This window comes from Saccostrea echinata, unplaced genomic scaffold (genome assembly GCF_033153115.1).
Source record: "Saccostrea echinata isolate AGI-Se365-2 ecotype Australia unplaced genomic scaffold, CSIRO_AGI_Sech_v1 ptg000033l, whole genome shotgun sequence".
NCBI lineage: Eukaryota > Metazoa > Mollusca > Bivalvia > Ostreida > Ostreidae > Saccostrea > Saccostrea echinata.
Genome location: NW_026889782.1, coordinates 36,902,231 through 36,962,283, shown reverse-complemented (window position 1 = coordinate 36,962,283; position 60,053 = coordinate 36,902,231). Strand labels below are relative to the sequence as shown.

At 34.2% G+C, this 60,053-nt stretch overlaps 3 protein-coding genes across 3 annotated transcripts; 2 read left to right on the top strand and 1 right to left on the bottom strand.

Moving 5' to 3' along the window:
- Positions 1-6,639: 6,639 nt before the first annotated feature.
- LOC133198512 (uncharacterized) lies at positions 6,640-7,628 on the bottom strand. The gene is made up of 2 exons (XM_061334595.1): positions 7,205-7,628; positions 6,640-6,665 (listed from the first exon to the last, which is right to left on the bottom strand). The coding sequence occupies exons 1-2, from the start codon at positions 7,626-7,628 to the stop codon at positions 6,640-6,642; spliced, it is 450 nt and encodes a 149-aa protein (XP_061190579.1).
- Positions 7,629-16,944: 9,316 nt separating this feature from the next.
- LOC133198511 (uncharacterized) lies at positions 16,945-35,138 on the top strand. The gene is made up of 15 exons (XM_061334594.1): positions 16,945-17,002; positions 18,279-18,374; positions 19,032-19,103; positions 22,166-23,149; positions 24,285-24,377; positions 24,647-24,760; positions 28,705-28,713; positions 29,162-29,266; positions 30,077-30,337; positions 32,236-32,355; positions 33,032-33,865; positions 34,245-34,361; positions 34,510-34,676; positions 34,741-34,924; positions 35,050-35,138. Exons 1-15 carry the CDS (start codon positions 16,945-16,947, stop codon positions 35,136-35,138), a joined length of 3,303 nt encoding a protein of 1,100 aa, XP_061190578.1.
- Positions 35,139-43,926: 8,788 nt separating this feature from the next.
- Positions 43,927-55,443, top strand: LOC133198510 (mucin-2-like). Its single transcript, XM_061334593.1, has 8 exons — positions 43,927-43,993; positions 46,601-46,696; positions 47,238-47,306; positions 47,996-50,362; positions 51,684-51,776; positions 53,365-53,610; positions 55,018-55,083; positions 55,238-55,443. The coding sequence occupies exons 1-8, from the start codon at positions 43,927-43,929 to the stop codon at positions 55,441-55,443; spliced, it is 3,210 nt and encodes a 1,069-aa protein (XP_061190577.1).
- The last annotated feature ends 4,610 nt before the right edge of the window (positions 55,444-60,053 follow it).

Below are 60,053 nucleotides of genomic sequence, written 5' to 3'. Positions count from 1 at the left end.
AAAATAACAGCTCAATTAACACTTAAAGAATGTCAAAATAAACGTGAAAGAATTGTATTTTTTAATTAAACATATAAATGAATTACGAAAATTTAAGACTAACAAGACTAAGTCAAAGAAAAGCCGAACGATTTATAAAAACATACTTTTCCATTACTTGTTGTGTTTACCACAAAGATTTAAAACGCCGATGTTTGTTTTGTTTACGGCCGCAGATCGCTGGTTAAGACGCATTGGATCTCTGGTGATCTCCTCGGTTAAACGTGATGAAGGGATGAGTTACATAATTTGTAATCTCAAAACATTCAGGGGCCTAGATAAATATAATGCGTGAATTTTTTTATGCGTTAAAGTTTTTCTTTTGATTGTTTTAATTAAAACTGTTTGATTTTAAGGGGCCTGGACACAGTTGCATTGTTTACATTTTAAATCTCTATGTTTATTCCAATAATAGAACCAGTTAAATGAATTGAACTTACTTAGAAATCAATGACAACGACATTCCTTTTTACTTCACATCAAACATCTGCTTTGTAAACAGGGCACGAGCTCTGTTATTGTTAGTGTTTACGCTTTATCGGGTGTGTTCAATTCGTTAACTATGTTAAACTCTGCACACGTCACTGAACACAGACTGACAAGACTGATGAGTTGGTTTTGCTTTCTCACATTTCTTCTCTGAGTTTTCTCGATTATAGTTTTAGTATATTTCATTAATGCACAACAAAGAACGAGTGCACTTATGGGCCCCGATAAAATGTGAAAAAATGAAGAATCAAATTAAGTATAATTTTTCATCTCAGATCATTAATTGATATCTAAACCATAAGATTCAACAAATTTTATCGCTGAAATTCATGAATATACAAAGAGCAAAGCCATACAATGTGGTAGGGGTCAGCCAACATTCGTGATTTTCTATAGTAAATCGAGGACGGTCATTCATTTCAAAACTTTTGTTTACTGTCAGCCTAACGTTGTACAAACTTGTGCGAATGACAAAAAATGCATTATACATTTATAAAACTTGTGTGAAAGTAGGGAATTTGCACAAAATTAGGCTTGTACTTAAAATATTAAAAATGTATGAAAAGTTCAATGTTTTCCTATAGCAAGCGAGAGCTCTTTACCTGTATGACCTATGTTGAACCCACCCGTGGAATAAATTATTTAAAATACCGGTAGTCACGTGAGTTCTACCATGGTAAACATTCCTCAAAGGTGCTCACTGTAAAAGATATCCACTTTTTGTATCATTATATCGAAGTCGTGCCGCATAGAGAAGTTTGTATGTATTTGATTTTAGGAACACGGGAGGGTTAGGAGGGTTTAGTGTCGTTCAAATGTCATCATACATAAAAGCGTCAAACATTTTTAACATTCATGCAAGACAATGGTACCGGTTTTGAAAGCCACCTAAATACACTTTTTTTCAATTTAAAATTTAAAGGAACTAATGTTAATACTTATTGTATTATTTCAAATGCAAGCGTGCAAATTTCTTAGTTTGATCACTATGGCTACAGGCATCTATACAACTTCATTCGATTCTTTTCTCAGGTAAAATAGCGCAAGAAATATCATTCGGCAAACGCGCCCGTCAATGATCCACTATCAGTGTCCGATTTAAATGTCTCCTCCCCTTGATTTAAATAAACGAAACTCAAAATAGGTTCGGACCGACTTTTCCGGATTTGGGGTATCTATATGCATTTAAAAATCTTCATTTGTTTCAAATCCATGCTGATTTAGGTGATGTTTTAACGTGATTTTCATTAGAAATATCCACTTGTGTTTAACTATTACCAAAAGAGAACGATTTGGCAATATATTCTAAAGTAATAGGGCACTGAAAAGGGCCCATTAAGCATTGCTCAAGTGCATTTGTCCTTTCTACTTTTCATAAGTATTAAGGTTAAAGTTTACTTCGTGAAAGTGGAAGGATATGTGTCAATCAAACGCGTCCCGAAATTCGTAGTTTTAGTAATTTTAATATAAAAGAAGTTTCTGAACACGTTTTATTATGTTTCCGTGTGAAATGCTGAAGCAACAAATAAGTCATGATACTATATAGAAAATTTGAGAAAATATTAACTTCAAAGGTTTGTTAATTTTACAACTAAATAAAAAGAGAAAATTTTCATCGAATAATCTGCAGGGGAACCATAGAGCATCTTAACAACCTTATTTTCAATATATATATATATATATATATATATATATATATATATATATATATATATATATATATATATATATATATATATATATATATATATGTATATATATATATATATATATATATATATATATATATATATATATATATATATATATATATATATATATATATATATATATATATATATATTTCATTTATTGTAGTAACTTAGGTATATCATTTATAGCAACTTTATTTCAGTTATACGCTTTAAGGGGTACCGACCCTCTGATAAGAAAGATAACTTTCCAAGTTGTATTTCTAATAATACTACTCATAATTTTCAATACCAGGCCTTGTGACCATAAACCAAAAAAATTCTCAGACAAAATTTATTCTCAGAATTCAAATATTTACTCAGCTGAGAATTTTACTTAAAACTGAGACCATAAACAGACTTAAGAATTTTCTCAGCTGAGAAAGAACGACGTTGTACTAAGACGCGCATTTACGCACGCGATACGGTTTCCAAGTATATTGTGAAGAACTCAAGGGGCCTCGCCGGAACTCTTCAGTAAATTATGGTAAATAAACCATAGCAATATGTAAACTATTCATCGTCTGCTTATTATTAATAAATAAAAATGGCAAAGAGATCAGCTAACTGGACTACGGATGAGGAAATGGTTTTAGTTGAAGAGGTTGGGAAGCGGGAAGGGGTACTTTTTGGGAAAATGAAGGGGGATGGGTGTGTAAAAATCGGGGAAATTCGGAATAGAGGGTGGCAAGAAATTGCAGATGTTTTAAATGCGTAAGTATTGTAATCGTTATGGAAAACAATAGTTTATCAATATAATGTTTATAAGCTAGATCGATGTTTTCATGTTGTGTTTACTTCTCAATGAGAGGGGAATTCCGTGTCTAATTTTAGAATTTACGGGAGTTGAGGTTAAAATTTTCTTAGCTTTGATTTATGCTTTATAAACCAAATGCCGTGAGCATCAACTGACTCAGTTAGATAAAAGAATGTTAAGACGATAAACCCATTAAAAGTACATTAAGAAAAAGTACATTAAGAATTTCTATAAATACCACGGGTACTTGTTATATTATGCAAAAGTTCAGTATAATAAAAGTTGTTTCCCCTAGCGGGTCAACCAAAAGGTCATGAGAAAAAAAAGGAATGTTTATTTCCTATATACTACCAAACGTTGGACATGCTGCGATGAATTCACCGTTTTTATTTTTTTTTCTTTCAATGTATAACCTATAGAACAAAGAGGACCCCCTCCCCCCGAACTCCACATTATAGTATCCCTGTTAAGTTCTTGTACCGAAAATTCCCCATCCCGCCTTTTGTTACTTTGTCGAATGCTATTTTGAATGCCTTCCTTTCTGCACTCTGCATTATAAAAGTACCACAACAAGGAAACGTCTGTATGGAAACTATATTTACATATACACCATAGTATCGTTCCATTTTTAATGATAATACTACTAATATCTTATAATGGTTACAGGCGATTCAGTTTTCGGAAGCGGGGCACACAGGAAATCAAAAAGAAGTTCTACAACATCAAACAACGAAGTAATATACATATTAATTATAATTTCATTCTATCTAAATATTAAATGACATACAAATACCCCAGGCTTTGGCTTGACTTTTTAAAGAGATATACTTGCATACTTTTTTTGTATTATAGCAAACTTGTTTTAGAAAGTCAATAGTATGTCGCTTCCGTTAAAATAATTCCTTTCAGTAAAAAAAAAAAAAATCCATATATATATTTTTTTTTTATAAACTCCTTTTTTAAATTAAAAGGCAAGGAAAAGTTAGATCAAATTAAAAGGCCAAAAACAGGTGGTGGACAATGTGTTACTATGTCTTCATCAGAAGAACTCCTTCTCGAGACAATGGAAGGAAGGCCTCAAATAGAAGGACTCACTTGCGGAATTGACACTGATGGTACAACTAGGAATTAAATTTAAAATCATTAATGACATAAATTATTAACTATCACACACATTATTTTATCGTTTATATCCAAAATATTCAAAATAACAATATCAAAATATTACAAACTAGATACTTCATGCACGTCTCCAACAGACGAGCCTCACGTGCATGGTATTGCCGATGACAAAGAGGAAACAAATAAATGTGAGTGTCAGTTCAAATAAAAAAATATGAATTACATGTGCTACATGTGTAGTATATGTCTTTTCTAATCAATCTTGATAAACATCCATGCACTTAATCAATTTGATAAAATATAATTCAGCATCTACAACAGACGTCACAGAAAAAAGGTGTTCAAGAAACGAGCAACCTGGTAGGATGTAAACATTTTTTTTTAAATTTCACATAATAAAAAATTAAATAATTTTGCTCTATTTTTCTCAAACGAGACCTGAGTTTTGTTTGTTTGATTAGGTTGATTTGCATTTTTTCCCTGTTGTTTGTTTGTTTTGGTTTTTTAAAAATTCATTGACGTTTATTTTAACCAGTAACTAGAGAGAGAGGGTGGGGTGGGGTAAATTTTTATACATGTAGCTATATATACAAGGGTTGTTCATAAAGACCATGAAGAAACGCTATATTTTTTAAAATAATGACCGCACTGGTAAACGTGTACGATAATATTTTAATAAAAAATTAAGATTCAGTAAATATATAAACAATGCACACTATTTTACAAACGTTAAATATTATATCTCTGACGTCGTTTTAACCATTTCAAAACATATTTTTATGAATGGACGATGATATTTTCATAACAAATAGTTTGATATCCAATAAGTTTATCTAGGATCATTAATTTTGATTAAAAAAACATTATATATATATATATATATATGTGTGTGTGTAAGTAAAAAAAATGACAAAGAATTTCTGTTATGGTCATTCTCCTTAAGGGAAATCATTTGTCTTTTAGTTACATTCGGGCAAAAAACAGCTGAGCAATTTCATTCCTCTTCCTGCAGCCATCGTTACTAGGCGGAATTCGATCTACATTGTTGATGCATTCTTGTATATCAAAATCTACGCAATTGCTACTGATGAAAATATCACGATTCTACATGTAACTATTTCCTACCTCTCTCGAACTGGTGGCATAGCGCAGATGACCTCCATACTCTACTGTCGTGCGTTGATCCGGGCCATCTCGCACATAGTGAACTTATACGGAAATTGGGGTCGCAGACCATCTGCATATTATAATATATATTACTTTTGATATACAGTTCTGTGCCAAAAGTGAAGATAAATTTATTTTTTCTCTATATATTTTATTGAAAACCACATACATGTATAGTTAAATCGCTGGCATATTTTCATTTTTTGTCCAATTTCATTATTTATTTCAGTACTTAAAACAGAAAATGTGTAGTTATCTTTTTCTAAAAGATCATCACATATCTAGTTTTTAGAAAAAAATATTTCATCATTTACATCAGTTCTAAAATTCAAGATTAATGTTGACTATATAATTCATTGTGCGTATATGACTTAAATTTTCATGTCGCACTTAAATTACAATATTTTTTTAAATATTGATGCTGATCAGTATTGTTTTTATAAAATAAAACAATTTCTTGGATTATCAAAGAAATTTGTGGTAAAATCTCTCAAGAAATGTTGTCATTCCAGTGATTATACAAAATGTTGTTTTCAATGAAATATATAGAGAAAAAATAAAATTATCTTCACTTTTGGCACACATCTGTACCTGGCTATTTAATATATACATGTACTTCAGTGATACTTTGAAGCAGAATGTGCGAGAGCGCTATTTTAAGCCATGAAAAAATTGTCATCATTTCTAAATGGAATATCATCAATTTTATTTCCTCAATATAAATACTGTAATACCTGCACATTCAATGAATGGTACCCCTTTCTATTAACATAGTCCATTTCATTTTCTGATGGCATCATTATGCGAATTAACGTTCCATCCACACATCCGAGTACTTGGGGAAAACCTAAACAAACAAAACTAACTAACTAAATAATAACGCATAAATAAATCTTAATTTAAAATAAAAAAAAACTAAGAAAAACTGCCAAATAAGACTTGGACAATTATTTATTTTTCCATATGGCCACTTCTTCTTTTTTTTTTTTATGTTTTCAAGTCCGACTGAACCAAATTTTCAAGAACTTGAAGAAGACTTGAAAAATATATACTATATACTAGTAATTCAAAATGGGTGCTCAAGATGTTGGATCCCAACTTTTACTACGGAAATTTAACTAATTGAAATGGAACTTTTATTTTTATTTTTTGATTTTAATGTTTTAGAAGGAGGCGTCCGGGATAAATTTGATATCTGACGTTTTTATTTTTATTTATTTTATTATTTTTTTTTTGTCCGTTATTTAACCAATTTACCGACCCAATTTTTTTTTAGGAAAAAAGTCTTGAAGAACAACTAATAAAATGTGTCCTAGATAAATAAATGCACAAACGCTACTGGCTACTTCTTGAACATGTTTCTACAAAATATGACAATACAACATTAGAATATATCAAAAAAAAAAAAAAATTGAGGGGTGAAGTTTTGGGTGGTCACAGTGTTAACTTTTAATTTCTATGTTATTTCACTCACTAGGGCTAAGTTAATATCCACAAGCGTTTTGGGTTAAAACTGGCACACTTAATATTATAATATTCGAGTACCAGTTTCCCTCTATGGTACCTCGGTACATTCACCAATGAAAACCTATGGTGACGAGACCCGTTATATCAACAATAAAAGGGCTAGTGTAAGTGTTTTTTTTTCCCTTTTGCATAATACTACATTTGTTACTCTAAATGCATGTTATAATTTGATATATTTGAAATTCACTGACAATTTGTTCAACATTTTTTGACTAGGCCTATATCACATATTTTAATCCAGGTGGCGCTTTTAGTTGTCATTCATGAACTAAGCGACATGGATTGATGAAAGTCGTTCCTTGCGGGTAAGTTCAAGTTGTGATGTTTGTTAAAGTAGCAAATAATGCAAGGATGAATAAGAAACAATGAATACCTGCAATTCGTCTGAAACCCTCCATAACTTTGTAGGCAATTTCACCAACCGGAAAGGCAATGAACCTTCGGAAAACACGGATGATTAAGGAGGTTACAGTCCGAATTTCCCTCCCGGCAGCATTTCTAGAAATATTTAGACTGTCTCCTATGAGAAGATGCGTTGCACCGGTGGCCAGAAATCTTAAACACAGTAAGATGGAAAGAATGGGCGAGAGGGCCATGTTCCTGTGCGTATCCCTTTCCAAATTTTCTCTAATCTCGTCGTGAAGGAACAGAATTGATGCCCTACGGAACCGGTACCTCTCAAATAACTCGTTTTCATCCAAGGCAAGGGGATCCTTTCTGTCACGGAACACCCGAGGAGCTGGCAGTGCCATTCGATAGCGTCTGTTACGCCTTATGCGTCTGTGTACGGCCGCCATGTTTGAGACTAAGAATTTACTTAAGTCTGCTACGAACCAAACTTAAGAATTTTTTTATTCTGAGAACAAATTTTGTCTGAGAATTTTTTATGGTCTGCAATTGTTCTCAATTTGAGAACAATTTAAAATTCTGAGAAAAAAACTGAGTTGAGAACTTTTTTTTTGTCTGAGAATCGTTTTATGGTCACAAAGCCAGAGTTTCATTATCGAGACCTTGGAGTAGTCAATTCGATCAAACCTGACTTATGATGGAAACATTACCTTCTATTTCCTTTTCATGAGAGCTGAGTTAACTGAGTAAGCTTATACATATTGGGAGATCTGAAATAATATGGTTTGATATATTTTCTTCCTAAAGAATCATAAACAGGACATTCAAGCAAAAAATGATATTCATCTTCGATACGGTGATCATTACAAAATTGACATACTAGTATTCTATTACTTCTTTCTATTTCCTGATATCTTCCTGTTTCTATACTTAAGCTATGGGAAGAAAGCCTTATTCTAGTAATATACTTCTTTAACTTAGAATGAATAGGTTTTGTCAAATATGCATGGATTTTGGAAAAATTGTCACACACAATGTGCTTATACAAGAAACGCTTTGTTGAATTTTCAAAAAAGGCATTACAATCTTGAAGGTAGATATCCAACAGTCTTTCCTTATATAAAGATATAAACTGTATTGGATTAATAAAATCTTGATTGATTCAAAAATCCCAAGTCCCATTCTAAACAACTCATCTTTAACATCCCTTGCCCAGTTAAGTTTGGAGTGTAATTTATTTTCAGCATTATACAATAAATATTCATAAGAAGATTTCAATATACAGTTATTTGTACTAAGTAATTTACATCAGCAAGGCATAAGACGTAAAAGTCTACGTCAAGCAAAAAGAAGGAGAAAAGGAGATTTGGTCAGATTACTTCAGCAAAATATGGGATTGTTTTAAGGAGTTATTTTCCTTTTGCGTAGTATTCCGTTGGCAATGAAAGCACGTCAAAATTATAATTTTTTCATTAGATTTTTGTAGATTCTTTATTTCGTATACTGTATTTGGCATTTGTACATATGATATTTCATTTATCAGAGGCCATGATAAGGAGTTATCTATGCTGCACCAATTTTGCAATCGATATCAAATTGAACTTCTTTTATCTGCCTAATAATGATAAAATATGCTACTTTTGTTTTTAAACAATATATGAGTTTTTATTAATAGAAATTAACATTTAGACCTAAAGTTTTCTTGATAAGATAACGCATAATAATTTGCAAGAGAAAATATCGTACTGATAAAAAAGCACCCGTGAAATGTCGCATACTAATAAAATAGCAATCTACACCATTCGAAAAATATTTCACCCTGGCATTTGTATATAAACAATCAGGCGCGGATCCAGGAATTTTTTCCAAGGGGGAGGTTACCCCTGTCAATAAAATGTCAAACCTAAAAATTTCTTGACAAGCAAAAAAAAAAAAACAAAAAAAAACAAAACAAAACAAAAAACAAAACAAAACTTAAAATCCATATCCAAAAGGTGAAAAGCACCTATTTCGTGGTGGTGCTGGTGGGGTCCACGTTTTCTAGGGGGAGAGGGGTCCAAAGTCATTTTTATTTGGTTCAGTATATACTTTAAATAACTCTGCAAATTCCAGTGGGGGGGGGGGGACCCCCTTTTAGATCCGCGCATGAACAAGTTCATAAGTTAGAGTTAGTATCCTTTGCGCTGATAGTATCGATTATAGTTCACAATAAATCGATCACTTAAAATTATAATTTATTACCTGTACACTCCTGTACATTACTTTATACAGTGGATATGGGTCACATGATATTCGTTTTGATATCAACGGTTGTTGAGTCATGATGGATTAATTTTTCGGAAAATGTATGATGTAAAAGTAGAGTGTTGGGCATCGCGTTTATTTTTATTTATTTATTTATTATTTTTTGAGTGGCAGGGAGACCTAAAGGTATCTGGATATTTAAAAACAAAAAGCAAATTTATTTACTATGATCAACTATAATAAAGGCCCTTATGTTATATCGTTTACGGTACAATCAAAATATGTCTGTAGGCTTTTTGTAGAGGATAAATGACTTGAAATTCTTTCACTTTATAAAATTTGGATAATTAATTGACAGCTTCCTTTGACTGTGCTTCAAATTTTAATTAAGTTATTTTTCTGTAATTCGCTCCCCTATCCCAAAAAATAAGATGCAAAGGTCCTTTCCCAACCTTCTCCAAATGAGAGAATTTGTCCATAAAAATGTATTTTTTGATCGGCTCCGTTAGAACACAGCAGATTCTTTGTGAGGCATGCAGATAATGTATCCATTTGCGCTCACATGACGCGACGGGTTACTTTGTTCTTTATGCACTGACAGATTCGTGTAATTTTATCATAACAAATTATTTACTAAGAAGCTTTATTAATGCATTAATTTGAAGATACGGACTTTACGTGAATTAACACCCTAATTAAAGTCTAGGAATGAAACACTATGGGTAAAAGAATAAAATAAAATATTTTCATTTCAAGAACTTACCTGCCTGACGAATAAACCTGATGTAAGAGTCTGACAAGTCATGCACTGTAAAGGAATACATGTACGCGGCATAATTAAGATTTAATCATTGATCACCCATGTAAATTAAAAATACCTCCAACCAATGAAAATTATTAAATGATTCATTCATTCATTCTTTATTTCCTCATGACATGAGATAATATATAGAACAAAATCAACTATACATTATACAAAATATACAAAGTAAGAAAAGAAAACAACCAAACAAAAAGGAAAAAGAAATCAGAAATGAAAAATAAATAAACAATGTTATATACAATTGTCAGTGTGTTACTTCAAATAATTGTACTCTGATTACCAATTGCCCCCCACTGGCATATGTTGATGCATTACCCTATAGTAATGTGCCGACGCATCCCGTATAAGTCGATAGTTCCTTATTTTGAAAGTTACAATATTGTGTGCTTCTATCCTGGTGTTTGGAGTGCGACCGAGGAGTATTACGTATAGATCTTCTTCGGTGAGCGCACACAGTTCAGCTGACAGTTCAATAGGAAAGGTGTTAATTATGTCACTCCACCAGTTTTTCCGGATGTCCAAAGTGATGAGGCACGAACAGCTGACATGAACAAACAGGTCATGGAATGTAGCCCCGCAGGAATGGCAGATATTCAGTGAATCACGCGGTGGATCGGAAAGGAGTTTGCATATAAACTTGTATAAGCGGATTTCATAACAATTTTTTGGCGTTTGCCAGAAGGAAGATGGATTACTATCACTGAAAACTGCTAGAAACCTCGAAAAATCTATGTTGATTGCCATGCGACGTTGTCTAAGATCCTTCTGTTTTCTGCTGGTTGTGGATCTCACAATGTTTCTCCAAGTAAGTTTGGAAGGGAACACGCCATCAGCTACCCACTCGTGCAAGAATTGAACAAGATCATATGCAAACAGTAATTTAACGACATCTGGAACAAATCCTTGTTGGCAGTTGCTTAGCTTTGCAAGGAAGGAAAATAAACGGACTAAAAATATTTTCTTTGGCAAAAAATTACAGTTCATACGACAGAGACGTCCAAAGAACAAGAGTTTCCTTACGTCTATCTCAGCACTTATTGGAAGGACGTTGAAGAGGCTTTCGCAGATATCGGATCTAGACTGACGTGGAAGGTTCTGTGAAGTCTTACATATAGAATGTTGAAAGACATGAAGACGTTGAGAATCTGTTGCTGATAGATTATTCCACAGTTCGCAGCCGTACAATACGGAAGGCAGGATGACCGATTTGTATAGGTGAACTAAGGTTAATGGATTAAGGTAAGGAGATCCAATGTCTGTGAGAGCGTAAAAGGAGTTTCTTCCTTTCCTGCAGGCAGCATTTATTCGATCTGTTAAGGAGCAATTTCTGTTTAGAATAATTCCTAAGTGACTACAGGAATCTAGACAGGGAATAGGAACATCACCTAAAGTCCAAATGAGTTGCTGATTAGTTTTATTACCTTTAGCTCGAAATCGAAGAATACAAGATTTGCATGCGTTGAATTTAAAGCGCCATTTCCTGGAATATTCATATGCAACATTTAACATGATTTGTAGAGAGTTGGGGCTTAATCCTATACAAGAGATGTCATCTGCCAGTGAGGGACAATTGCTTGCAACATTGAGTAATTTCGTACATGCTGAGGATTGTTCTAACGTGTTAATCAATTCGTTAATAAATACTAAGTACAAAAATGCAGACAAAACACCGCCCTGTCTTACACCTTGTTGAACAGAAAACCATCTCGACTGTGTTTGGTTAACAATTACAGCACTTGACGTTCTATAATGACAATCATTGATAACAGACCAGAGCCTGCCAGTTATACCTAAATTGTACAATTTGCAAAGAAGACCGTGTCTCCAAACGGTATCAAAGGCTTTGGAGCTGTCTAAAAAACTTACGTAAACATTACTTCCTTGCTCTAAGTAATAATATATGGTTTCTTGTAAATTAAATGATGCGGTTAAGCAGCCTAAATTGTCCTGAAATCCCTGCTGTTGTTTATTTGGAAACAAATGATCAAAAAGGATATGTTTCTTTATTCTACAATTCAATATGCTTTCAAAGATCTTAAGGAAACATGACAGTAAGGCAACCGGTCTGTAGCTATTCGAATTTGTTTTTGGTTTATCTCCTCCTTTGTACAAGGGAACTATAAGTCCTTGCTTCCAGGCCTCTGGTATTTTTCCATGTAGTACAACTGCATTAAATATTTTAGCAAGACATTGACATAACCGATCCCCACCAAAAATTATGTGTTCGTATGTTATCTGGTCAGGACCCGGTGCTTTCCTTCTTTTGAGTTTGCTAACGAGGAGTGATATCTCTTCTGAAGTAATAGGGCCACCGGGAATATCTCCAGACATCTTTGTACATTCTTCTTCAATGAGCTTATATCTGTTTTCAATATACAGACGGAATTCTTCATCAAATGCATCGTCTTCTGAAAGGGTGTAAATCTGTTCGTAGTGACGTGCAAAGGCTTCAGCTATACCCTCAGGGTCATTGTAGATAGTTCCGTCCTCTCCACGTATTTCGGGATAAGTCCGCGATGTTCTCTTCTTTTGCTTCTTCACCAGCTTCCAGAAAAGACGAATGTCACACTCAGCTGCGGAGTCAAGATCATGATAGACATCTTTCATGTGCCGTTCGTACTCCAGGTCCAGAGCAGTACGGAATTGTCTCTTGGCTCGCTTATAATCCCTGTACGAATTGTGGATCATCCCCCTCGGTCTTCCTTCAGCAATCCAAATACGGCGCATTCTGCGTTCGTTGGTATGCAGAGCCTTCACTTCTTTGGTCCAACCTGGACGCGTATATGGATTGAAGCCTGAATGCGGTATATTATCTTTTGCAGAGTCCAAAAGAATATAGACCAAATCATTTAGAAATGTATCTGTTTCGGTCACAGTTTGGAGATCATGCTGTATTAGGCCCTCGATAGCTTCGTTTACATGAGTTTTATACTTCGTAATAGCCTCAGAGGTTGCCTTATACCATGCTGGTAGTCTTGTTTTAGACAAAAGCAGGGAATGTTGAGAGCATTGAAGATCTAAATCTGCTAATACAGGTAAATGATCTGATGTAATTTGCAGTGAACCCTCATAATATATTTTGTACAACAAAAGCTTGTCAATTAAGCGTTTGCTAAATAAAACATAATCTAATATGGTACATTTTGGCATAAAAGAGAACTTTTCACCAGTAACATGAAAGTCTACAATGGGTATGCCGATAGCACACCGTTTTATAAAACCACAGAAAAAATTGTGTTTTGCAGCATTTGTATGGAGCGGACTAATACAACTACTGTTAAGATCACCTGCTATTAGCACATTACCATATTCACTGTAGTATTTATACAAGCTTTCTAAAACATTAAGCTCATACACATAAGAGCTGATGTTACCATCTGCAGGTAAGTATACCCCAAATACGTACAACTTTTCAGTGCTTGTTTTTAACTCGATTCCAATAATCCGCTTGGAGTCGATTTGAATTTCTTTGGATGAATATTCTAAAGATTTCTTAATTAATAAGGCAATTCCTCCTTTACCTATAAAATATACTTGAGATTCATTATACACTTCGTTGACATCTACTTTGACAATGCTATAATAGTTCTTATCAACAGAGTCTAAATAAGTAGAACCTGTATGCTGACTCTTAAACTTATGTTCTGAAAGAACAGCTACATCACAGTTTGTATTATCTAACAAAGATGCTAGACACGAGGTAGATGACATTGCACCTCTGACATTCCATGCTAAAATACGTACCATGGTTGCTAGAAATATACAAACAAAAATAAGTTTTACGCTCATTGTCGGTGAAATGAAAACATTTTTATTATTAACATAGTTAGAGTCAGTATCCGTTGTAGACTTCTTGTTCCCAGTCTTCTGGTGCTGACGAAGACGCGCATTTTTCTTCCCATTCACGCTCGCTCAACCACCTCCTACATCTTATCCCCTCAGGCCAGAAGTCGGGGTTTTCGATAAGGTTTGCATATTGCGTGTGTACGTTGAGTTTTGCCGTGAGAAAACTACCTCTGTATTTTGGTTTGAAAAGAACGAAATGGGTAATTTTTACACCACTGCGTTGAATATAATTTTGGATACCAAAACTAGTTGATGTTTTGTCAATTCCGGATAGGTAAAACCGTGCGGTTTTCTTATACGTCACTCCTATAAATATGTCTTTTTTGTCTTGGTTCTGATTAGACTTTTTTATTCTATCGTCAACCGTTACAACACACGAGTCTCCATTGTACTTTACTGATCGAAACGCTTCTTTTGTATTGCCCTTTGATCTGGCTCCAGAGGATTCCTTTGTCAATTCGATTCGCGTTTCTTCTTTATTAGACCGTGACGAATTTACGGTTTCACCTGGAGAGGCACACGACGGGGAATCCGAAGATGATCTTGTTGGTCCGGTCACATTCGGTTCTGAAATTTCGTTCCTTATTGCATGAATTTTTGTACCTATATTCTCTTCCAAAGTGTCAGAAATTTCGTTTGCCAAAGCCGCCGGTGATTTTTGTGAGGTAATGTGGGGGTGTTTCGTCTGGTCAGTAGATGTGACTGCCTTAGCGTAAGATTTAGCCGGGCTATTTTTTTTACTATTAGCACAGATTTTAGAAAGTCTTTTGATTTCGGCATCAGTTTTATCTTGTAGTGAAATGATATTCTGGATGTCTGATTCTGTGCGCTTGAATCTTTCTGCTGTGTATTTCTGTGAGGAATCATACTTTGAAAACCTTGAAGAGGCCTCTGCCCTTAAGTTATCATAGTCGGACTGAAGTTGGTCGTGTTTTGATTGAAGTGATTGGATTCGAGAATTCAAAGATTCAATTGTCTTATTTTTATTGCTTACAGAACTCTCTAAGTCAGACACACGTTCTAGCAGGGATTGGACTACGACTCTAAGTTCTACGATGTTGATTTTAGAAACATCGGTGCCATAACTCTTCTGTTTATCAAAGATATTCTCTATACCTGCCCTTTCGCGGAGGGATAACATGCACGGTCCTGATCTATATATCAGTTTGCCGCTGTTTGATTAGTTGGTTTCAAATGCGGAAGATTTTTTTTAAACTTACCGATAAACCATCCAAGTACACGGAACGGGCACAAGAGACAGGGACAAGTTTGCTTCAAAACAAGCTTTAGTCCTTCATCCTTCATTACTTCTCAATACAGCCTATATCTTTACTTTAAACATATTTTATCGAATAACTCATTAAGGATTGGGAAACAGGCAAAGCCTATACATACTCTCCTTGTATAATAGGTCAAGACAGAGACAATAAATAATAATACTTGTACATGATAATAAACATCCTAATAATAAAAAATAAAGATTAACAATCAAGTATTATACACTAGTATTATAAAAAGATGATAACCCCCTAATTGTATACAAATTATTTACATACTTTTACAGCTTTGATATAAATGTTTTATATAAAAATATACATTTAACAGAGTATTTAATATTACAGGTACTTAGTTTAGTCTCTTAGTAGATTTAATAAATTCGTGTACATATGAAATTATTTTACAGTTTGTTTATTAGGAATATTGACATTTTCCTCTTAACAGAATTAATATCATTTAATTTTTTAGCACTCTCATCTAGAATTTTTTTTTAATATGCTATATAATAAATTCTATTTTGTCATTTTTTTTGTTTGGCTTTTAAGTTATTCTAAATTCAGCATAGTTTTATACAAAACGCTTAACATGCGATTTTTTTTCCAGAGAATTATCCCTTTTCACCCTCGACATTAACCGTAGACAGCAATTATATGACTTAAAAATTTGCTCGAATACTTTTTTCCTTTCACCTCAAATGGATCTTTTATGGCATATTTTGGAAACACATGGATATTTTTTTTTCAAATCATACAGAAATAAATGAAATGCTTTATAGAGGAGGTCTAGCACGCTAATCCTGTACTGCTAGGAGACACATTCCGTAGGTCGAGAGTTCAACCCAGGGTTGAGAGTTATTGTAAATCAAATGGGTTTTAAACATATATTTTTTTTCATTACAACGTGTATCGTTAAGGATATTCTGTAATAAAAACTAATGTCCAAATAATCGTATCTCACTTCCATTCTCAATGACCGTGCAGTGTAGGACAGCGCCGCAAGATTTCCATCGGCATTGAAAACTAAATTTTTCGACTTGCGTACTAGTTGGCCGAGCGGTCTAGCGCGCTGTTCCTGTACTGCTAGGAGACAGGTTCCGTAGGTCGAGAGTTCAACTCCAGGTTGGGGTGGAAGTTAGTATCCTTATAAGATAAGCTTCTCTGTGCTATCTACATATATTTATTTATTCTATTTAATTTAATTATTAAGTTATTTATCCGTAGTCAGTCAAAAAAAAAAAACAAAAAACAAAACAAAAACAAAAAAACAAAAACAAACAAACAAACAAACAAACTTGAAATCCTGTTGATCAAAGCTTATCAAAATTTCTGATTTCGAACATAAACTTAAAAATAAAGAATCCTCGTCAAAGAAAACAATTTAAAGTGGAACCTTTGACGACCTTTTACAATCAGTTATCACTCTAAGTTTATACTTTATTTATCTTGACTTTTTCACGTTTCTTGGCCTGGTCTGGTGCGGTCAGATTACTGCTATAATTAGCCTAGCAGGTGCCCCCTCTATCATATGTGACCATTCTGTCGGGAGGAACTATCTAGCGACCAATACACACCGACATGTACCTCAGGACCTTACAGTTACTGGTGATCGGCGTAATAATACATAATACACAAGGTAAGAGGGGATACTTCGTTTCCTGGGGGTCAATTTGACGATTAACTAGTATTATCGGTAGGGGAAACTCTTATTTGTTGATAGATTTAAAAAATAAAAACTAGATATGTGAACTCTGAAAATTCAGAAAAAAAGAAATTGTATGTTGCGTCCATCCGAAATCATTTATAAACGTCACAGTATGGAGCCAATGTCAGAAGTTAATAAAAATACTCTATTAAATGGAAATCATAGAGAAACATAAAAATAATCAGTAGCATGTACCCCACTTCAACAACATCAGAAATATACATATGAATTAATATGAATATTTATACAATTTTTTCCTCCAAACACAACAAATTAATATTTTTCTAAAACAAGAAAAAAATTAGCAATTTTCGGTTTAGAAGTAGAAACTTAAAAACTGCCGTATTTCTTGTTCACGGAGACTTGTTTGAAGTTAGATAAAACGAAAACAAACATATTCTTATATTTTTTTTAATTTAATAAATATATTATTTATGCAAATGACAAAACATTAATACAGAATTATGAGGGATGCGTCGCCACATGTACACATATATGATACGTTTTGTGTATTTCTCGCCGGCAATTGCAAAGTTTTTAACCATGTTACTAAACAATATTTTATAAAAAGATCTCTAATGCTTTAATTTCGCAAAAAAATCTTGTTGTGCGCTCCCTTTTTAGAGGTAGTCACGGTCATTTAAAGGGTTAAGTGTTAAAGATCTTCCATCGCCCGTTTTGCAAATTATCTCAGGTATCGATATGTCCCTAATGTCCTAGTATACCAAACAAACTAGACAGAGATTCACTAAATAGATTAAGTTGTCCCTAAATACATGGGTGAAGTGTTTTCCGTTACCGAGTTTTTGATGTTATCTTTAAAATTTTCTTCTGTAAAATTCGGACACTTTCGAGCTTTTGATCCTTTGGAAGCGATTTCCGGTTTAAGCGAAAGTGAAAACGGGGTAACTTGTTCTGGTCAACATTTGCGCTCATCGATAATTATCTAAAATGTAAAAGATGACGAAGATTAAGAGTGATCGATCTCAAAAAATCTTTAAACAGTACAAATATGTGAAGAAGACATAAAACACGGATCCCTGGAAATTCCATAGGGATCAGGTGCCCAGGAGGAGTAAGTATCCCCTGTTTACCAGACACACACTCCCAAGGGATCGATTAGATTTTTAGATTATTACTTAGTTATATAATGTATTTTATTGATTATGAGTTACTGATTTTATTGATTTAATGTTTTTGATTTTAGGTTATACTCTATCCAGGCGTAGAAGATGTGCCCCTGTCAGTTTTATGTGTTTTAACATGAGATACGACTTCTCCACTGGCTGTTTTGTATGTGGAGGTAAGGGGAGAGAATAAAGTACGAAAAGTAAACAAAAATTGATATCTCTGTATATCCGGATATTTATTATCTTTCTACACTTTCGGTTTTGTATTTTAGATACAAGTTGCTTACTGTATGTTTTCGAGATAAAAATAATTCTATACATGGTGGGCGTGTTATCAAGCTATCACTGTGGGTAGCACGTGACCTGTGTGTTTGTTTGTTTGTATGTTGTTTAACGTTCCTCTCGAGAAGTTTTCACTCATATGGAGACGTCACCGCTTGCTGTTGGAGAGCTTCAAATTTCAACCTATGCTCGGCACTGAGCAGTGAGGGATCCGTTTCGTGCCAACACCTACTGCGACACGGGACCTTGGTTTATACGGTCTTATCCGAAGGACTGGTCTCTACGTCCCACAGTGGATTCGAACCCTCGACGTAAGGATCAACTCCTTACTTCGCGACTCTAGAGCAGGCGCTCTAACCACTGCGCCACGAGGGCGACTTGATCTGAGTGTACACATTGGATAAAAAAGTGTTGAGAACATATTTTGTTTCTCTTATAAGAACATTACGATATCATTGATGACTACATTTCTTTACTTGTATTACACGTGCTTGTTTATTATTGACTGACTTTACATTTTAGCAGGACTTCCTGTTTTATCTTTATAGGTAACAATAACCAACAGGCTACTACGACGACAGCTACTCCACAGTTCACCAACACCGTCAAAGGACAACAAAGTACACATTACATACAGATAGCAATTCAAAAAAGAGAAATTTTGTTTCTCAATCATTTATTACAAGGTCAAACGTCGAGGTCAAAAATCGAATTCAATGTCATTTTGATGGTTGTATTTAAATAATTGCAATTTATAGGACAACGTTAAGTAAGATGCTATGATATAATGAATCACCAAGATTAAATCTAAAGGAACTGAGGCATTTTCGTCATTCAAAAATACTGTAAACCAACTATTATTCGCGTCATCTTTTATTCGCGATTCGTCAGATTGAAATCAATCCGCGATTATTAATTTTCGCGACTGGGGAAACATTCTGTACAAATAAAAAGAAAAAAAATGATCTACGGCGATTAATATTTGCGAGTAAATGTAGGTTGCGGAACTCGCGGATATTTCTCGCACGCGAATAAAAGTTTGTTTACAGTAAGCAATTTTTGATCGGGATAGGGATCCAGATAATATTTTTTCTTTTACCAACAGAATGTACAGACACGGCTGTTAACTGTCCACATTTCATGATTCAGTATGATAAAGATGGCTGTCCGTATTGTGGATCAGGCGGGCCAGGGTCAATGAATAATAATGGATGTGAGTTGAAGAATAATTTTATTTACTTCAAAGGTTATCATCTGGAAAAAAAAACACAACTGAAGTAAGGGAATAACAACGATCAAAAAAACTTTAGCTATATAACAAATATGTATAGTGGAATCTTAGAAATGTATAGTCCAGCCTAGTTCATCGGGACAATAGATATAAATGTATTTTAAGATTTTTTTTCCTTTCATTTTTTTTTCCGGAAATGAAACATCCGGTATATTGGTGTCTGGTTATCGTTGATCTACTGTATTTGGTAACGTAATTTATTTTCCTTATTTCACGAAGTTCTCAACCAGGGAGCCGAGACGAACTGCCTGACGTTTGCCGAATTAATGAAGTGCCCCATGCAATGTCATTATACAGATCCCATAAACGGCTGTAATAAGTGTACCTGCGATTCTAACGGTAATAGTTGTATTACTAGTACTATTTTCACGAGAATGTCTTACTATAGACAGTTTTTATAGCAATAGTAGAACAGTAGAACCTGAGTAATACGACAAACACGGACACACGGATACACAAGGTGTCAGAATGCAAAATGTTTGGAATATGACAAATAAAAAAATGACAATAAAAAAAAGGTCAGAAATCAAATTGAAAAGAACTGTTATCTTATAAGACATATTAAATAAGTAAGCTTGGTAGGCGTTGGTCATGTAAAACACACTTAACTAATTTTTCTTTACGCGTTTTCATATATATTTATTTTTTTGTTATTTATGCAATTCCTGCTTTATTACAATAATTTTCCAAACATAGAATCATTACTGAAGGTTTATATGTCAATATACGATACTTAAATAACTTTAATTGACTGTCTCAATTTGATTGTCTTACACACACCTGTAAAATAGACATAATCTTACAACTGCTAAGCTGAATTTATATGTGAGACAGGAAAACGGCTTTTTATTAATATTTGTGAATAAATTGAGGCAAAAATGTTATTTATTAGGCAGAATTTATTTTGTACAAATTATCAAATTCAATCTGAAATCTTTTCAATATATAATCATTTGTTTTACAATATACTGATTGAGAAAATAACAATATTTACCGGAAAAGCCTTTCTATTCATTCATGATTAAAACATTTTTTCTAACACTGGTTTTATCATGTTAACTGTAAATATATTATTTTTAATTGTTCTGTGAACAATGATTGACTTTTTCTTTAAAAAACAATTACCCTGAACCATTAAAGAAAAATTGCAGATGACGTGCCTGAACATTTTGATTATTTAAGCACATTTTTTTTTAAATATGATTTAATATCAAGAAAGTGAATAGTTATCTAGCTGAACAGTCCATTGGTAAAATAAAGATGGGCAGTAGAACAAACATGGAGCTTTGAAAACATCAGAGGGGGGATTAGGTGCCACCGGAGAGTAAACATCCCTTGTCAGCCGGTCAAACCCACCATGCTCTCTTTGCCGTGATCTAACAAAAAAAATGTTATTAAAATACGAAGACAATCAGTGTGAAAATAATAGATAAACAATTTTTCTAAAAAAATTCAAGTCAATATTCGACTTACGGATAGATTATATTTGCATACAAGGTCATTGTATCTATCATAGAATTTGTAAAATATTGCCTTTAATGACACCGTTGATATCCTTGTATCATCAACTCATGACATCATATGATAATAAAATTATATTTACGCAAGTGATTTAAGGCTAGGTATAGGCGTTTCTATGCAAATGAGCTAATAAAAATGCAAAAGAGGTATATTTATTATACAGAGAAAGCTTACATTCATTTTCTTATACATACTTAGTTCCCAAAGCATGTTATAGCAAATGCACATTATGACGTCATATTATGACGTCATTGTTCTTTTGTACTCAAAGTAATAAAACATATAAACAATCGGCTTTGGCGCAAGGGCATACCCTATTTAATTTTAAGTAAATTATGTATAATACGGCGAAGAATATTCTAAAGATTAATAAAAGTGCTGCACAAATCCTATGCACTTTCTCGCTTGATAAAAATTTGAGGAAACTTACGCTGGACTTTGAATTTTTACCCTGTTTCAACTCAAAACTTTACAAATAGTAACTAAACAATTGATCTGTCGACATTTGTGCAGCAATATCACAAATCCTTGGAATATTCTGCTTCTAATTAGACCCTGTTTCTATAAAAATAAATAGGGTATGCCCTTGCGCCGAAGCATTTTTGTTGATGTTCTTTATAACTTTGTGTAGTAGAGAGCAATGACGTCATAATATGACGTCATTATGTGTACTGGCTCTCACTTGTCGCGGGTACCAAGTTTGCATTAGAAAATAAGTTTTAACATTTTCTGTATAATAAGTATAACCCTTATGCGTTTTAATTAGTTCAGTTTCATAGAAACGTCTATACTTAGCCTTAACTCACTTGCGTAATCAAATTTATTTAAAACCGGATTCTGGTTATCTGATGTAAAAGCGATATGTTTCAGGAAACCCTATTACAAAACCTACAACGACTACTCCCTCAACAACAACTACACCGACTACAACGACTACTCCCACGACAACAACAACTCCCACAACAACGACTACTCCCAGGACAACAACAACTCCAACGACAACGACTACACCAACGACAACGACTACTCCCTCGACAACAACTACACCGACTACAACGACTACTCCCACGACAACAACTACTCCCACGACAACAACTCCTCCCACTACAACGACTACTCCAACAAAAACGACTACTCCCACGACAACAACTACTCCTTCTCCAACGACGAAGTCTACACCAACACCCACTACAATGACTTCTCCTTCCTCAACGACGACTCCAACTCCTACTTCTAAGTCTACCACAACGACTACTCCCACAACTACTTCTACTCCAACGACAACGACTACTCCCACGACAACAACGACTCCCACAACAACAACTCCTACTTCAACAACTACTCCTACTACAACGACTACTCCCACGACAACGACTACTCCCACGACAACAACAACCCCCACAACAACAACTCCTACTTCAACAACTACTCCTACTACAACGACTACTCCCACGACAACAACTACTCCCACGACAACAACAACTCCCACAACAACGACTACTCCCACGACAACAACAACTCCCACGACAACAACCACACCGACTACAACGACTACTCCCTCTACAACGACTACACCAACGACAACAACTCCCACAACAACAACAACTCCAACGACAACGACTACTCCCACAACAACAACAACTCCCACAACAACAACTACTCCCTCTACCTCAACGACTTCAGCCCCTAATACTACCTCAGCTACAACGCCGACAAAGAAGACTACCACCACTAAACCGACACCAAAGATTACCCTGCCACCAGCGAAAACAACTACAGAGAAAGTAACACTTCCGCCGTCCCACTCAGCAGGAACGGTAAACGTCTCTACAACAATAAACCCCACAACCACTGGTAAGTATATAACAGAGATCATCAAAGCTTAGAAATTATAACAAATTTATGAACAACGGAAATTGGACTGCACTTAAGCACTGCAAGAAAAACATGAACAACAACATTTAATAGCGTACTGCAGCGTAGCACAGAAAGAAGGACATGCATGATAAAATGTTGTGGATTATACTTTAGCATTCTACTTCCTGAATAGTACCAATTTCCTATCTGAATAGTAATAGTACCCATCTCCTTTCTGAATAGTACCTACTCCTATCTGAATAGTAATAGTACCAATTTCCTATCTGAATAGTAATAGTACCAATTTCCTATCTGAATAGTAATAGTACCCATCTCCTATCTGAATAGTACCTACTCCTATCTGAAAAGTAATAGTACCCATCTCCTATCTGAATAGTACCTATTCCTATCTGAATAATAATAGTACCCATATCCTATCTGAATAGTAATAGGACCCATCTCCTATCTGAATTGTATCTACTCCTATCTGAAAAGCAATAGTACCCATTTCTAATCTAAATTGTACCTAATACTATCTGAATAGCAATAGTACCCATCTCCTATCTGAATAGCAATAGTACCCATCTATCTGAATAGCAATAGTACCCATCTCCTATCTGAATAGTAATAGTACCCAACCCCTTTTTGAATAGTACCTACTCCTATCTGAATAGTACCTACCTTTATCTGAATAGTAACTACCCCTATCTGAATAGTACCTACGTCTATCTGAATAGTACCTACGTCTATCTGAATAGTACCCATCTCCTATCATCCAATTGATTAGTGACTACAGCAACAAATATTGATTCTTACCACTAAGTTAAAATAAACAAATAAACAACGCCAATTCTAAGTGACTGAGAGATGAGTCAATACACAGTAGAAAAGCAAATATGTAAAAAGAAAAATGTAGAAGCATATGGAATCATTTAATGGCACCATCAGGTACGTCACAACGCAGGTTTATTTGAGGAAAAAACCCCGTGATTGAATTGATGCGTAATGAATTAGTGAAAGAGAATGACCAAAAATAAACACCAAAGAATAAAGGATATATTACCTTCGATTATCTTGCTGTATTGTTTTTGTCATTGTTGTGTCCACTTTTTGATATTGTTGTTTTTCTTAGGTTGTCCACCATTTCCAAATAACTGTCCAGGACCCTGTGGAAACTTTGACCCAGTAACTTTCTGTCCAGTCTGTGACTACAAACTGTGTGGTAGTAAGTAAACTTTGACCTCCTGGACTTTTGTCCAGTCTGTGACTACAAACTGTGTGGAAGTAAGTAAACTTTGACCCCTTGACATTTTGGTCTCCCTTGGTTTACATGTAAACCATTGAGAAATTCTGCAGACAGGTTCCGGATTTCCAATCTACAACTTGTCAGATTCTTTCTTTAAGTGCTATATTTCTTACTAATATCATCTAGAACAAATGCACTCACTAAGTTCCAGAATTGTAATTTACATCATGCCTGGTTTTCTATTTTAGTGACGCCTCCTCCAGCTGGCTCCTCTACAACTTCCGGTTGTCCAGCAATGTTCTGTGTTCTCAGCTGTCCTAATGGTTTCAAGAAAGACACTAACGGCTGTGATAGATGTGAATGTATTTAAAAATAAATAAAAAATATAGTTATTACACAAGTTGATTCGCTTCTTATGTGATTTATGCTACTAGGAGATTTTCTCAATAGTATCACAACCATGCATTGATATAGATAACTGATGGATCAGAGACACAAGAAGCTTATTGGAAATGAAAAAAAAAAACGTAAAAAGTTAAAATGCTTTGAAAAATAAATTAAAATTACTCTTTGAAGAAAACAAGAAAACAAACAAAGAGTAATTAATTAAAATACTCTTTGGAGAAAACCCATAATTTCATTAAAATTTTGGAATATTTGTTTGATATTTTAATTTGCGGCTGTAGGGCGAGATTAAAAAAGTATTTGTTCTTAGGAATTGGAAATTCCTCTGGACAAATAAGATATTTGTTCGGACGAATAAAAATTCATTAGATACTATCTAGGCGAATTAGATACGCGTTCAGACAAATTCGATAATTATTGGAACGAATCAAAAATTCAATCGGACGAATTATATATCCGTACAGATGAATTAGCGAATGTTTTAAACAAATAAGAAATTAGATATTTGCTTGAATATATTAAATATTTATTCAGGACAAAATAGTAATTTACACTTATTTTCTTATTTTGAGATATTTATACCTAACCCTGACCCTGACCCTAACCCTAACCCTGACCCTGACCCTAACCCTAACCCTGACCCTGACCCTGACCCTAGCCCTAACCCTAACCCTGACCCTGACCCTGACCCTAACCCTAACCCTGACCCTAACCCTAACCCTGACCCTGACCCTGACCCTAACCCTAACCCTGACCCTGACCCTAACCCTGACCCTAACCCTAACCCTGACCCTGACCCTAACCCTAACCCTGACCCTAACCCTGCAGATCTAGCAGAATTCATTTATACAGAGAGGGTTCAATATTTATTCTTTTTTCGTTTTTAAATTAATACATAAATGGCTGTTTGAACTAGTTAAATGACATGTTATAACTTAAAGCGCCGCTGGAGGGCCAGAAAAAAAGAAAATAATTATTAGCTCGGACAGATTAGAAAACCATTGTCAACTGACGCGTCAGCGGAGGTTAACAATGGTTTTCCTTGGGGTGTCAATTTCAATTATTACCCTCCAAAACAGGCACCATTTATGTTATAGTTACACTATAGATATTAATTGGTTAGCTGTAAATACACTCACAGTTTTTCATTCACGAGGGGCGGTGCCCCGAGTGAATAAAAACTGTGAGTGTATTTACAGCTAACCAATTAATATCTATTGTGTAAGTTACTTGTACCAGAGGACCAATGAGAGAAAAGCAAGTTGATAAATAGCACCGCCTACTACGAGGTGTCAAGACACGGTCCGGAGTCTGTATAAATAGCTGTCTCCATCTGCAAGGATCATACTTTACTGCGGCACTGCTACTACAAGTTGTTTTAAAAATTTAAAAAAAATCGGAATTGGTACGTGTGAAGATATTGTACCTTTGAAATGTTGAAGACGCAGAAAACATGAATTTTGTCAGGTACAGGTATAGGGGTAGCGATTGTAGGCTTTTATGTTCAAGCCGTCAACTCTGAAAGAAAAGTTATCTTTCTAGATTTTTTTTTTTTTTTTTTTGAAAAAAGGGGGGATGGATATGGGAAACATCGGCATTGAACTTTTTCTTTATGGCAATCGGCCTACAGAAAAAAATGAAATGATTTGTGACATTTTAATGAAAGTTTGTAATGGTATTTGAAGTAAAAAAATGCGGGGACTTTTGATGTGAAATTGCTATATGTATTTGGAGACGGGAAAGAAAATGACGAGAATTCGAGATAGGACGTATCATTTACTGATTAAGGATAGGCGGAGAAAACATACAGAACCATTTATGAAGCGGACACCGACAAGCTAAATATTTATAATGTTAGTATTTTTGAAATTTAAAATGTTGACTTAATTCATTCATCAGGCATTGCCTTGGTCTTGAAATTGACATCATTCATTCATTAGTCAAGGTCTTGACACAGTATGGCTTGATGCCAAAAGGTGGGCGTGACTTAAAAAAACTGTGATTCTTCTGGCAAATACACCACAGCAAACATGAAAGCAAAATCTAAATTTACCGCCAGTCCTATGGTACAATTTATTATACTGATTTAGGATTTCTGAAAAAAAATCGTCGTTAAGTTTACGTTTTGAAAGTTTAAAGCTCCCCGCTTCTGTTTTAATTTAATAAGAAAGCTTCAAAAAAGATTTACCGACCTCTTTACATTCTCTATTCGAGTTGTCGTTTCCGCTACGCTCCCACATATATACACCTCTGTCACGTGCAGTTTAAATCTGAATAAGTATCTGCGCTCGCCCTAACGGTCGCACTGTCAACATATTAGATTTAAAATAAATGATACAGTATCATCTTTTTCGATAATTACAATAATTAATAAATTTCAAATTTTCAACATTTAAAACTTTTACACGAGCCTTGATAGAGGTGTTGGGTGCGTAGTGGAGGACAACTCTGGAAAGAGAATGACCTCTTTATTTTTTGTTTGATACATAAAGAGTCCTTTATCATCTAAGTTTCTTTATTTCTGCACTCACAAACATTTGTTGTTTTCAAGTAAGCTACATCGGACGCAAGCTTTGATTGACGTCAAGTTTATTCGGCTTATTTCAAACGCACAACGTCGCCTGCGTGGCGCAGTGGTTAGAGCGTCTGCTCTTGAGTCGCGACGTAAGGAGTTGATCCTTACGTCGCGGGTTCGAATCCCACTGTTGGACGTTGAGACCGGTCCTTCGGATGAGACCGTATAAACCGAGGTCCCGTGTCGCAGTCTGTGCTGGCACGAAAAAGATCCCTCACTGCTCAATGGCCGTAAGTGCCGATTATAGGACAAAATTTGCAGCTCTCCACCGGCAAGTGGTGGCGTCTCCATATGAGTGAAAAATTCTCGAGAGGGACGTTAAATAACATACAATCAAACGCAAAACTGACGTTTTATGAATTCTACGGTGAAACATACGCGCATGATTTGCACGCATCTGACATTATCGTTGTGTTACCCGTTGCCAAGTGTGTTGTTCAAGCTGAGGGTCAAATTTCATTGAAACAAAGATGAGAGTGAGGTTATATGCGTTATGTGTATTTATTTTATTTGGTATAAAACTGCTGTTAGTCAAATCACAGCGGTAGGCAGGTGCAGATCCAGGAATTGAAATTAGGGGGGCGAAAGTAGGCAGGGGGTCTGGGGGCCGTCTTGAGGCCCCAGTGGGTCCAGATCGCAGCCCTAGTGGGGGCCTAGGAGGCAAAGCCCCGGAAGATCCTGGTTTCTAGAGACTTTGTAGTGTAAAACAAGGTCTACAGAGTAGACATTTTACATTTTCTCGACGAAGCTGATTTACGCTAACTTTGACAATTTTAGGGGGGGTCTGGGTGCGCCCCCCCCCCCCCCCCCCTCACTTTAAATCCGCCACTGGTACGTACACATAAAACTACACAGGGACCTCGTCTAAAACTAAAAATAAACATCGGTTGTTTCCTAATCGTCGGAATTTCATAATCTTTCTTTCATTAAAAAGAATATCACGATTGGAACGTGCATTTTATTGACTAGCATACTATCAGCACTAATCTTGCATTATCGGAACTGAAGACAGGTGAAATTATTTAATTCCGTTTTCTTCAGTCTATTATCGTTCACAAATTCAAGCATGCGCGTTAGGTCATTCATCGACGAACTTTATCAAATTTTCGTTCATTATCAATATACAGAGAAACCTAATACAGCAATCTATTTCTGAAAAGTCAATCAATATGTTTTAACCTAAATTTTATTAGCAATCATGTAAGAAGTGAAAGCGGATTAAATGAAAACTTAAATTTGAGACCCGGGGGAAGTGTTTATTAACGATTTACGATATCATTATAATGTGGACTGTGACAGTTTATTTATTGTGCATTTCTCTACTAGCAATAAAAGGTTTGTGAATTCTTTACACAAAACATTTCAGGTAAATTAAGAAATTAAAATTTTTGTGAACAAATATTTAAGACACCCAAAGCTTATTATATCGCATCAATATATGGTATGCAGTTATTGTTTTGTATAAAGATGGCCTAAAATGACTTTAGGCATCATTCAATATAGCAGAATATATATGACTTCAATGTCTTTTCTTCTTAAGACTTCGACAATTTTTTTTATCCGATTTATTTATTAGTCTGTATTTATCTCCGAGTTTTTGAGTGTGTCATGCAGTATCACATTGTATGACAATATTTATATATTTCTTAATGAATATTTTACTTGAAATTTCCATTTGAACTTCATTGTATTACTCAAAAATAATCTGAGCTAAATATTGAAATACGCGTAAATTTTTGAACGATATATATCAATGATTAATTTTTTTTTTTGTTATTTACAGGAAGTATTTTGTTTCGGCGGAAGAGCACAAAATGTGAAGCAGTGGTGATGTGTCCCCAGTTTTGCTTAAAGGTGAAAAATGGATGCTATATCTGCGAATGTGGAGGTATGAGACAGAGTGAAGACGATAATCTGTCTGTTATAACATAACCACTCTGTGATAAGTAACTGTACATGGTTTGTGTAGAAGGATATCAGAAGAATAAAGCAATATTTAACAGAAAAATAGATGTATGATATTGTGGAATAAATATACAGTAAAACACGCATATAGCGAACATCCTTATAATAAATTGACGCTTACAGCAAAGTGATTTTCATTTTCCGTGGCTTTAAGATATATTGTGAACTTAATAGATAAAACGAACTATGTTTACAACGAAGCCAAATTGTCCGTCCTTGGGACTTCGTTATAATGGGTGTTTACTGTATAATCTACTGATAAATTAATACTGGTATTAATTCGTGTACAGATTAAGTTTCTATCTATAAATATCGCTATCTATAAATAGCTTAAAGGAATCACAGTTTTATTTTGGTAGGGGGTGCACTTCATCCATGACGGCTTCCAGATATCTTGCGTTTTTTAAATTTAATAATTATTAATAATTCAACTGCCAATTCTGTATAGAATTACTTAATTAAATCTCTTTTTTGAATTGAAGCATTTCGGCATTAATCTGTATTCCATTTTGTACTTCTAAAAACTCAAATGGTAAAGAGCAAATCATTTAAGACTCAACCAAGAATTGTTTTCTTTTCTTAAAAATGGACCGAGTATGTCTGAATTGATTTTAATGTAAAAACAGAATTACAAATCTGATATTACCCTAGATTTGCAGTGTAAAACAAAGATGGTTTTAAGCAGAATTAAAAGAAATCAATCTGATCACATTATTATTTTTCTCTGAGACAGATTCTATGAACTCCTTTATGGAAGAAGCGGTACAGAAAATGAAGCATGACTATGACCCCATTTATCAAACAGGAAGTCGATATCTTAACGTAAACATGGGATCACGTGGGGCTATAAATGGACAGAAACCGAATTCCGCACAATCCCCCTGGATGAGTATGGGCATGGGGGCATTTGGAGCTAATTCTTTTGGTGGACCCATGATGGGTGAATTATCCGTTATCGAACAAAAGGGACAGTATCTCGAGCCCGACTTTAAAGGTAAATCAGATTAAATAAAAGATTTAAGGCTTTTTATTACTATTCGAAATAATAATTTCGGAAAGTAGCCTGTTTTGAAGCTTAGAATATTCCTGATAAAAGCATGTTTTTTTCAAAACTTTCGTCGATTGTAAGTATACCAGTTATCAACCACTAATTACTGACAGTCGATATTTCAATAGGACTCTTTCTCTTTTATCATGCATAACTATCAAAGCTCACAATTTACGATTATTTATATTGACATTTTAGAACAATTCTATGGTGGCATATTTCTGCCCCTTGTGTGCAAGTTATTTTTCTATCAAATATGTCGACATGCAAGATAAATATGTTGACATGCAAGATAGTTATGTCAACATGCAACATAACAAAGTTGACATGCAAGAAAATTAAAATCAAATAAAAATTATAAAAAAAAATCTTCAATAAATCTCAAATATCGCCCACATGTGACATCCAACATGCTAGATGCTACTTATTTATGTCAACAAGCATTTTATTTATGTTAACATGCTAAATAAATATGTTGATATGCAATTTATTTATGTCAACATGTAACTTGGTTATGCTGACATGCAAAATAAATATGTTGATATGCAACTTATTTAAGTCAACATGCAACTTATTTAAGTCAACATGCAACTTATTTATGTCGACATGCAACTTGGTTATGTTGACATGCGAGATAAATATGTTAACATGCAACATATTTATGTCGACATGCAACTTATTTATGTTTACAAGCATTTTTCAGATACAGTTCTGTTATGACCTTAACCTTAGAGCTTGAAACATAGTTCAAGGTCACTGCACACCCTTTAAAGGAGACCTCGGACGAACAGATAGACCGACGGACACATTAATTACTATAGGTCGCCCGCTGAGAGGGGCTCTAAAACGTTTTATAATCTACTGCCACGTTTCTGAATCGCCAGGACATTTTATCTAAGGAAATTCAATTATACTTTGTTGTCCACCTCATATTATAGAAAATAATTTAAACTGCAACATTTGCTTGAATAAATTTTCGATCGTAAAAATCAACTTCAATTTTACCGAAAAAAGAAAAAAAAAACAGAACCGTGCCTCATTGCACGTGTCTTGGGTAGTAACGTATCTGCACGCTCGCACAAATGTTCAAATTGTGTATCGCATAATTTCTTTTGCATTTAAATTTAATCATTTAATTCAAAATCCTATCATTTTGAAAATCAATCATATTTAAAAAAAAGTATATACATGTATCCAAATGAAATCACAAATCGGTCATATTCACTGTAAACTTTTTCGCCATTCCTTGGTCTTCAGACATTTACATCGATTTGTGATTTCATTTTTGGATATTTACTTTTTAAAAATTATATATATATATATATATATATATATATATATATATATATATATATATATATATATATATATATATATATATATATATATATATATATATATATATATATCCGCTACTCAACATAACTAAGTTGCATGTCAACATAACTAAGTTGCATGTTGACATAAACAAATTGCATGTTGACATAAATAAGTAGCATGTTAACATACCTAAGTTGCATGTTGACATAAATAACTTGCATGTCAACATATTTATTTCGCATGTCAACATAAATAACTTGCATGTCGACATAAATAAGTAGCATCTAGCACATTGGAAGTCACATGTGGGCAGTATTTGAGATTTTTAAAAGATTTTTTACAATTCTTATTGATTGCAATTTTCTTGCATGTCAACATAGTTATGTTGCATGTTGACATAACTATCTTGCATGTCAACATACTTATCTTGCATGTCGACATATTTGACAGAAAAATAACTTGCACACATGGGGCAGAAATATGCCACCATACAATTCTTTTTTTCATATTAAAATTGTTTCAAGAGTTTTACAGACCTGCTGGACTTGCTTTACCAGGAAGATGTCCGGAGTTGAACTACGCATGCCCAGGACGATGCTGGAAGACTGACGGTTTTAGTGGGTGTTTTCGTTGTGATTGCGAAGGTAGATGATTTCTTTTTCTTCAGATGATGCAATACACTACATTTCAGAGCAAGTTTGTTCTTTTTAGAATTAAAAAAAGAGTGTAAACACGGACATTCATCATATTTACAAAATTAATCCTAATGTTCTATGCAAAGAAACAAACGACTTATATGAAATATCTTTTTCCTACCTTGTTTCCTCTTTATTTGTTATAACTTCAATATTGCAGAGATGATGACAAATTTATGCGAGATATAACGTTGTCTTCCACCCCGCAAACCTTACCCATTCATCTCTTTGTTAGACATACACATGTATTGTGAGTAATATTAAGTAACGAAGACGTTTAAGATGCAAGAAAAATTAAGTTTAGAATATCTCTGAGTCAGAGTTAGATATAAGGAAAGTATAAGTTAAAGAATTTGACAGAAATTGTTAACAATGGCTTGTGTAAAACGCCCTATGGTTGAGATTTTAAGTAAAGACTCGCCATCTGATATTTTCTGAATGAAAGTCAAGGTAAAGTTTTGCTCTAGGAAGATTTTAGGTGGTTAGGTGGTGGTTAGCCGAAAGAACCATCAGGTGAGGTCATAAGTAAAGGTTAGAATTAAGCGCCCTCTGGTGGATAATATATAAGTGTGGGTAGAGATGAGCATCTCCTGGTTATAATTCTGAGTGACCATTTGTTTGACAGATAATAAATCAACAGCTAAGAGCACATCATCGTCCTTACGAATGTCAACAAGAGCGCCGCTTACCGAGAACAAATCCACAACTGCAGCGCCGTCTACCAAAACTGAAAGAACCACAACCCACGCCCCAGCAACACAAACAAGTAATCATGCAACTTCAACTGTTTCGTCCCATAAAACGTCATCAATTGTATCATCCTCAACAAAGCTAATCTCATCACAATTAAAAAATCTGAATAATATCAAAATAAACCAAGGCAAAACTTCAGAACTTGATGGAACAAATTCATCATTGACATCTGAAGGAAATCCTCAAATGGAAACTACAGGGGTTAAAGGACAAAAAGGGAATACATCCGGCAAAAGTAGCGGAAATGTACAACAAATAAATACGGTGTCGAATTCCAGTTCCACTATGTTAACCGAAACAAACCTTACCGGACGTGTCGGTCCCCCTAGTGCAAAAAGTTTAATGGATCTAACAGGAGTGGATTTATTTAAAATTTTAATTGATGGAATTAAGAAACATCAATCACTTCAGGAGGTGCTGTACACTTTGGCTCACGTTGGAGGTCAAGGTCATACAGCGCAAAATGCTGGAAATCTTGAGAAAATGGATAACACTGAAGCAATGAAACACGAATCCCAGAAAGGTGATAGAATCAATAACTCAGAAACATCACTCCAACAAACAAACAGTCTTTTAACACACCCAAGAACGAGTATTGTAAACATTACATCTGAAACAACTTCAGAGCCTCCAATAACCGAAGTGTCGGGTGGACCTCATAAAACTGACAACACAGAAGGAAAAGCTGACCAGAAAAGCAGAAAGGGTGAGCATATTTACTCAGAGAGTAAACAGATAAAGGGTTATCAATATTTACTACAAATGATATTGACATCTTTCTGTTTTCCATAGATAGGCTCTTGAAAGAGAAAAAGATCCTCCATGTTCTATTCTATTTTTCTATTTATTCTGATTATCCAATTTGCCATTTCAAAATATATGAAGATGTAAATGGAATTCAAATAAATTCTAAATAACATTTTAGGTAAAAAAAAATATTTTGTTGAAAATCAAGTCTTTTAAAACAAACTGATTATTTAGAGGAGTTATTTCTCGTAGCAGAGGGTAATTTGAAAATTAAAGTTCAGTTTTGTAAAACATTCGCAGCTCATGGCATAAGTAATATAATATTTTTGTTTTAAAAGATTGTGTAGACGTTGGAGCCATATGTCCAGTTGAGTGTCACGTGATCGATCCCGTTTCACACTGCCCTGTATGTGGCTGTTCAAACAAAACCTTGAAATCCAATGACCCGGATATAGGTATGCCAAGTGATGTGGCTAGTAATTACTTTATTGCAACAAAATTAAATATCATATTTAGTGGATAAAAATCATCAAATCTGCGCAAGTCAAATCTGATCATTATAACAGTCGTTAAGTCAGCGTTATGTGAATCTTAACAATTCAGGATGTGCGCCTCTAGATGTAAGCTGCCCTAGCGACTGTATTACTCTGGCTGATAACATGTGTCCTGTGTGCGCTTGCACTCACAGACAGACACACAAAGTAACATCAGATGCCGTCTTTAACACTGAACCAACACCAACAACTATTTCATCTCAAATGGGTACATATGTCCTCGTTCTTTTTATTTTCCCCCTTTTTTACAGAACATTTTTAATTCTAATATTTCCGATAGAGTTTACCCTTAATTCTATTTTTGTCGTGTTTTACAGTATGTAAAGTTACAGAGGAAATTCGAAATTGTGCAACTTCCTGTTTGAAGTTTGATGAACATTTTTGTCCAAAATGCACTTGTACTGCGAACAGCAAATCAGGAAAAGGGTCGGACAACCCACAAAATTCACCTGAAAATGATAATAGTATGTACATGTATTTCATTATGGTCCATTCATATTAGAAATACATGTGTATTCTTTAAGAGGTTGGACTCCTATAATTTCTTATTTTTCGTTTCTTTCATTTCTAATTTTACTTCTCCTTTCAGTTTGCCCAGCAGTAGAACGAGGCTGTCCGCAAAGATGTCTAAAATTTGACAAAAATTACTGCGCATACTGTTTCTGTGATAATGACTAGAATAAATGTGGAAAAAAAATATCAGACACATTGGTTTCTTTTGTTTCTTCTCTGATATGCTGTGTATTGTTTGTCTTTGTTCCATATCAACCTTGCTGCTATAGTGATTTCAAATTATAGGCATCTTATTCAAAGTTTAAAAACTGTAATGCCGCATCTTTATTAAGGAAAAATATACTTTTATTTGTCAAATACAATATACTCCAAGATATAGACAACTGCATTCATATATATTATACACACATACTTCTCTTTTGACACATGCTTCTGTCCTCCAATTACACACATTAACACCGAAATGTCGAAATTGTTTTGCAGGTAATTAATCAGACCTATATCGATCCCCCCCCCCCCGAAATACTTGGGAAAGGATGAATTAGTACACATAAACATGCATCTCGAAATTAAGTTTAAAAGACCTAACAACAACAACACCCCCCCCCCCCTCCCAGCTTAGAACGAAGGTCTACCATCATTCTAAAATCACGTAGTAAGAAGCTGATCCTTGTGTTCTAATTCAACTGCCGGAATTGAAGACCGACCCTTTGGATCAGAGTATAAACCGAGGTCCCTATCAAGAAGACATGATAAAGATCCCTCACTGCTCAATGGCCACACGTGTAGAGTTAAGGACGATTTTTTGCAGCCATAAGTGTTGTATCAAAATGAATGAAATATTTCAAAGGTACTAAAAATAAAACAAAGAGGTCACTTTTATCTGAGTAATGTCTTGCCTTTTTTACGTTTTTACTCCTGTTTATCGGACAGTCACCTTAATATGCTGGACAGCTGGTGTCCTTATCACTCCTGAGTATCTGTTTCAATATCACGCTCAAGATACCGCTGTGTACTACCAATAAATGGGATCTAGAGAAATCAGCACTTTATAGGCCCTGGAATTCTTCTACTCACCTTTTTGAAGTACCATACATAAAATACTTATAAAGGATTGCCACACAGGAAAAGTTGGCGATCACATTCACATTTATACAGAGCTCATTCGGTAAGACATGATTTTTGTTTTGTTTTCCCATAGCGACTGTTTTTTTATTTTTATTTCTGGTTTCTGTCAGTATGGAATTTTCTTCACTGAACATAAACAGTTAAAGTGACATTTTTGTCCACGCTTATAGTAAAATAAATGTGTCAAGAAGAAAAACTTCTATAATCGGAATTTGAAACTGTTTTTTGGGATGGAGTAGGAAACACTAAAGGTGAAATAAAAATAAACTACATAAATTAAGGTTCGAATTACAATAGCCTCAGTTGTATGTTCATTGCATTTACCTGTTAAATCTTTGCTATTTGAGTATGCATTACGAGAAATCTTGATTGCAGCAATATAATTTTAAAAAGAAAACAACAGGAAGAAAATCGTGTTGAATTGAATTTAAATTTTGTACTTTTAGATTATTCTGTTGATTTATACAATAAAAAATTATTTTCTCCAAAGCAACAACGGTCTGATATAACATTTTGAAGCCAATTAAAAAAAATACAACTATATACGCAATGTCGTACTCTTGATACCGAAATTATTAACCATCTTACATGATAAACGAACGTAACAAATTCCCCTGTCATAAAATATCCTTCGTATTATGTGTTATAACATTTGATTTGTAATCTTTTTTGTAGAATACATCTAAGAGAAAAGTACAATATATCGCAATTACAAAGTGTAAATTCTTAAATGGGGAGTTAGACGATGAAGGAATGTACTGCAAGGAATGAAAATGGCGCATTGAGGGGTCAAGGAAGACCACCGGAAATGAGGATTAATGTAAGAACAGTTTGCAGACAAAATATTATACTCTTTTACTCTTTCACAACTTTGAAAAATAAATAACTTTTCATAAAGAAAAAAACAAAGCAATTGTGATGATTTATTTTTATGCTACTTGTGCTCGTCCATTGTTAGTCATCATCTTATTTTTAACTTTATTTGATTCTTGTCAAGTGACCTCAAAGATTTTCAACTTGAAATACAGCATCCCTTTTTAAGGGTGGGGGATAACTTTTGTTCAAATGAGATGCCAACCCCTTTCTAAATGAATAAATATTATGTATGAGGATAACTATATTGTGTATTATTTATTTTTTCTTCTTACATGATTGAATAATAGAAAAAAAAAAACCACTACGTCATATTCACCTGCTCTTGTCCTTTCAGGTGAATATACAAGAATTAATTTTCTCTATATGGAACTAAAATAGATTTAGAACTTCTAAATTGATAAAATTAGTAATGAAAACTTATTTCACCTAAATCCGACTTCCAAGCAGATGAGAATGACTTTCAGGGACGTAGTATTGGAGAGGGGGAATGCAGGGGCTGGGTGAATATTTTACTCATATTCGTATGAATATGGCTAAATCATTGTATTGACTTCCAAAGTAGCAACACTTAATTGTATAATGTGCAATGCTGCTTTCAGAATGCAATCAATGCTCATTATAGTCAAAGGAAAAATGCTGATGTGTTCCAGATTGTTTTCAATATTCAACATCATTTATCCTATAGTCCGAAATATTTGACACTCCTTCTCCCTTTTACGAACTGGGTATTAGAAGCGCTGGGAAAACTGCCGAACATTTAATATAACGAAAATTTCTAAATTGCCCCCCCCCCCTGCATTCTGTATGCTTCAAGGACTCACAAATAACATGTTTTGGTTTATTTAGTACTTATCAGTTACGCAAAAACTGAAATACTAAGCTTGAAATATTTTTTAAGTCCAAACTACGAGAGGCTATGAGAAAGTTCGTGGACTGATGCGATAAAATTAATGCCATGTAGTCGGTGCTTACAAAATAATAAGGAACATAAAAAAGTTTGAGGATAATTGAAAATATTAGCTTCATTTGATACTTTGATAATTTGCCAAATTATCATTAATTACAAAAGACATCAAAACGTTATCGCCTCTGAGTTTCTTGACGCCCGAAAACGTTATTGCTTCTCAATGTACGTTCCTCTGCCTCATTACATTTTTCTTGATGACAATCCCTAGAGTTAAGCAAAGAATGTAACCCGTCTTGTTTATATGACTTTACAATGTCATGAACAGCTGATTTCTATGGATAATATTGTAAATTGATCTATACTTTGTAAAGAATCATCAATTACGCAGGTAGGTTAAGGCTTCCCGAAGAAATATCACAGTGCACTCTGTGCCTTCACATCTCTGAACTACAAAAATATGACGTCATAATGGAAAATGACGTCAAGTCACTGCAAACTTGAGGTGTTATGACGGGGAGAGTATCATGAACTTTTCACTTTATTTCAAACTACATGTAAAATGTTCGATAGCTATTGCAAAATTCACGGGTCGTTAAAGGTTTTTTTAAGTCTTATATGTCCGATTATTCTAATTATAGAGGGCGGAGCCCTCTCACGGGCCCGAAGGGCCCGTGAGAGCGGAGCTCTCCCTATAGGTAAAACGTATGTATGTAAAATATATCGAATTCTATTGTAAACTATAATTTTATTACAATACGTATGGAACTGAGAACCTTGTCGCCAATATGGCGCCCATAGTCTTTTCCATCTTGAATCTCGCGACAAATTCACGCACAAACGAGATGCTGGAGAATCGTAATTTTAATTTCAATCCTGCGTTAATGAAATTTTATCAATTCTTATAATCAAAATCACCCTTATAGTACACATCCTTGTTACTTTCGTTTTCAACTAACTTGCACTCAATCGTCATAGACCTGACATGTGACGTCATTCATTGACTGCAGCGGAAACTGTTGAATTTTTAACATTAATAAACTTTACTATATTTTGGTGAAACAAAAACTCAGTTTAACGAATTCCGGTGACGTCACTGTCTAGACTGCGTACTACGCACTATGGAGGGGCGGATCTTTCTGTGGTCCCTTTCACCAGACTTTAGGGGAAAGAAACAACTCTAATTTATTTGTTAATAAATGTCTTCAGGATTATTTTCAATACACAAACTAGAAATATAAGATTTTTTTTTTGTGACATACATAAGTATAATACTACATTTTAAAAAAATGTTTTAGTGGTAAAATAATGCATGAAAAGCTTTACTGAATTCTGGTATGAACTCAAGAAGAGGGGGAAGGGTTTGCATTTTATTTTTTTTTTCAATTTTATTTTTATTTATTTATTTTTATTATTTATTATTCAATTAATTAATTTATTTATTTATTCATTCATTCTTGTCTTTGTTAGTTCCTATATACATTTGTAGGTGGAGCCTGTGTCTCATTTTTGTTGTGATTTTTTTTCTCAAAAGATTTATCATTTTTTAAGTGTCAAATTTCAGATTCGTGAAGCTCGCAATCAAAAGAGAAATCTTTGGACATGTCTGAAGCTCAAACTACCACATCAAACACGTTCCATCTATACATGTGGATACGCTTCAACGGATTAAATAAAATTTCTAATTTTTATTTTAAAAAGTACTTTAAAAAATATAGAACAGAAAATTTATTCAGCCAGTTGGAACCTATGGTGGATTATGATAGTGTATTAAGTCCAAAATCATATGAGAAAAACTAAGTTCAACAATACACGAGGGAGTGCAAAACATATGACATGTATATTAATAAAGTTTAATGTTCTCTTGGCTTAAACAACAGAATCTTCATTTGACATTACCCATGGTAATCCATGTAGAGAGTTCAATGTTGTTAAGTAGTACTAAAAAATCTTTTTCTAAAGCTACCACATATGATCCTTTTTATTAATTATGTGGTGGATAGGGATGTCACAAAACATCAATTACTGATGCAGAGAGGGGGGGGGGGGGGGTTCGGTACATCGCTAAATATTCTATTTGATACTTCCCAGAAATGTACCCTATTATTCACAAGTTTTCGTTTTAAAATTCTAATAGTTTTCGCATTAACAATTTAATATCTGGAAAAAAACTTTTATTGAGTTAAATTCGTTTTTCCAAATATTAAAAAGAAAAGATTTTTATGTTGCTTTTATGTTAGTTTTGTGAAAGCACTAAAGACTATTCGAATCAGATTGGTTTTTGAAAAATGCAGAAACATTAAATTTACTCTACATTTTTTCCATTAAAATTAAGAAAATAATTCGTAGAAATTTTGCGATGCTGATACTTTAGCCCTCACGATACACAGCCCTAGAGTTGGTCAGATGATCAGTTTCCAAGTGTCCTGATAACCCAGGAGTTAGATCATCTTTCTGTAGTTTGGGTCCCAAGTTCGACTTCCGATGTAGTCCCTGACAATTGTCCTTATTTGTATTTGATGTCATGACCATGCATTGGAAGTAAAAGATGAGAATTAAATGACATGATGTTTATGGATTGGGGTTTTTAAATTAAGTCGTGAAAGATAAAGAAATGATGCTCATGCAAGTTCATGTAATAATTGTTGGACAGACACATAGATGAAAGAGTTAACTTTTAAGAGTTCTTGGGCCTTGGTAGGTTGAATCCTTGACTGGTCCAGTGCATGCTCTTTCTCCATTATGCTATTTGATTTTGAGTGCTCTGGCTAGGCATGATGAAATATCTTAGTAAAAGTTTTCCAGACTTATAAAACCAAAAACCCTTGGATTTCTTTATTTGAAATGAAAAATATTTGAGGAAAGAGAACTTATAGTTTTTTTTTAAAAAGGACTGAGGTCTTTGTTATGATTTTCTCACACTAATTACAACTTGATTTTAAAATGATTTATCATTAAACAATAAAATGTAGAAAGTTCACTTGATGGCTCCGCCCTCACCAACGGTCGCACCGTCTAACATATTACACCACTTCACATTCACTTCGATTTTTCGACTTTTTTATTATAATCCTATGAAGCAGAATTTATTCAAAAAAACTTATACATGAGAAGAAGAAGAAACTTGCTGTGGCCCTTAACTCGACATTTACATATATCGACGACGTAATATCAATTAACAATAATTAATTCCATTCGTATGTCGACTCAATATATCCCAGTGAATTCGAAATAAAAGATACCACAAAGTCTGACACATTGAATACAAAAATAAGTCTAATAGCGGGGCGCAATTAGTACCCACGGAAATTCCGACAGATTGTCGCAAGACCTGATCTCCAAAGCTACATACTATAGTAAATCAAAAAGTCAAGCATCTTTTCAATATCAACTTCAGAGTGCTTGCGTGTACAATCAGAATGTCTTTTAGCAAAATAATTTTGCAAATGATCAGTGACAAGGTAAGTAAATTTACGAGTTCCATTTTTATTGACAAAGTAGGTTCCTATCATGTCAAAGAGCTTGGATTTTATTTTATCGTGTTGAATTGGTTGCATAAAGTGCTGAAAAGTCGTGCGTTTTGATGATATTGATTTTAGTAAAATTTTTGATTTTAAATTTTCTAAAAGTCACTTGGAGTTTTTAAGTAAACAAGATGACTTCAGCTTTTTCGTCAACTTTTCTTATTTATTTAGTAATATCCCGGTTTTACCTAGCTGCATACGGTATTTCAATCTCCCAACTTATTCGATACTCAAGAGCATGCTCCGAGTACGATCAATTCTAAAACGTGGCAGGCTACGGAATGTTCCGTCTGCCTGATCAATACATAGGGCTCACGGCGGGTGTGACTATTTAACAGGGAATGCTAACTCCTCCAAAGCACCTGATCCCATCTCTGAAATTTCCAGTGCTCCATGTTTTATGCCCTCTTCACAGATTTGTATTGTTTGGATATCTTTTGGAGATCGATCACTGTTCGTTATCTTCACCTTTTTCATTTAGCTGATGATTTCTACAGAACTCCTTTGCATTAATAGGTAGATGATTGAGCAACTGTTCATTTCCTTTTTAACGAGGCAAATTTTGTCAGTACATCTAATTGGAATCGTCTCTCGTGTTGTAGTTTTACAGTAGGTTTGAATTGGACAATCGAATTTTAAAATTCGCATCAATTCAATAATCAGAAATGCTTTTTTTCCTCTACAACTTTAATTGGTCCTTTCCATTGCATCAAGAGTTTATCACCAGCCGTGAATAATCTGTTCTTTGTCTTTCTGTCCTAGTTGCTCTTGTATCTTGATTTCTGAAGTTATTTTTTCAAAAGTTCACATGCGCTTGATGTCAATCCTTCGGATTCAAGCAGCACTATACATTCATTGACTGGGTTCGAGGGCAAGATGCGTTTTGTCGGACACGGCCTCGGGCAAACAGTTTGGTTCGAGGGGTCGGCAGAGAACACAGTCAATAAATGTTTTGTTATACCTTTTATGTACTTTTTTATTTATTTTTTTTTTGACATACATGTATGTCGAACCAAGGAATGCAAATGAGATTTAGCTGACCCCGCCCATTATATGACGTAAGCTGCCCAACATCTCATCGACAGGTCCAATATCTCACTCCGCGGTCAAACATCGATTTTTTTATGCCCGCTCCGTAAAACATTGGAAATGTTAGACTTATATTAGTATTGATTTATATAGGAACACATTTTTAAAGGTATAACAATGGTAAGTGCTTTTTGACAGTTGCACGTTTTGGTCCATAGCTCTTTTAATAAAGTCGCTGGATCCGAATCTGTTCTATACCAAACAAAATCCTTGTTGTGAAAATGTAACATGATTTTTTTTTGTCGAATAGTCTCATTTTACATGACGAGCTTAATCTCATTTAACACTAAGTTTAACCATCTGTGTCCTTTTCCTCTGAAGCATAAGTATTCCTAAAAGGAAAGTCAGGAAATTCAAAACATTTGTTTATAATTAATGTCATTTTGAAAAATTTAACATTTACGCCTTAAGTTTGACGCAGCGCCAGGCACGAGAATTGAATCAGTGATCTCCCAATCACGAAGTTACCTACCCCGACCGGTCTTTGATACTCTGAAGCTCTATTACGGAGCATTACTCTAGAACTTTTACATGTATTTAGAATTTGAGCTTTAATATCTCTAAAATTCTAAATCAATTACGGCGATTTTTGAAATAATACTTGAATATGCAAATAATCATATAAAATATGTGATCAAAATTAATAGAAATTATAAAATCAAGAAAATCAAGAAAATTTCATTTGGAAAATACAACAATTTGAATTTCATAGTGAAAATACCCTGATTTTAAACTATGGAGAGATATTTTAGTTGCTATAGCTAAAACTTTGATACTTTGATTTACTATATCTACTATAATAGATACTTTGATTAACTATCGTAAACTTTCTTTGAATGTATTACTCTAAAGTTTATTAGCGTATTTTTGTAATGGTTACTTTTTAGTATGAAGGCACTTATCTCTAAGAACCACGGGTATAGTCATAAAATTCAAAGAAAGAACAAAAATATGAAAATGAAATTTCCAACAACTATACACATAAGTTTTAAGGCTACTGGCCAGAGATTGACACTTGAGCCAAAATGATTTTATAGCTCAAAATATACGAAGAGCTTACATAATCAAAGACATATCTCGTATTTCAAGTTAAAATGTACTTCCTTAAGTCTAGGCAAGCCTGAGTAATTAAATCTCAAACGAAAGTTTCATAAACAAGTAGGGCACTTGAATGTGAGTTGTAAAAAATCTATTAAATATATTTTTTTTTTCTTCCAAATTCTCTTTGCAGAATTTATTTTACTTACATTTTGGCCAGTCCACCGAGTGACCACTGAGTGCTGTATATCATACTAGACAGCTGGTGTGTTTATCAACAGGCAGTATCAGTAGGTAGGGGGCATCGCGTACCAGATACCGCCATTTTACTGCCATAAGACCTGACCCTTGTGGATGAGAATCATCACTTGATAGATATCGCCAGCCCTCTACCATGTCCCTCAGGAGTCTTCCATTGGTAACTCTAGTGGTTACTTTATTCCTTATACAGGCCACGGAAGGTAAGACAAGGGTTGTTCTATTATCCCTGGGTTGCTGATCTATTTGACACTTTGTTAAGGAGGCTGGGGGGTCAACAAATTAACCATCAGATAAAACTTAATTTTTTAGATATGATATTATAAGCTGTCAACTATCATTTGGCAAACAAAAATTTCATACATTTTAGTTTTAAAATTTGATCATTTTTGTATATTTTTATATGGAGCTCTTCTTCTAAAGGAGATCAATATAGTCTGAAAATGGCCACAATCAACCAGCGAAGATGCAACTATTTTAATGATAAATTGCTTTTTTAACTCAAACTTTCGAATTCAGTACAGTAAGAAAGAATTATATAGCATAAAGAAAAAGCATTAAAATCCTTTGTCCTGCGTTTTAGTTTTTGGTGAGTAGGGGTAGGGAGTGGGGGGAGGGAAGATTGGGCTGCGGAGACACTTTTGGGGAGGTTATGACAATATTAGAAATTTAATTACGTCCAATGGTATATCTTACAATCTATTAAATTTTCTTGTCCATTATCGTCATTTTCAACAAGGTGTTAAGACGATTTGAGTAAATTTTAGCATTTTAATCATAAATAACGTCCATGGGCCATAAAGCTCACCAGTATTATTTTCCTTCCTGTGTTTTTAGCTATTTGTGTGTATGTTTTTGTTGATGATATCGCAGTTCCTGAAATTTTAAACTGATGACCAGGGATATTGTACGAGAAGAGGGCGACATTTTGTGTATCAAAAACAAACATTATGTATATTTTTAGTTGTTTCTTCAAAAATGTCAAATAAAATCCTATGGATCGGTTAGAATGTGACTTTTTTGTACCATTTGTTTTTCAACCTTTCAATTAATTTCAACAAATTTCTTATCAGAAAAGATTAAAAAGGGGCACCTGATTCCTCTGATTCCCTTTGAGGTCCGTGTACGTCCTTCCGATTTGTATAGTTTCAAGGGAGCTTGGAGCTTCTATTCGTTGTCATCATTACCAATCAAAGAAAAAAACATTACAATAGAGATTATTTGACACAGATTGCTAGTTATACGCTGTCAAATAACTTACATTGCTCTCCGTTTCTACTGAGTGGTGTTTTTTGAAAATCAAATGAATGAAGATAATTTTAGGAACAATCTTTTATTAAACAAAAGCCCAAAAGTATAATGAAATATTAGCAAATAATACCTATCACCTGGGTCGTATTTTGGCTGACATGTTTCATACTAATTGTAAGGCCTTTGTTTTTATACCTAACTTTATTAAGGAATGGTTGGTCTACATGATCAATATTAGGGCTCACGACCGTTATAACCAGTCAACAGGGGATGTTTACTCCTTCTAGGCAGTCTGTACCGTTCTTGGCTTACAAAGTCATTTTCCGTATTGCAAGTTATATCCCAACTAGGTTTTCTTGACATCGGGTTGTACCTTTGTCTGTTTCGTAAACTTCATGTTGTATTTTAAAGCGCACGTAGTTAATTTTTTTAACTAAAGGTCATATTTAGTATACATAGCTTGTGTCAATGAATTATTTTGATATAGATATAAATCACTCTAGTTAAGTAAGTATACATGTCTTTTCTTTTTTTATTTTAAATTTAAATGGTCTGCACTTTTTATTTCTGAATGTATCCTAAGTTTGCTTAATCTAATTTCTTTTCTTAACTTACATAATCTGTTTTTTTTTTACTCGATGCTATATCGTTTTTTGATAAGTCTGTTTTTCTGAATGAGCTTTATATGTTTTTTTATAATTACTTACGATTATATAAGTGTGTGTGTGTGTTTTCTTACGCTTTGTTGTAGAGATGACAAAATTTATAACATAGATACTGATCTTTCATTTCAAATTTCAATTTAACTTTCTTAAGGTTTCATTTGTATATCCTATTTATTTTGTCTCTTTTCTCGATTCCGCATTATATATATGACTCCCTTTATCTCATCTATACGTTTCATATCAAACAAATTACATTCAAAGTTTACCTTGTTTGTTTCTTTGACCCCAGAATAGTTTTCAAGTTAATGTTGCCTATTTACTGGATTCCATGTTAAATCGTAAGTAGGCACCCTTTTTTCTGGACTCAAGCTTTTACTTCATTTAGACGTTGTTATTGTTTATATTATAGATTTCTTTGATTCATCAGTGTTAACGTTAACTGTTTTATACTCTGGAGTATGCTCTGAGTACAATCAATTTTAAGACAGAGACACGCTACTGAAAGATAAGTTGATGTTACAGGGATGTCAACAACTACGTTTTAGGTCAACATTACGTTAATTCCATGGTCGTTATAATGACATTGTAAGCAAATATAACCTATTAATGGGTCGTACTTACATATTTCATATCAATTGTTAGACCTTCGTTTTTAAACTGAATTTGACTACTTTGAATGTTTCGTCTACCTGATCAATAAAAAAGACTTACGTGGACGTTACAGGTCAACAGGGGATGCTTACTCCTCCTTGGCACCTAATCTAGTGCTTGAATTTCCAGGGGTCCATATTTTATGCCCTATTTACAGATTTGTATTGTTAATAGATTTTATTTCAGATCGATCTCTGTTCGTTATCTTTACCTTTTGCTTATTAAAGGTTCCTTTGATTGCAGGTTTTACTTTGTCTAGACAAGGCGGATGTGCTCCTGTCAGTGTGAACTGCCCTAACGTCAAATACGACTTCTCCTCGGGATGTTTTGTTTGTACCGGTAAGAACAAGTTCTGATGATTGTTAAATACGACTTCTCCTCGGGATGCTTTGTTTGTACCGGTAAGACTGATTGCTTGTATGCTGTTTTACCTGCCATTATCATTTTTTTTCGCTCGTGTAGAAATGTAAAAAAAATAGTTTTGCAAAACTGTCATTATTTTAAACCTCTGTAAAATGAAAATATTCCTAAAAAGAAAACGGAGTACGTTAGAGAAGCTTTTTACTTCCCATCTTTATACTACCTCTTTTATTATAAAATTTTAAAGATTATTCAAACAGTAAATACAAATTATTTAAAAAGAAAGAAAGAAAAGAGACATTGTTATAACAATGTTTATATCGTGTTGGCATTATGGACACTACCCTGACAAAAACTGAATTTCGAAGGTTTATATCTTATAATCAATTCTTCTCATGGAATTCTATCATGAGCTTGAATTTATATATTGAACTATTTTACGGTTATTAATGCATTACATTTCACTATAAACAAAGTTTATTTATTTATTTATTTTACAATAAACATTCTAATCCTAAAGGTGGCGAAACCAATCAACAACAGCCTTCTGCAGCACCTGTCCCGCAGTATCTCAACCCAGTTAAGGAAAGTAAGATCTCACAATAACTCATGTAAAAAATAAATAAAGCATCTCACATAATAATGTATCTACAAAAGTAAAATAACACAGCTCCTCACATAAAATTGTATCTAACTCCGTAAAGTAGGACAATATCTCAGGTAAATCTACACAAGTAAAGTGAATCTCACATTAATATGTATCTCACATAGTAAGTTCTTACAAGATCTCAAGTAAAAGTAAAGTGGCACCGTATCTCACAAAATTATGTAATAAATTTACTAAAATAAGACATCTGAGATAATAATTCATATAACCCAGTAAATCGAGATCTACACAACCTCTCGCAAAAATCAAATAAAATGGAGGGAAAATTTAAAACATCATGTCATTGTGTTACATTATATTTTTTAAATGTATATGCAATTCTAGGGGATATAGACAACAGAATAGGATAATTCATCTTTAAAAAATGTATGCATGCAAGGGCAATACATGGCAATTTACTTGAGTGTTAAAATAACAAATCATGAAATCAAGTCCCCTACATATTTATCATCATTGAATTGCCTTACTCACAATTTGTTGTAGTTTGTTAATTTCTTAAATCATTATGTTATTTTTTTTTAATTTGCATGTCTTTTATAAGAATATTTTTTAACATTATGATAGTCTTGAAAAAAAATAGTTACAATTTATTTTTTAAAAAAAATACCCAGATTGCAAGGACAAAGGCCTTATGCTTCAACTCATGCTGAAGATTGATAACGATGGATGTTCTAACTGTGGATGTCCTAACTGTGGACACAGAGAACCAATGCCTATCAACAACGGATGGAATCCCATGGCTCATACAAATACATCCCCATCTTCTACAACGACCACTCCCCCAGCAACGACAAAGACGAACCCTCCTGAAACTACGACAGAGAATATTCCATGCCCCTGCAAAGACCCAGCTCATCATACAACAAGTTCTCATTCTACCACCAGTACAACTGCTTCGACTCCAGAAACCACTCCTATACCAACTACTACCACCTCTCAAACAACAACTACAGAGAAAACTACTTCAAAGACGCATCCTACTACAACATTGTCTTCCTCTACAATAACTACTCCTACTTCAACGATTTCAACGATTACTACTACAACGTCCAAAGCAACTTCAATGAAGCTAACTTCTACTTCGAAAAAGCCAACTTCTACTGTAAAAACTGTACCAACTAAAAGACTACATCGATCTTCAACGACGACAACCACCTCAACAAAGCCTACAACCTCTACAACCACTTCAACAAAGCCTATAACCTCTACAACCACCTCAACAAAGCCTACAACCTCTACAAAAACTCTACCTACTCACACTGCAGCAACTTCTCCAATTAAAAAGAGTACAACATCTAAAATACCTGTTTCATCCACCGCAGCTTCTACCTCAACTAAAAACTCAGCAACCTCGGCTTCTTCACAAGAGAGCAGCTCCTCTCATAACCACTCGAACAACAGCAATTCCAAACATGACAACGTCTCAAACAACAATTTAAATCAGAGTAACAACTTTACCAATAGCTCTTCTCATAGCAACACCTTCTCAAGCAGCAGTTCTTCTAGCAGTAGCTCTTCTAGCAGCAGTTCCTCTTCTAGCAGTAGCTTCTCTAGCAGCAGTTTTTCAAGCAACAGCGGCACCCAAAATAAGAACCAAACGCACGGCGGCCACCATCACAATAACCACCATCACAATAGCAAGCATCCAAACAATGGCACAAATTCTCACAGCAACACTTTCTCTAACAGTAGCTCATCCCAAAGCAGCTCGTCCAGCAGCAGCAGCAGCTTCTCGCAAAATAGCAACAATTCTAACAGCAGCCATCCTCTCAGCAACCACAATTCTCAAAACAACACTTCACACAGCAATCATCCTAACAACTTCTCTAACAGCAGTTCTTCCCAAAGCAACCATTACTCCCAAACAAACAGTTATTCATCAAATAACGGTTTTTCCCAGAATAACTTCTCAAACAGTAGCTCATCCCACAACAACCACGCCCAAAATAGCAGTTCCAACACAAACAATAGCAACTCGAATAACAGCTCCTCTAAAAATAACAACTTCTCCGGACACAATAATTCTTCAAATGGCACGAACACTTCCAACAAAAACTCATCAAGCACCATGAACACTTCTAAAAACTCCTCGAACAACACTAACACCTCCAGCAATAACTCCTCAAATAATATGAACACTTCCAAAAATAATTCTTCAAACAACATGAATAGCTCCAAGAACAACAACAACGCCAACACCATAAACAATTCTAACAATAACTCTTCTAACACCATGAGCACCTCAAGCAAAACCTCCTCAAGTAACATTAACAATTCCAAAAATAACTCAAGTAATACCAACACTTCCAGCAAGAATTCTTCAAATAACATGAACAATTCCAAGAATAATTCATCAAATAATATGAATACTACAAAGAATAACTCTTCTAACACCACAAGCACTTCCAGCAACAGTAACCAATCCAGCAGTTCTAACAACTCCAACATTAGTCAATCCCAAAAGAACAACTCTTCTAACAACAGTTTCCTAAAAACAACTACCCTTAAAACAACGACTACTACGTCGACAACGACTACTCCAACTACAACGACAACTCCCACAACAACAACTCCAACTACAACGACTACTCCTTCAACAACAACTCCAACTCCAACGACTACACCAACGACAACGACTACTCCCACGACAACAACTACTCCCACAACAACAACTACTCCCACAACAACAACTCCAACTACAACGACTACTCCCTCAACAACAACTACACCGACTACAACGACTACTCCCTCAACAACAACAACTCCCTCAACAACAACTACACCGACTACAACGACTACTCCCACGACAACAACAACTCCAACAACAACCACTACTCCCTCTACAACTACAACACCAACGACTACACTTAAGATAACTATGCCACCAGCATTAACAACTACACAGAAAATAACTGTACCACCCTCCCTGAAAACAACAACACTCGAGTCAACAACAACAACAATGCCAACAACCACAGGTAGGTCTAGACAGATAAAATTCTATATGATAAAAACCAAACAGTAAAAAGAACAATCGCAACAGTAAGATTATACTAGGTAGCAATATTAGGAAAGTAAGCGCTTTGAACATCGAAATCCATGTACAAAAAAACAAAACCCACGAAAATCTTCCATACCAAAATATATGTAATTTGTCTAGTGAAAACACACACACAAAATACAGCACAAAATCACTAAGGAACAAAACACGACGTATACAGTATCAACGCAAAAAGAAAAAAAAACACTGTCCCAAATCACTGGCTAAGAATAAACAACATGTATAATCCTAAACAAAACTAATACATCACCAAATCACTTGGAAACAGTACACAACTGTTTACAACAAAAATTAATGCAGCACCAAATCAAAGAGGAATAAAACACAACGTATACAGTATCAACGCAACAAAAATAATTGTCACAAAATCACAACTATTTTCACAACTGCAACATCATACAGCAACATTACAAAGCAACACATTGATCAATCACAATCACAAAACACAGCACAACACTTAAGGTAAACGGTAGAATCAATAAAAAACTGCTGGTAAATAATTGCTGTATTACAACACGTCACTACAAGTTACTAACTACAGCAGCAAAACACAACAAACTGTAACACTAGAGATATATAATAACTGTAAAATACAACAAACTGTAACAATAGAGATAAATAATAACTGTAAAATACAACAAACTGTAACAATAGAGATAAATAATAACTATAAACTACAACAAACTGTAACAATAGAGATATATAATAACTGTAAAACATAACAAACTGTAACAATAGAGATATATAATCACTATGAAATACAACAAACTGTAACAATAGAGATATATAATAACTATAAAATACAACAAACTGTAACAATAGAGATATATAATAACTGTAAAATACAACAAACTGTAACAATAGAGATATATAATAACTGTAAAATACAACAAACTGTAACAATAGAGATATATAATAACTGTAAAACATAACAAACTGTAACAATAGAGATATATAATCACTATAAAATACAACAAACTGTAACAATAGAGATATATAATAACTGTAAAATACAACAAACTGTAACAATAGAGATATATAATAACTGTAAAACATAACAAACTGTAACAATAGAGATATATAATAACTATTAAATACAACACATATTGTAAATAATCACACCAACCAAACATGTCATCATATGTTTACGTAATATTTCTTTCATGGAATTACCTCTCAGAAAGATTTCATCAGGATCATCTCACTGTATACTGTATTGCTATTATTTTTCTTTCTAGGTTGCCCGCCTTTCCCAAGCAACTGTCCGGTAGCGTGTGGAAGCTTTGACATGATGACTTTTTGTCCTATCTGTGACTACAGCCTGTGTGGTAGTAAGTAAATTTTAAAGTCCTTACATTTTGTCTTATCTGGGCTCACACTGATAGACATACAGAGGGAGAAACTTTTAATCCCTTCCGGTTTGGCCGTTAGATGGCAAACAATCAGTGCAGTGTAATTCTTTGATTCAGTAACGCTTCTTCCTACTTTAAAAGTTGAAGACAGTATCGGTTGTCCTAAACTCTTGGTTGTTTGTTTTCAGTGACACCGCCTCCTTCCGGTTGAGCAGCCATGTCCCGTGCTACATCCAACCATAAGGATTACAATGATACACTTATGGCTGTGACCAGTTTGATTGTACTAAGAAATAAATATTTGAAGAAAGATTCTGTTGAAATTTTTTAGGTACAAAAACATATATCCTAATACAAATGAATACGTAAGGATTGAATATAATTTGAAAAAAAAAACATTCTGAGCGTATAACTTAAGAACCAAGAGTCCGTTTCAGGTATATGTAGTTAAAGTTAAGCTCTCTAGTTCAAGAGGTCATAATTTCATCGAAAATCAAAGAAACGGAATGCTATGCAAAATCAATCCGAAACCTTTCAAATTAATCCAGTTCAATACCTGCATTGATATTGAATTATATTCCGGAAAATTAAGTGGTACAGACTGACTGACAGGGGTACAAACAGAAAGACGAAGAAAGAGGAATCTAAAGTGACCTACTGTTTAATCGGCGTGGGAGTTATAAAAGCTATCAATTTACGTATACAACCTTCCAACACGATACCAACACCGCAAAACAATACAGTTACAATAATTTCTTTATCAACGGTACTACCACCACAAGCCTACACAGGTACCATCAGCTCCTTGTTCACGGTACTAACACCACAAATTTATACATGTGTCATCAGCTCCTTATCCAGGGTAATACCATCGCAAACCTACACAGGTACCAACACTTCCTTATCGTTTGTACCACCACCGCAAACTTTACATGTACAATCATCTCCTTTTCCACGGTACTACCACCGAAAACCTACACATGTACAAACAGCTTTTAATTGCTTCATACTATCAGCCAAATTCTACAACGTGTAATTTTCTAATGGTCACTTCAGAACCCCCCCCCCCCCCCGCCAAAAAAAAGAAAATAGGATCGTCCCGTCACTAGTTATAAGACTCAGAACAATAAGCCAGAAAGTCGGTTAAACAATTGATTATTTAAGAGCTTATAGTATAAAATCGTCTTTTGCAATGTGTAGTGCTAATACATATTCGTAATCAGTTCGTTATCTCCATATTTAACTATGATTTATGATCAAGAAAATATTTTCTCGGATTATAGTTAGACTAATCCACTGCTATACACTGACGTCATACATTGCATCTATTTTCATATTTTACCGGTTATTTTTTTCTTTATGCCTGCTTAGTTTCAGTTCCATTAGGTTTTGATTTAAAGAGACACACATTTGGTATCTGATAGGATTAGAAATATAGCATAGTCAGTCGCATGTGTACTATCTTTAAAATTGACCCTGTTTTACTATGGATCCTAAGATAAGAAATCGTTGAAAATGTTTATGTTTCGAATTACTTCCATTATAGCATTGATTGTTTCCTATACAGTCGGGATAAGGGCGTCAATTTATTCATCTGAGGAGGAAAGTAATCGAGGAGAACGGATTTTGTTAAATGACCCGTCACTGTTTGACCAGCGACTTCAACAGATAGACAACAAAATCCAAAGTATGACGTCAGAAATTCAGAGCATGACGTCAGAACTCCATCAGACCACGCAAAACATTCAAGATGTAACTATCAAACTTCAACAAGCAGAGGCGTCCATTAGTAAACTGATGCATTCCAGTGCAGGTGAGTACATTTATAGACTATTGATATTTAGGCAAAGAATTTTGACGCATAACATTTTGCTTTGTAAAGATTCTAAGACTACTGATACAGAAACGTTGTATTTAATGCATCTTATTTAAAAGATGTTACGACTTCTGATACATAGGCAAACAAATGAACATATAAAGAAAACGGAAGACTTTGAACATGTGTATTTATTAAGATCATTTTACAGCGTTATTAGACAGATCATATGTAAAAATAAACACATTCAAGTTATAACGTCGATGTTTCCAATATAAATGTATAAAATATCTCAAGATTTTGTATTAAGAACTTGATTGATAAAGGTGCACTTTTGTTGCAGGAAACAATTTTAAATAAATTACATTCATAGTCAATTTTGTTATTAATTATTTTATCTATGTTATTGATTGGATAAGATTGAAATTGTAAATCTTGGGAGAATTGATGAAAGTTTTGTCCCTTAACTATGAGTATTCAAAATATTTATAGTCCTCTACCGACCAACAGGTTAAAAATGTCCCTTTTAAAAACTTTTCAGCATTCCGGAAAATAGATTTGGAAAATTCAACATTGATGATGAAATTTTCTTGAAAAAAAAATTAATTCAAACAAATCAAACTTTTTTATCCTAAAGTGGGAGAGGGCAAACTATCATTAATTTGAAAATGACTTTTATGTCCCTCACTTGATTCGATACGCAAGAGCATGCTCTACGTACGAACAATTTCTAAAACGAGGCAAGCTATTGACAAACAAGTTGATGAAACAAGGACATCAACAGCCTCGTTTGAAGTCATCATTTCGCAAGTTTTAAGGTGGATACAATGACCTTGTCAGAACATACAAGTTATCATTGATTCAAATGCCGACTGACGTTTTTCAAACAAATCATCAGGCCATTATTTATACACTAAGTTGTCTACGGATTTTTCCGATTTGTTTTCCGATCATGACCAAAAATGCAGGGCGGGTGTGACCGGTAGGCAGGGGATGCTCCCTCCTCCATTGCACTTGATCCCACCTCTAAATTTTGAGGTCTATGTTTGCTCTGCTTTAAATTTATATTGTTTCGTTGGACTTTCGAGATTGAATACTGTTCATTATCTTCATATTTCATTTCATGAATTATTTTTTACTTTCAAATTATTGGAGAAACACTCGACATATTGCCTTGTAATCATTAACTTTATGTGGATACATGGTTACAGTAACGTTTTTATCTCTCAACATTTACATGATAAAAGTAATTTTAAGAGAGGTTAAGGTGACTCCAGTGATCGTTGTAGCTTTTGAGGATTTTTTGAACTGCCACCACAATGACTTGTGTAGATGTGGTGATTTTTATTACATCTGTCAAATATGATATTTGATAGGAAATAGCTTGTACTTGTCTCTTTTCAGGAAAATCTACTTATGTGAGGTGGGGAAAACATGGATGTGGTGACAATGCAACCTTAATATATACTGGTGAGACCAAAGCTCAAAGCTCTAAGTGAGAGAAAAAAAATGGCTTTTTAATAAGAATTAGTTAAAAGTGAGTAGTATAATAATTTCAAAAACAACTTGATAAAATCTTAAAGAGGAAATTATTACATCAGGGTGTGTTTTTTTTCTTGCGCAGGTCAGATAGGTGGTTCCGCCTATTCCCAAACTGGGGGCGCTGCAAACCCACTATGTATGTTGCACGATGATCTCTGGGGATCTAAAAAACCAGAAAACTACATGGCTGAAATTCGAGGTGCAGAGTACCAGGATGTCTTTTGGGGAAAACAGAAGTTTAGACAAGGACGTGCCATGCGCCGTGTGCTCGCCTATAGATGGCGCTAGTTTGTTAATGATCCCCGGAAGAAATAGATGCCTGCCTGGTTGGACAGAACAGTATCATGGGTATTTATCAGCAAACGCAAATACGCATCCGCATACTACAGCCTATATATGTGTCGACGAAAATGTAGAGTTTATGGATGGAGGTGCAGAAAATGACGAACACAGTTTCCTGATGTATGGTGTGCGCGCGCATTGCGGAAGTCTGAAATGTCCACCGTATGAAAACGGGAAACCCATAACCTGTGTTGTTTGTTCAAAGTAAATCTATTTAATAAAACAATTATGTAACATTGTGAGCGTCAGTTCCTAATAAAAATAACAATTAAAAAAAAATAATGATAACTTTGAAGTCGAAATTCTGTAACGATTTAAACTCAACACGTAATACAACTCTTCACATAATTTACTATGTTATTGATTGCTGAGTATTAACTTATTTGCAGTTGGATGCTTCCCTATGGAACGCCATAGCTGCCTTATGTGGTTTTTCATGAGAAGATGGTGCTTTATTATGTTATGCTGTGGTTATTTCATGTGAAGATGGTGCTTTATTATGTTATGCTGTGGTTATTTCATGTGAAGGTGGTGCTTTGTTATGTTATGCTGTGGTTTTTTCATGTGAAGGTGGTTTTTCATGTGAAGGTGGTCTTTCATGTGATGGTGGTTTTTCATATGAAGGTGGTTTTTCATGTGAAGGTAGTTTTTTTTATGTGAAGGTAGTTTTTCATGTGAAGGCGGTTTTTCATGTGATGGTGGTTTTTCACGTGAAGGTGGTTTTTCATGTGATGGTGTTTTTTTTTATGTGAAGGTGTTTTTTTTTATATTTAATGTGATGGTGGTCACTCGGAGCTCTTAATACTTTTAAAGACTGAGTTTAACACTGAGTTTAACTGCTATTATCTTGTTATATTATTTTAAAAGTGAAACAAATAGTCAATATAATTTAAATCATTTTAATACGCCATTGCTAGTTCCTCTTTTTTCAATAGGCACTTGGTTTCAGGATGGTGTATTTTGTGTATTATGTTTTTTTTCTAGCTATGTCTGCATTAACTCGATAACCTAAGAATAAAAAAAAAATCACTGAAATAAGCAAGTTTTAAAAATGTCATATTACTTTATATAAAAAAGAGTGAAGGTACGACAGTTGCAATCTTCGATTTTACGTCGTGCCCGGCTCGGTTCATACTTGATTTTGATTTATCAATATCTACACTTTTCCTACCAGTTTCGGGCAGGAATTCGGATGAAATCTACATTTAAAAATGATTGAATAACGCCTTTCAATCGTCTGCCAATTCGAACTTGCTTTATAAAATATGCAATAAACAAAAACGTCCTGATACCTAGAACTGAAAGTAAAAGCAATGGAAATGACGATTTTTAACCAAGTAAAATGTAGAGGCGTCCCGGAATAACGAGAACAAGTTTGGCGCGGTTTCTGACTTCCCTAGATTTTCCGAAGATGGCAACTGTTGTACCTACTCTCTTACTATATAGACTAATATGACACTTTTTAAACATGCTAATTTCAGTGATTTTTTTTTATTTTTATGTTTTTGAGTGTATTCAGACACACCTACAAAAAAATCATTATACACAAAATACACCATTTTGAACCCAAGTACCTAGATGGAAAAAAGAGGAACCAGCAATGGTGTATTAAAATGATTTTAATTACACTGACTTTTTGTTTCACTATCAAAATTTCAAGATAATAGCAGGTAAATTCAGTGTTAAACTTAGTCTTCAAAAGTATTAAGAGTTCCGAGTGACCACCATCACATTAAATATTTTTTAAAAAAAACTTTCACATAAAAAAACCACCAACACTTAAAAAACCACCTTCACATGAAAAACCACCATCACATGAAAAACCACCATCACATGAAAAACTACCTTCACATGAAAAACTACCTTCACATAAAAAAAACTACCTTCACATGAAAAACCACCATCACATGAAAAACCACCTTCACATAAAAAACCACCTTCACATGAAATAACCACAGCATAACATACCACAGCATAACATAATAAAGCACCACCTTCACATGAAATAACCCCAGCATAACATAATAAAGCACCATCTTCTCATGAAATAACCACATAAGGCAGCTATGGCGTTCCATAGTAAATACTTTCCGCAAATCGTTATTAAGCAATATAGACTGACGAACAGACTTATTAGTATTCTCCTACTGGCCTGTCCTCTTAGCTGCCTCTTACATTGTAACTATGCCGACTTGATAGAGCCTCGAAGGTGGGTGAATCCTATGAATCATGGGCCCATTCTGCAGATCCGGGAACTTGGGAATATCCTGTACTCTTCACTTAATTAATTTCGTTAAAATCATTCTACTACATACAGCGAGTTAAGATTGATGCAAAGCATCAAATCGACCGCTAAACTGAATCATTTTAAAGTATTTTCACTTGAAAGAGTTCAAGGAAAGCAGAAAATTTTCAAAGTAGAGAAGTATAATTATTTCTATTTCAAACCTGTATATCAGAGAGCTAAGAAATAGCAGAGTACACAGAGCTAGCACGTACCACTAGGACTTTAATTCAAGTGCATTTTCAAATAAAAAAAAACATTATAAATGATATGAATGTTTTATCACAGAAAATCAGATCTCTTGGATAAACCTTCCACGTGCAAATACCTTTAATTTTTGCCACATGGTAATACCGATGATTGCTGAACGGCAATACAATCTGAAATGCAAAGTGTGGGGGGAAATTTAATGTCATTCGCAGTTGTAGCATATTAAGAACAAATTTCACACGGTTTTCTAATTTTTCAATTTTTGTTTATCAATTTTGAAACTCGTAACGATCTTACTCCAATGTGGAGAGTACCTCTTGTAAACCCTTTTTATAAAATTATCAAATTTATAAATATCTAGTGAGAAAAGAAAAGAAAATTGAAAAGTAATAACAACAATTAGTTCTTAAAATAAAGGAAGTTTTTGATTTATTTCACCACAGGAGTTCGCGTATTTATCAATTAAACCGAAATTTTCAGTAAATAAAAAAAATACGTAATACCTATAATAACAAGAAAACATTGATGTAACCATCAATTGTCGCCCGGGAACAACGGAAATGAGTCTTGATCATCAAACCGCTTCGATATGTGTGAAAAAGGCATGCGTCTAAATGATGGAGACGATAGTCGAGAATATTTTGAAAACTTATAGTCGGGTGAAAATCGAACAAAAACGATACCCTTTTAAACTTTATCAATTCCTCAAGTAAATGTTGGCTGCATAAAATATAAATTGAAACCAGACACATGCATCACCTATTTTCAAAAATGTCTATCACTTTAAGAATATAAAACACGAACTGTGTAAAGTATGTTTTTACGTTTTTATGCGATAAGTAAAATTCGATGTTCTAAAAAAGGGGACCTGTCGTTTTTTCGATAGTAAATGATAAGCAACTTTATATAATAAATATGAAAAACATATATATTTTTACAGATTCACTTTAAGAAGTAAATATATTGTGTATCTCGTAATTTATAAAGGGAAAGAACATTCTGATTAACAATCTTTTTACTGTTTAGAAAACCTTTAATTCTGAATAACTTCTCCCACCTCAATCCCCATATACCAACACTTAAACTTATATGTATAGAGCAGCCCGGTCCTCCGGGCTGCAATAACACAAGGAGTGCAACGCATTCCAGGTCACCGGGGAATCCCTCTCTTAATATCGAGGCTGCCGCGCAATCAATTTTCAATCGAAAATTATAAAACACAAACCATTCTTTTCGGAAGGAACCATTCTTTATGTTAATTCATATGATTTGAAATGCCTGTTTAACAACAGTAGCAGTGACATTTCTCATCGACTTCGCTCAAACGTTGGTTGTCCGCGACGCCATTACGTGACGTTATAATGGGTGCGTTGATTTACCCCCAAAAAAAAACGCCAGAGATGAATAATAATATGGAAATTTAGATAATTTAAGGTTATGTTATGTTAAGGATATGAATCTTCTACAAACCAATTCAACAGTTCTCCGTTTTTACATACAGGTGTAAATAATGTGAAGAATACAACGTACAAAATGATACATGTAAGAAATCAAAATGAATTACATGTACTTCCAGTAGACAAATGATTTGAACGTAACAGGGAAATGTTTTGAGCAGTGTCTTTCTCCTAAGAGATAATTATCATTTCCTTTTGACATTCGAAACATCATTTCAAAAAATGCTTTGGGCACTTTTTGATATTCTTGCATGAATTGTGCGAGGGTCTGTACATGTATTTGTAAAATGAATTATTTAATAATGTAACACTGCATGCATGTGAACAAATTGTGAGTGATAAAGTTCAATAAAAAAAATCATATATCCCCCCAATAAATAGAAGTAAAATGGAAGCGCACGTCCAGCGATTGAACAACCCTTGAATATCAACCAACCCCCCCCCCCCCGACAACTTGTACGTCAACATTGTATTAAATACATCCCACATATATAGATGCTTATAAAATGGCCTCTTTTTTCTTGTTAAAACAACAAACAAATAATGATCAGAAAAGCTTACTTGAGCCTTCTGCTTAGGTGAACATGAGCACAAATTATAAGTGT

Coding starts and splice junctions, on each gene's coding strand:
- LOC133198511 (XM_061334594.1), top strand. CDS start 16,945: ATGTACCTCAGGACCTTACAGTTACTGGTGATCGGCGTAATAATACAT. Junction 23,150..24,284: donor AATAAACCCCACAACCACTG/GTAAGTATATAA, acceptor TGTTTTTCTTAG/GTTGTCCACCATTTCCAAAT. Junction 34,925..35,049: donor TTCACCTGAAAATGATAATA/GTATGTACATGT, acceptor TTCTCCTTTCAG/TTTGCCCAGCAGTAGAACGA.
- LOC133198512 (XM_061334595.1), bottom strand. CDS start 7,628: ATGGCGGCCGTACACAGACGCATAAGGCGTAACAGACGCTATCGAATG. Junction 6,666..7,204: donor GGGTTTCAGACGAATTGCAG/GTATTCATTGTT, acceptor CATATTTTGTAG/AAACATGTTCAAGAAGTAGC.
- LOC133198510 (XM_061334593.1), top strand. CDS start 43,927: ATGTCCCTCAGGAGTCTTCCATTGGTAACTCTAGTGGTTACTTTATTC. Junction 43,994..46,600: donor CCTTATACAGGCCACGGAAG/GTAAGACAAGGG, acceptor CTTTGATTGCAG/GTTTTACTTTGTCTAGACAA. Junction 53,611..55,017: donor ACTGATGCATTCCAGTGCAG/GTGAGTACATTT, acceptor GTCTCTTTTCAG/GAAAATCTACTTATGTGAGG.